The following is a 72,089-nucleotide window of genomic DNA, read 5'->3' on the forward strand; positions in this document are numbered from 1 at the left end:
GTTTAGTGCTAATGGATTTGATGATGAAAAGCTCACTGAACAGCTACCTGTGATCTTTTCTGACTTTCTAAGTGAGAATCAATAAAGGCCAATTTGAGAAGATGAAACAACTGAGCCTAACTATTGACTCCTATTCCCAAGGTTTTTTTTCATTATTAAGTTATAAAAAGGAAACTAGAATAAATAGGGAAAATGGATGTCACAGAAAGAAAATGGTTAATATAAGAAGCTAGCTGTGCATAATAACTAGGGATTATGTTGGAAAAGCAAAAATTGTATGAATAAAAGAGAGACATCTCTTACAAATACAGTTCTTCTGCTTATGTCAGTCCTCATCCGGTATGATTGCTACCTCTGATTTATGTCATCAGATTTCCTTTGTCTTTTACAAAACTTCTGGGACAATTGATTCTTGTGGCTAATGCATAGTAAACTCTGCATAAAACTATTCACCACACATCTCATTAGAACAGGAGAAAGTGATTGTGTGGTAATGAAGTTGATAGGTCTTCACTGCATCATTCAGGAAGGGAACATTATCTAGGATCACATGGCTTGAAACTAAGATGGCAAGACTGGCAGCTCCAGGGGCTATAGGTAACACATAGGACACATTCAGGCAAGGACTGGGATTACCCCATAGTGCAGGGAGAAGTTAACAAAATAACTAACTTTAGTGGAGGACACATCATGGGGTGTCTCTGTGTGCATACTAGCATTCTGGAAGTGGCTTTTTGACATGTTCACAGAAAGGCCACCTAGTTATTGCTAATAATAATAAAATTCCCACAATAATGTTTTTGTTTTTCAATGCACTTTGCTCATGCAATTCTAACACATCTACTCTTGTTATTGATACTATAATGCCAAGACTAGCACCAGGGATTCAGGGAGAGGAAGAGAGCTCAATTGTTTCACCCAAGCTCTCCTCTTTTTGCCTTAGCTTATTGACTCAAGCTTACTTTTTATTCTTTGTCTGAGCCCCTGTGCCTCAACTGCTCATGACTATCTGCATGCAAAAATGGGCTCACAGGTCGATGCTTTGGGGAATGTCCTTCATAGTACTAATAGGAAATCTGTGTTTGGAGGAGACAGCATCAAAAATGAACTGAGGAAAAAATTGCTACCTCCATTTCTATGCACTATGCCTTCATTTACAACAAAAAGCTAGATTTCACCTGACATTTGCAGATAACTTCTTCAAAGTTCGAAAATAGTTTTCTGTATTATTAATTCTGTGGGAATTTAGCTCCCACCCTAGTCCTAGCAGAACTTCTTCTCGTTATGAAATTGTCCAGTTGTTAAAATCTGAAAAAGAGATCCTTTGAAGATGTACCACTGTACTGTCAATAGCCCATCTTTCTGGCATATGAAAAGATGAAGTTGTCAGCATAAAAGGTCAGGAATTTACTGTGATTTCCATTTTTGACAGAGATTGTTTCTACAAAGATGTCAAGATAATCACTATTACTACTTAATTATTTTTTTGCAATACCAACAATTTGCTTTCTTCTTTATTGATGGTCAGAAGCAGATGCCAACAATGGTGGAATTTTATTTCTTCTTATACTTTGTTTATCTTAGAGCTTTTCAAGAATAATTGCAGAATAATTTCCCTTGCATTTATGTGCTTATGTGGATACTTTTAAACATATAGTATCAGTCCTATTTTTTTAATCCTTTTGGTTGTGGCTTTGTTTTGAAAATATAGTCTCCTTAGGTCCACTTATTCCAATCATATGATTAATCCCACCAGATGTCAGTTATATCTAGGACATCATATTTACTTTCCTATAATATGAATTCAAGCTCAGCTTGCTTATTTTCCTTCCTCTGAGTGTTAACATAAAGACAGTGAAGTTCATAATCTTTAGGAGTTAATGTTTATCCTGATTTTTTAATTAAATGGTTTATCCAACTGCAGTTTAGTTATTTTTTTCATTTATTTTATAATGCTTTGCGACCTCTTTCAAGTTGTATTTGCATTTTCCCAGCAATTCAGCTTCTTGTCTTCTGTTCAGTGCAATCTCATATTTTCCTAGGAGACTCAGAGCACATTCGCACACTACCTCCCCTCCAGTACAAGTGCGGGCCTGAAAGCGATTTCCAAGTTTTCAGCAAAATATTTTTTTTTGTTATCACTCTCCTCTGCTCGGTTTGCTTTTTATATGTTTCTCTTGTGGAGAACTGCTGCTTCTGTCAGCCTCTGTTGTAGCCTTCTAATGAATCTTCATAAAACTGAAGTGTGGCTGCTTGTTCCTGCAATCCTCTTACATTTTCTCCTTCAAGCATTGCTGTACACTTGTTCTTCCTGGAAATATATAACAAATTATTACCAGGCAGAATACAAGGCTATGCTGTCAACTTAGTGAGGTGATTCATTAGAGACCTACCCTTTCAACTCCTTCACTGAACTCTCCTGTCAAACTCTATTAGCTGCCCTTGTTTGTAGAATTTTTCTCTCCTGGAAGTGCAGTAGTCTCCGTGAAAACTGCCCTGCCCCAATGTCCACTGTTTCTAATTAAGCAAAACAGCAAAAAATATAGAACAAATCATCTTTTTGGTATGAAAAATCGAGATCAGCATATAGGCAAAGAAAGCCCAGATGACAAAAAAATCCTATTAGATAACAGTGTTGCTTTCCTCAAGATGAAAAAAACACTTTCATCATGTGATAAAAAAAATCCATCTAAAGAAACACCAGCAAGTAGAGAGGATTTAATAATTATTTGATTGCTTTTATGGCTAGATTTTTCAGGGAATCACTTGTTTCTTGCTCTCAAATAAGCCAAAAACACCAGTGTCAAGTTTACATAGGTCTTGTACAGAATCTTGATTAAAGACGTTTGGTTAGAGGCATGTATATTAGCAGAGGCTTCAAAATACAGAGACAATAGATTTACAACTATTTACAAGAGAAGAAAAAGAAAGTCATAGGTTTGACTCAAAGTTTGAAGCCACTACAGACATATTCTTTGAAATATATCACAGCACCTCTGAGGTATTACAGGTGCCAAGTTTCTAATTATTATTCTAAGAATTTCTGCGCTTTGCTGTGGAAGGAGGAGAGAGAGAGAAAAAAAGGGCAACCCCACACATTCTTGAATATGCTGCTTAGTTAAGGCATAAATTCTGTAAGCATTTGAATAATTGACAGCGGGTGGCAGTAAAATTCCACACTCAAATAAGCATCTACAAAAATATAATTAAAGAGAGATACAGTAACTTGAATAGGAGTATATGTATAACATGGAATCACAGAAAGGCATATATTCTTCTTTCTGTTCCTCACAATTGAATAATTGGAACAATCCAATTTAACATTAGCAACTGTGACTAAAAGAAATAATAAAAGAAATTAGGTTTTAATTTTGTGTAAAGATTTGAAACTCAGACTTACTGCTGACTGTTACTGCTAATTGATTGGCACAAATGCTCCAGCAATTCATGAGTATAGTGTAAGACTTAAGCATGCCAAGCGGGAATCCTGTTGTGCTGGCCCACAGAAGTCTTTCTTGCCCAATTCTAACTCCAATGAAAATATTAGTGTGAGGGAGAAGGGGAATGACACAAATTCCTTTACCATTTTAGGAGGCACAGTAGATGGGATATAGATGGGATATAAACAAGCAAGCAAACAACAAATACACTGAATTCAGTGAATCCATTTTTGGAACAAAAAAACCCGCATTGATTGTTTGAGTTTAAACTGTTTAAAAAGTTCCTTTAGCTTTTATGTGGAAGGTGAATAGGGATGATTGCCTAGATCTGTCTTCCCTGCATTCATAAATAAAGAGAAAATAAGGCATCTCATCATGTAGGACTATAAACACAGAAGGCCCATTTTTTGCAATGAATGTGATTTTTATGTACCAATAGCCTCTGGACAATGGAGAACATATGCTGTTTATTTGATTTTTTTTAAAAAAATAAAATTACATAAAAATATTGTGCTCTGCCAATGAGCTGCAGGATTTACATCTAAATGTTAGGAATTTTGTTGGAAAAATCCTCTACCTTATAAGCTTTTTTTTTTTCAGAATGTAACAACGGTAACAGAAGAAAGCAACAGAAAACATTAGTACTGTGCCTTAGAACTAAATATATGGTGTATAGCTCTGGAGCATAGGTACCATTATGTATTCCTTTGAAGTATCTTGATGTTTCAATTAAGAGATAATCCATAATAAAACATAGCAGCCATCTGGTAAGTAAATTGAAGAAGTAATGGAGTCCCACAGATATAATTCAACTTTTTGAAGGATAATTTCCCTTTACAAAAATATCCCAGGAGTTTCAGGTTCATTCAGCTCCGAGTAATATTGACAATGCAGGTGAATTAACATCATCAAGGGAAAATCTGCTTTCATGGGTTTTGAGTCAGCAGAAAACTGAGGCACAATACAAATCTAGTTAGTGGGGTCAAGTAGCTTATTGCCTTAACTAAACAAAATTCTTATTTCAAACCAGAAATAAAACTGAAGTTATTTTATTGATTAATTCATAACACCTTTATTCAACCAATTTAGAGATACGATGAATGTGCTCTTTCTATTATGGAAATCCAAACTATTTATCTGATATTTCAGTTTTGTGGTAAAATGTGTAGTCAGTAGAGTAGAAAGCTGATGGCTGGAGGACATTCTCTGGTTAAAAAATAAAAGCTATGAGACTAGAATGAACTAATAGAGCAACAGATGGATGAAGTCAGATAAATGATGGCTTATCAGCTTCCTTCTGGGATATAGGTTTGCATAAACAATAGTACTTAAATGCAACCAAACAGAATTAGTCAACAAATACTGAAATGTTCATATAGCAGTGTTTCCCAAGTTTTTCCATTTCAAGCCATAGTTTTGGAGATGAAGTCCACTCATTTTAAAATGACCAGGGTTAAAACATTCTGTCATATAATATTAAAATGTGGTTTTGTCTACACATGACAATGAACTAGGATTTTTCAAACTATGGCTTATTGAACTTATCCAAAGTAGTCTGATTCTCACAGCACACTATGCAATTATGGATTGATATATAATGTGATATGGAAACCACATTATAGTTTGTAACTCTAACTATAAATTCACATTGTCTAAGCCACTGCCAAGGTTTTTGGGATGTAAAAATCTGCTACCATTGGATTTTATTCTACAGTTAAGTTCCATTTAACTAAATAGCATTTATTCCCAGGAAGCTTATTATAGTATGGTCACTAAGTATAGCATCGTAATATTGAATTTGGACTATTTCAGTCAGGCATCCTCATAATTATAATGTATGTCATATTAAACTTGGACAGGTTTAATTTAAAACTGCAGATAAGAAGTAAGGAGTGAAAATATGGGTGAGCATCAGGTACCACTATCTACCTTTTTCCATCTTATAATGCTTTCTGTTTCTGCTTTTTGGAGTCAAGGGCCACCCATGGCCTTGGACCACAATACTTCCTTCCTTGTCACCCTTAAAAGTTTAGATGAGACTCCTAGAATATTTTCCAGTGCTGTCTTTATTTCTTCAAGTCTGCTCAAAACCAATTTTTCTATAAATTGAATAAAACTTTTTTTGTTTATGCTCCGTTTCCATTCTGAACTATGGCTATACCAATTTTACATTTTTACATACAGTGTGGGAAAATCTCTAAATATGCATATTTTTTTTAAAAAAATGGGTACATTGATGGTGTTGAATAGCCAAAACAATGACAATAGTATTTTGGAGAGAAAAAAGAACATTACTTTTGAATAGCCATTTTTAATTTCAAAATTGTTTCTGTCCTGTGAAGGGTACATATAGACTCTGGAAGAAGGAAAACAGCAAAGATCAATTAGGTGGTATTTGTATTAAAAAAACTGGAAACAAGGCTTTTAATAATAACAAAAATTGGTCTAATTAGGCAAGATTAATTAATGTTGGAAGAGAATGTACTCCAGCTAATAAAACCCCAACATTTCTGATGTGATATGTTCCATTTCCTGAGTATAATCTTGCTTTTGAAGAGTTGAATGTGAAATTCCACCCCTGATATTCTATTTTATATCCTGTCTATTGAGATATTTATGCTTGAGTTCAGTAAATAACTAATTCTTCAGTGCCTTCAGTATTTATGCTCTTTCTTTAGCTTGATTCTTGGACTGCACCCCCTAAGATTTTCTCTCTGAACTTGCAGGAGTAGATTGTAGATTAGATGATGGAAAGTAAAATGTAGTTTTCATTTCCCTTGAATATGGATGCTTCAAGTGATTTTCTTCCAAGTACAACACATTTGTAACATGCTCTCTAACTAACAATCTTTTTTTTTTGTAAAAGATTTTTTATTTTCAATTTTTCATTACATTCATAAAAAATACTTCAGATAAAGAATAAAGTAAATTTAAGTAACAATCTTTGAAACCAAATTTACTGTACCTGATCTAACACCAAAAGACTATTTATAACTACTTCTAAGGTAGTTAGTAAGGTAGGTACTGTAGTAGCTGTATAAGGACTAGGCTATTAAAAATTGAACCACCATGTTTCTGTGTGTGCATGCATTCTGATTTCAGGAGCATGACCTAAGCAATGATTAGTGAGACAGTTTTAAAAGTATAATATAAATGAAGTTTATTTCCATAAAACACATTATAGAGATTGGCAAATCATAGTACGAACCATCCCACATAAGAATAATGAAAGAGAATGTGCTCTGTCTGGGTGCTTGAGAAGAGGAACAGAAGGAAGTTACCCCAGATTAGCAATCTCTTAGACTAGTTTCTTAAACTTTCTTAAACTTTCCTTCCCCCCTCAGAACTATTCCCCATTTTTAAAAATTATGGCAGACCCCAAAGAACTTTTGTTTCTATGGGTACAGTGACTATATTATCTTGGAAAAAAATAAAGAACAAAGGGGTGAATCTGAAAAAGGTTCATAAAAGTAAAAATCATGTTTATAACTTTGTTTTACAAAGGAAAAATCAAGAGCAAGAGCAAGAAAATAAATAATTAAATAAAATAAATCTAAATGAGAAGTTGCTGAAATAAATTGCATAATAAAAGATGTATGGTCACTATATATATGGATTATATTTATCAATAGTTACTGCATTAAAAATGAAATGGATGCATTGGCTGCCATTACCACTTCTCATGATTTCTGATGGGACTTTAATATTATATTCTGTTTCAGCATAGTTGGGCAAATTATTTTGATTTTGAGGATCCCTGAATGGTCTTAGGATCATTCTTTTAAGAAATTCTATCTGAGACAAAGAGAGAATAAAGCAGTGTTTCTCAACACTGGTAACTTTAAGACATGTGAACTTCAACTCCTAGAATTCCCTAGACATGGGAGAAAGAGAGAGCATATGTTTCAAAATTGCCAAGGTTGAGAAAACTAAGATAGAATTTAAATTGTTTGCTTTCTTCTCCATACTACCAAATTGTGTGAAGTATGTTATGAGGAGCTGAATCACTGCCACTGGATTTGTACCTTCAACATAGGTAACACATAATGCAATGATAAGCAGTACTTAGTTAAGGAACATTTCAGAGTCTGGAAAAAATAGAAATTTGTCTCCTGTCCTTCTGATGAAAATGCAAATTAAAACATTAATAGTTTATAAATGAGTGAAACTAGAACATACATCTTGTTTTAAATTAAAACAGGAATTTTCTCATTAAAAGTATGGAAATAAATTTAAATATTTATCTCAATGTTTAAATATTTATCTGTACATAGGCTTTCTGTCAGAAAAAGGCCCTGTTTTTTTATGCCTAACAGATATATAGAATAAAAGATTTTGAACAGCTGCTGCAGCTTATGTAACAAGAACAATAATAACAACAAAAATGGGATAGAAAAATTATATTTAAATTTTCAGGAAGTAAAACAAATATCAAATATTATTTTAGTTAAGAACATTTTTTAATAAAATATAGAAGGTATCAAATATTTGCCTTCTGGAAGGCCTTGAAAGCCTAGCTCTTACTATACAGCAATGGTGGTAAACCTATGGCACACATCCCAGAAATGACACTCAGAGCCCTCTCACGTGTGCCCCCACTGCCACTGCTGCTGCCCGGAGCAGCAGCCCCACCCAGCACAAATGGCTGGCTAGGAAGCTCCATGTAGAAGTGGTAGAGCACACCCAGGGCCAGCAAACCAAAGCCACCCCAAGCGGGGAAAGCTGGATCCCCATCGGCATCATGGCTGCCCAGGCCAAGCAAAGATGGGGGGAGGCACGCAATCCTAGCTGGGACTGGGGGGCAATTGGGATCAGGCTTTCCCTGCTTGGGGTGGCTTTTGGCTTTCTGGGTGTGAGCGTGCTCTACCACCTCTACTTGAGCTTGCTAGCTGGCCACTTCCCCTCCTTTGTGCTGGATGGGGCTGCTAGTCTGGCTGGTGGCAGCGGCCTAATGGACCTGTGTGAGCTGCTGGCAGCAGTGGCCCGAAGCCAAGTTGTGTCCGGTGCATGAGGGGAACATGCTCCATGCCTGGGCTAAGGGCAGGATCTGCAAGGAGGCTAAGGAGATAACTAGCAGTGACCTGCTCTCCAACCACAAGCAAAAACAGATGGGACAGAGTAGGCATGTCCAGCGATCTGCATCACATGCCTCCCCCCTCCCCTACTGTGTCTTCTGCTAGAGGGCTGGCCTGGTATTGGCAATGGGCTGTGGAGCCCCAGAGTGCACTGGTTGCAGGGCTGGCAGGCTGTGGCTGCTCATGGACACTATCAACCCCCATGCGCTTGCTGGCCTCTGTGTGTGGAGACTGATAGTGTCAGGCAGCAGCCATCCTGGCCTGTTTCACCTTGCCTTGTTCCAGAGCAATGGCACCCATGCCCTGCCCCCTGCCTCACCCTGCAGGATGAGCCTCATGCCCACTGTCCCACCCACTAGAGACCCCCTGAATCTCCCCCAACCTTGCCTGGCCCCCATAGGCATCCCCCACGAGCAATATTGAGGTGGCCATGCCCACCCCAGCCACACCCACTCAGTCTGCCATGACCACCGCAGTCACGTCCACCCAGTGGGCTATGCTCACCTAGTGGGCCATGCCCCCTGCACCCCCGAGGGCACCACAATGCTGATGTGGCCCTGGCACTTTGCGATAAATAAGTGGTTTTGGGTTGCAGTTTGGGCACTCGGTCTCTAAAAGATTCACCATCATTGCTACACACTATAGGTAGTCTATGCCGGCACTCACACTTGTGACCATCACACCATCCTCTGGTCATGTGATTCTAATTTGGGCACTTGGAAACTGGCTAATATTTAAGACTGGTTGTAGAGTCCTGAGTTCACAATTTGCAACCTTTTTTTTGCCAATTTACAGGAAAAATTCCCCGTTGTGGAAGCTGGATTCACTTAACAATCACATGATTCACTCAATGACTATGGTGATTCAATTAATGACCACTGTAAAAATGTCATAAAATTGAGCCCCACTTGACTTGTTGACCACAACAAATTTCAATGAAAATTCTGATTCCAATTGTGGTTGTAAGTTTAAGAATACCTGTAAATGTTGGGATCAGCAAGATGGCGGATGGATATATGGGTAAGTGCTACCCCAAGGTACCTTAAATTGTTATAAATTTCTATTGATTTTTGTTTTATGGATTGGGGTTTCTGTTGTTTTTCTGCTGTCAATCACTTGGAGTTGTTACAAAAGAGCAGTTATATAAGCCTTTTAAAATAAATGAATGAGTAAGGAACAGAGTATGGGTGTACTGAAAACATGATTGGGTTGTAAAAACAGAAAGTTATGAAAAGTACAGGAAGTATCTTGGAGTTAACTAAATTTTGTCTATATTTACCCTTACTTTTGTCACAGCATGTGTTTAACTTATACTGCTTGTTATTTTTTCCCTTTTCTGTGCTTTTAATAATACTGTTCAGTTTAAAAGGAAATTGTATGATAGGCATGTACGTACTGTATGTATGCATATATTTCAATCAATGAAAAAGAATATTATTCAAAACTTTCCTACTCAGTCAGACAAAGCACACTTCACTTAAACAGTATCCATTACAAGAAATTACTATAGCTTCAATCCAAGAAAAAACTCCCTGTTGAAAAGAAATATTAAGTCATGACTTAATATTAGTGGAGATGTATTGTGCTGGAGTGGGAAGTAGAGATTGAATTGCTGCAATGTTTTTATTCTTTGTGACTCTTTATCTGTCCCTGCTGTCTACTGGTTATATTTATTAGATCTCATCTGTTGTTCTGAGCTGATAGATAGGAAATAGTATATTCCCTATAGGTTGATTTAGGCTTTCTTTTTTTCTGTACTATTATACAAATATTTTTCAGTTTAAAATTCCAGCACAAATGTTTCACTATCACCTAAAATGAATAACTGGTAGAAGAATTAAAACTCTGCATAAGTTCCACATCTCAGTCCATTTAATTAGGTTTTTACACTTTGAATGAAGTGTATACAAAATGAAATTATTTTCTTTATTTCTTTAATATAACAAAAATGCTTACAAAATGGGAACACAGGGGAGGACAGAGGCTGAAAGATAGACTTATTTTCCTTCCTTCCTTCCTTCCTTCCTTCCTTCCTTCCTTCCTTCCTTCCTTCCTTCCTTCCTTCCTCCCTCTCTCTCTCCCTCCCTCCCTCCCTCCCTCCCTTCGTCCCTCTCTCCCTCCTGGATCAAATGCTCTAGGGACACCAGGGACACCATGGACAGTTTCATGGAGAAAGTTTTTTCCGCAGACCCAAGGGATCATAGTTTGGTGTGTTGTCTGCATCCCATGGATGGAGCTTCACCTGTTTGCACAGATAGGTTGCTGGGATGCCGTGGACCAGTGCCGGTCCACGGACCAGGGGTTGGGGACCCCTGCTCCAGAGTATTTCCCAAAATCATTTGACAGAATATTGATTCCAAGTTCTCATATTTGTTTCATGCTTCTTGTTATATATATCAGTATTATTACATTATTTCTTCAGTAACTTCAAAGAAGCTTTCTGTTACTAGTGTTGTAACATTTCTAGCTTAGGCAATGAAAATTCATTAAATCTTTCAAATATATAAATACAGTGAAGGGATCTTATGGGAGTATTGTGGAGTCCAAACATATTTCAAGATTATGTTGCTCATCCTACAGTGCCACCAATTTCCCCACTTCCCTATTCCATGTACTGTTTTCAATCTCTTGTTTGGTGGATTATCATTAGTTCTCTTGTATTCAAACTAGGAACAGTTCTACTCACAAATATTTTATCACTATCTTTTTATTTTCTTCATAGAGAAGGGAACCTCTTTTATCCATGGAGTTTTCAAATAATTAATGATACCTGGAAAATCTCTTGTATGAAGAGACTTCACACTGAAAATTCTTTGTTACAAATAGTCTGGAAAATTGAATCATGGCAACTGGACCTATTTTTTTGTTGGTCTGAAATGTTTTGTTGCTCATCCAAGCAGCTTCTTCAGACAGATCAAGTTGTAAGAGAACATTGGAATGTTCTCCTCCTGCACCAACCTCTTGTACCAGCCTCAGGATTTTTTCCTCAAAATGCGCAGCAATATCTCGATGAACCCGACTGAGGAAGCTGCTTGGATGAACAGCAAAACTTCTCAAACCAACAAGAAAATAAGTACATTTGTTGTGATTCAGTTATCCAGACAACTCTATCTGGATGACTGGGAATATTTGCTGACATTTTGTTACAAATAGTTTCCACAGATATGGCAGATAATTGAGAGAGGCAGTACAGTTGTCTCTACCTCCTTAATATCCTTAAAAATGTAAGTATCATCTTAGAATGTGTGATATCTGAGTTAGGATACTGTTGTAACTCCACCTGGTGTCTCTGCTACGATCTCTTATATTTGGGAATTGATAAATGAACATTCAAGGTAGCATAAGAAGCTGCCCTCATTTAGCAACAATTAAATGAGATCGTTTGAAACATAAATATGAATAATCTCTGACAATTGATTTTTATGAGACAGTGAGTTTTTTTCTTTATTATCTGATGAAAATCAATGGTGTATATAAAAATAGAGGAGTTAGCTGAAGTGCTAATTTATGTTTTTTAATGAATTGCTGTCAGTAAAGTCTTTAATATAAGTTTTTCTTTCGTCATGCTTTGATCTTGTCTGAGTGACTTCAGCAATGAATGTAACAAGAAATTGGTATTCTTTTCTTGCTTTTAATGAACAGACTTGCCTGAATTTATTTCATAGATTTTTCTGTCACTAATTATTATTGCTGATGCTCTGCACACTTGTCTTCAAATATTTCCTTTCCAGTGAAAATTTTATTTTAGTAACAAAGACAATCCCCCCCCCCAAATTTTCTGGAACCATTCAGGAATGTGAAAAAAAGAAAAAAAAACATTATGGTTTGATTGGTTTATATAGATGGAAGAGAATATATGAAGCTCAGGGTTGAAGTTTGGAGTCCTTGATGCTCTCTGAGCTTGGTTGCTTTCTTGCAGACATTTTGTCACCTGAGTAAGTGACGGAATGGGGTGGATTTTTTCTCTGTTTATATGCAGTAGTTTACCCTTCCTGACTAAAGAAATGCTAACATATCAAACAAACAAATCCTAGCATAACTTTAAAGGAACAACTGGAAGAAACTATGATCCCAGAAGACATAAAAATGCTGACAGCAATATTCAAGACTACATTTCTAAGACAAGCTAAAAAAGGAAAACAAAGCTCCAAACCAAACTGTTTAAGAAACAGAAGCAAAGAGGTAATTGAACCCAAATGGAAAGTCAACCTATCCAGCTGCCCATTATCCACCGCACAACACATTTTCTTCCAGAAAGGCTTCAACTATAACACAGATGATGCTAATCAGTTAGCATTCTTGGCAGCCTTGGAAGTAGCATTTAAAACCACACAACTTGCTACAGAGACCCAAGAAAATACGAGGCAAACAATCATGCCACAAACCAGAAGAATACAGCAGACAAAGGCCAAACCACAATACATACAAAACCAAAGAATTACTGGAAGACAAAGAAATCTACATCTCAGTGATCACCAACCCAATATAAAAAGTAGACAACCTAATTAAAAAAAAAAAAACCTTATAACCCAAACATTTAACCCAAGTCAAATCATAAAACAAGAACAGTGGTGGTGGACAAACAGTGGGCCCATCCTCCCACACCTTATAGACACTCCAAAATGCACAATTCTGGCATACCTCTTTATCCAATTGTATCATTACTAGAGACTCCAACATACAACATAGGCAAAGAATTTACAAAATGCTTGGAAATCTCAGAGAGGAAAATAAATATTCTATGAACTGCCCACTAGAGTGCCTTCAGTAAAGACCTAATAATAGAAGAAAATAATGAAAACCTATATAAAATGTTTTATAGATGGCACCTACCACCTATTAGATTAGCAAAAATGTTTAAATATATGTCTAGTAAATGTTGGAAATGTAATCAAAATCCTGGTACATACAGTACCTGTGGTGGATGTGTGTTAAAGCAAAAAAATTTGGACAAAAATACATATTTGGTTAGAAAAGATGTTAGGGAAACACATTGGTCTTAAACCTGAGCTTTTTGTATTAGGTATGATTCCATAAAAATTTGATAAACAAAGTGTATATCTAACATTACATGTATTAACGGCAGTGAGGATTGTATTTGCTCAGCACTGGAAAAATGAAGAAACACCATTGGATGAAGAGATAATCAAGAAAATGCTGGACTGTGCTGAAATGGATAGACTTACATTGAGGATCAAAGAAAAAGAAGATACAGAATATTTTCAAACATGGAATTTATTTTATCAATGGCTGGAAAATTGGAAAAGAGAGTAAGAATTTAACTTGTATTACTAAGCAAAACAAATCAATCCAGACAACATGGTGTTCATTAAGCACTTATGAATTGCAATAATAGAAAATTAATAAAATATTATATTAAAAAAGTATAGCATATAAGCGAACCAAAGCCTCTAAAGCAAACCAAAAGAGCCAGTAGCCCCAGAAGAAAAAACAGGACTAATCTACAACATGAAGTGCACACACTGTAACAGATACTATGTAGGGCAGACCAGCAGAAGACTAGCAGAGCGCATCTATGAATACATGAAGCAGTCAGAAGACATGCTAAAAAGTCTTCAGTTTCACCACACATGGACAGATTCAACCATAGTTTCAACTGGAAAACTGTGAACATCCTAGACAAGCTAAATCCAAAACTACTAGGAATTCCTCGGAAATTGGCACTCAGGCAAACCAGTCATCAGTAGACACATAGAGTTAAGCACATTTACATACCATTCAAAAGAAAAAACAAAAAGCTAAGAAGAAAACAAAAAGACTAGAACCCTTTCCCTCCAGCAGCTGACACTCTGATAAGAAGAGATAGACACTAGATAAATAAACAGAAAACTATATCCTAATCAAGGAATTACCAAAGAAAAACTCACACCCCAGCAGCAATGTAGGTCAAGGGCTACTGTATATAAACATAGAGTAAACTCCAACTCACTAGTACTGATGATGTTATCTAGTTGGTAGTGAAATATCTGCAAGCAAACAACCAAGCTCAGGAGCACCAAAAGACTCCATAGGTTTATATTTATCCACACATTAGAAGTCTTGTCCTAAATTATTCTGAAATATCTCTGCAAAAATCTGGTGCTGGCTCCAAAGTAGTTGCTTAGGATTAGTGTATATGTAACTTGATAAATGCAATACTATGAGCAAAATATACGGATTCAAGGAGGGAGTGATAGCAACATATTTTCTTTCTTGGTTTTGTGGAGTAATGATGAGAGATTTTTGTTCTACAAGCAGCAGTTCAGAGCACTTGGTACCTTTTTTACATTTTCCTATTCATCTATTTCTAGAGGGAACATGTTGGTTAGTGTGTGTTCTCAACAAATTGAGCTTGTAAAAATATAGGCAAGCATGGATGGTTTCAAACTGCTTGCAAGAGATTACTGAATGGAAAGGTAAGTGATATAGAAGTGCACTATGTTCTGCTGAAGGCCACTGAACTTATTTCCAGTTGACTGGGCATAATATTGCACCTTTATTCAGATGACTCTGCAATTTTCTTCTCACTAGATATCTTTTATTTTCCTTTAGGGTCTTGAAGATTCATAATAGTTATGAAGTATGTTCCCTCATCTTCAATAATGTAAAGATAATGGAGATTTGATTTTAGTTACTCATAAAATGTGGGTTTTGCACACTGTATCAACACTGCAAAAATGTGGGCTACCGCTAGACTGTAACAAAGAGATAATATAACATTTCTAATTCTTTGCCGTCAAATTGTCATGCAGGAAATCTGTCTAGGTGGTTGCTAGAGGTTGTCAGTGACTTAGGCACACATAATCAATTAATAGTTGTATAGATTTTTGCAATATAGCATGATTTTTAGTTCACTTATAGTTGGTTTCAGAAACCACTTTTTCCTGGGTGACTCCCCAAAGTAAGAGATTATTCAAGCTAGAAGGCCATGAATTAAGATTTGGATGGCACGGCTATTGATGGTATGATATGGTATGATAAGGTTAAAGTAAATGTTGGTTTCAACCATTTTCAGCTTAGATTAATTCGTTGGTTGTTGTAGTTAAACTACCATTGGGACCTGTCACAAAATGTCATAAAAATATCCAACTCTCTAAGAAGTGTTAAAATTATAGCTAATCTGAGCAATGTGAAATCAGAGCTGGTCAATCATGAGAAGAGTTGGAGCCTCGCATATCTGGAGGGATTCATATTAAAGAAAGTTGTGATAAGATTTTATGAACCTAAGTAAGTCAATTTCTTTTTCTTTTACTTTTCCAGTTTCATTTTACTCTTCTTTCCCATTTCCTTCAACAAAGAATTATCTATTCTAGTCAGGCCAATTTTTCAGCAGTTTCTTTTTATTTTAAACTACAACATGAGATTTTTTTTTAATGTTTCTGCATGCGTACAATAGAAGCCGTGTTAAGAGACAATTAGTTTTAGACTCTTCTTCTAATGCCATATTGTTATTTGCTTTCCTTTTCAGTCTGGGCATTGTATGACAGCAGAATCACATAAAATAAAACTATGAGCATAAGTGGATTCTATAGATGTGCACATTAAAGCAGACCAAACAATAAGTAAGACTTCCATAAAACATTTGTTCAAGCTTATGTGAAGGCTTTAATAAACACAGGAAGCATTTGCCAGAGCTTTTCGAAATCTGCATTTGTGAAATCCTGTTTTGGGAATCAACTTCTCATTTCAGCTATGCAAATTGCTGATCTTGTATTTCTTGCATCCAACAAGTTCCATTAAAATCATTAATAAAACAAATTGTTTTGCCCAAATAAGTCTTCTCTAGTTTACAAAAGGCAATTAGCCTTTGGCATCCAGTCTCACAGCTGTTCCACTGTAGACATAACAAAGCCAGCCTTGCCTTTTCTTGAAGCTACTGTAACCTATTGTCATGTCAATTTCTTTGCTCCATCTTAGTCTAGGGTTCAGACTAGAATAGAGGCCTCAGAGCAGCATGCTTAAATGTGAACCTGCAGAAAATGTACAGAAAGAAGGGATTGTTTGCTTGGGGATGGAAAACATTGGGTGTGTTCCAGTTTCCAAAGTATCTGAAATGGATGAATGAGAAAGAAACCTATGGTTTCTACATAGTGTGTTGGACATTCTCCTATCTGAATGCCTGGGTAAAGAAGCTCAGATCAAGAGAAAGTCTGGCAAGGAAAGGAATTGGTGCTCCTCATCATATGCTTAAATTGAAATACCCAAGAACAAAACATCTGGCAATCAGCTGGCAGAACAAACAAGGACACAAACAAGGAAAGAGAAACATTGCTTTCTGTTTTTATACATGAAAAGTAAACAAAAATACCTCCTGGTATTATAATCAGAGGGAATTTATTAGGTTTTTTTTTTAAAAATAATTTTAAATTTTTTTTTCTTATGTCTGATGGAACCCTTCAGATTTAAACTTTTTCATATGTGCTTTATATCCAATCTTCACAATACTTCCTATTCCTATTCTTTTCAAAAACATAATTTCTTAACCTCAGAAATCCCATAGGACGAATGTGAGTCCTTCTCCTATCTTAGAGGGAGGGATTGATCAAGTGTCTATAGAACTGAAGTCTAAATTTCATACCTGAAAACAAGTTTATCTTTGCATAGAAATAATTAATGAATAAAGGGAAATGAATAAACTGTTGGATTCCCCCCCCAAAAAAAACTACATTAGAAAGTCATTGTTTTATTAGTATTCATGGAAAAGCTCTGTCTCCAAAGCCTTACAATAATCAATTTTACCACTTTTCCCTACTTTTCTTTCAAACTGTATTTATAGCAACTCACAGTATATTTAAAACAGATCATATAATACAAAGAATCAATACAAACCTAATTTTAAACAAATGTAATTCAAAATATAAATTACATTGTGGCATCAGAACAAATAAGCGAAACCTTTTGGCACAGGAACTTTTGGAGTTCAAAACGTGCTAATACCAATTCATCTTAAGTGTTGATATTAATGTTTGAAGTTTGGGGCTTTCTCCTGGGAATGTGTTTGGCAGTGATCATCCAACTCTGAAAAAGATTTTAGAGCTGAGCTTTACATGTAAGAGATATTAACATCATATTAACATTAGCCCTTTCCAGGAAATCTGGAGAAATAATTATTAGCTGAGTGCAAATGCCTGCCTGGGTAGAGTATATTAAGCTGCACCGGGGTAGGCAACCCAAAACACTCGAAGAGCCACTTGGACCCGTTTCCCATCAAAAACAAAACACTGGGAGCCGCAAAACCCTTTTGATATCTAAAATGAAGATAACACTACATATATCGTTTTTTTATCTAAAGGTAAAAAAAGGATACATGCAGTGTTATCTTCATTTTAGATGTCAAAAGGGTCTATCTCTCTGTCTCTCTCTCCCTCCCTCTCCCCCTCTCTCTCTTTCTGCCCTTGGTCTGCCAGTCCTCTTCCCTCCCTCCCTCTCTCTCTCTCTCTCTCTCTCTCCTCTCTCTCTCTCCCTTCCTCCCCCCCTTTCTTTCTCTCCCCCCTCCCTCTCTCCGATCTTCTGCTCACCTGGCAAGCTGGCTTCAAGCTGTTCTCCAACAAGCTGAGGGGTAGGCAACCTCAGCTCTTTTATGGCTCATGGACTTCAATTCTCAGAATTCCTGAGTCAGCATAGCTGAGCTAGCTAGCTCTCTCCTGCCCTTCCTGTTTCCTACTTCCTGCTTCCTGCAGAGATGCAGCAAAGGGAGGAGCCCTGCCCAAAAAGCTTTTCAGTTTGTCGGAGAACACCGTGAGTCTACTCTCTTTTACACACACACACACACACACACACACAAACACACACAAAAACACAAATACAAAGACAGAGAGAGACACAGAGAGAAGCAGGGAAGCGCAAGTGCCTCTCTCTGCAAATGGCAGAAGAGGCTGGGAGCCACAGGGGAAGGTTCAAAGAGCTGCATGTGGCTCCGGAGCCACAGGTTGCCGACCTGTGAACTATACTATTCAACTAGTATTTCCTGATGTCAACTTCTTCAAGATCACATGAAGTATTAATATCACTTTACAATGCCTTGGTAAGGCCACACTTGGAATACTGCATCCAGTTTTGGTCACCACGATGTAAAAAAGATATTGAGACTCTAGAAAGAGTACAGAGAAGAGCAACAAAGATGATTAGGGGATTGGAGGCTATAATGTATAAGGAACGGTTGCTGGAATTGGGTACGTCTAGTTTAATGAAGAGAAGGACGAGGGGGGACATGATAGCTGTGTTCCAATATCTCGGGGGCTGCCACAAAGAAGAGGGAGTCAAGCTATTTTCCAAAGCGCCTGAAGGCAGGACAAGAAGCAATGGGTGGAAACTAAGGAAGGAGAGAAGCAACTTAGAACTAAGGAAAAACTTCCTGACAGAACAATTAACCAATGGAACAACCTGCTTCCAGAAGCGGTGAATGCTCCAATACTGGAAGTTTTTAAGAAGAGACTGGACAGCCATTTGTCCGAAATGGTATAGGGTTTCCTGCCTGAGCAGGGGGTTGGACTAGATGACCTCCAAGGTCCCTTCCAACTTTATTATTATTATTATTGTTGTTGTTGTTTTTGTTGTTGACTGTTTTTCAACGAAAAAATAATAGCAGCAACTTAGGAAGTATCTGAAACAATGCATGAACATATATTTGAAAGAAATATGAAGGTTTGTTTACATAATCTTTCTCTTCCATCACGGAATCACTGATTCCCATATTACTAGTCTTAAAAATTCCTGGTTGGACTTATGTTAATGAAACATTCATACAATAAATAAAATTTAAATAGAAATTGATTGAAAAAAGTCTTCATCAGTTGAGAGAAGACTAATTTAAGCTTTCAATAATTAGAACGTATCAAAAATGAAATAATGTTTTATTCTCAAATTACAAAGAATGTGTTTGAAATGATAAACATCAGATTTAGAATGTATACCAGCATGCTAGTAGCAGCCCAGGGCTTGTCTCTCTAGCCCAGTCTAATATACAGGCACTCACATTTCATTGTCTGAGCAGCAGACTCCCTGATCAAAGTAAAATACTTCTTATAATTATATCCCTCTCCCACTGGCCTTGGCACTGAACTTGCTGAATCCAGTTGGTAGATAAGGCATCATTGTCACCCACATTGAGCCAGGTTTTGGTAAAATAAACCAGGTCTACTGCTTTCAGGATTTAATATTTTCAGTAATCCAACCACCTGGCTCACAGGATGAAATCATCATATTGGAGTAAGGATTTCCATCAGATTTCAAATGTTGAAATGTTTTCCTCTATAATGCCCACGAGATTCTCTTAATCCATTACTATTGGGATCTTGTTCATGCTGGGATTGATCAGGACTCCTTTTCCTGACTATTCAAAATGGCCTCAATGTGCCAAACATTCCTCTGGACTATTCACAAATAACACATTCATTCATACATGGAATCACCAAATCCTTTTGTATCAAAATACCCAGATTGTTCCCCACTGATGCCTACAAACTTCCCAGCCAAGCAAGTCAATATCAGAAGTTTCACAGCCAGTCTCTCCTTGCCTCCCATCAAGTGGCTCAAGTAGGTGTAGAAGAAGCTGAGTAAATTTTAGAAAATGGGAATCCTGGTGCCTGCCTAGTATAAGACTGGAGAATCCCCATGTAATACTAATTAAAAAAATTAGAGATTTTCCAACAATGTAGTCCAAAGCCACCAGAGATCATGGGTGGGATGGTAGAATCTCACCAATTCAGTTTTTAACTTAGGCCAGCCACTCCTTATTGCAGTAACTCAGTGGTTCTCAACCTGTGGGTCAGGACCCCATTTGGGGTTGAACGACTATTTCATGGGGGTCCCCAAACAACACAGTCCACCATTTTTTCCCCCTTTTCCTTAGCTGTGCTACTCCCTTTTATTCTATTGGCTTTTGAAAGCCAATAGAATAGACTCTCTTGAATAGAGTCTAATTCTATTGGCTTTCAAAAGCCAATAGGAATTGTCCAGGCTGTCTCTGCCCTGCTAGCCCGCCAAAAGTCCCATTCTGCAAACGGTGCTGCACCAGTTGAGTAGTCCTTGACTTACAACCGGTTGAGTAGTCCTCGACTTACGACCGGTTGGGGGTCGCGGCATTAAAAAGGTTGAGAGCCACTGCAGTAACTTAAACATATGATCATAATAACATTGATCTGTCCAACAGCATCCCTTCCAGGAAATAAGCTGATCAGTAGCTGGTGCTGTTGAGTCTTCTATAAACAGTCGCAGCAATAATAAAGAGTGCAAAACCAGAACTCTAGAGTCTCTGCTCTTCATGTATCCAGAAGCTTCCAACATCTTCCAACCTACATGTCTTTTCCACATGCCATCTTCTACTTCCAACAATCATTTCCAATAAGCAATGCAGTCCCCAAAACATCATCACTCAGTTTGTTGTCTAAGGGACAGACTACCAAAACCAACAGCAGCATTCCACAGATTGACTTGGTCAGGGCTTATTATCAAAGAAAAACCTTTATCCAGTGCCAGAAGTTTTGAATTTATTTATTTATTTATGAGACTTATATACCGCTTTAAGTGCAAGCATTCTCTAAGCGGTGTACACCAGTAAGCAATGTATATATATATTTACATTGCCCCCAACAATCTGGGTCTCATTTTACCTACCCTGGAAGGATGGAAGGCTGAGTCAACCTTGAGCCAGTGACATTTGAACCGCTGACCTGCTGAACACAGTCAGCTAAAGTGGCCTGCAGTACTGCACTCTAACTGCTGTGCCACCTTGGCTCATGCATACAAAATATCTCATCAGACAACATGGTCAAAGTGTATTGAAGAACTGCTGCCTTCCATCTTTCTCTAATGGTGAATGAGGGCAGCTGAACAGGACTGAAGGAGGCTTTCAATTGAAGCTGTGTTCAAGCACAAGGGAGGGTGTCTGACTCAATTATAAAATATTCTCAATAAGTAAATTAAAAGAGAAAAGTGCTTTCCAAAAGCTAATTATGTATATTTATACATACTGTAGAAGAGTCATTTTTGGAATGCCATTACTTGAGCTCATTATTGGATATAAGTAATGTTATAAAAAGTTACCTTATTAATATAGGCAATCAAAAAGATTGTAAAGGTTAATCTAGACAAAATTGTAAAAGAATCTTTTTAATGAATTCTGAATAACAACAAAAATGAACAGAATAATGGAAAAAAGTCTGTTTCTTTTTGCAATATGGACAGAGACCGTATATTTTTTGGGAGAAATTAAATCTTTGGCATTTAACATGTCCATCATACACAGTTTCCTCATTTTTCTTGAAAATAAAACATTTTTAGATGAAAGATACTAAGAAGACCAATATTTAAAATATATATTAAGCTTTTAATATTATAGGAAGTTTTTCTCCTGGAACAAAATGAAGTATTGTATATGAAACAAGAAAAAAACAGTGGGCTAGTATTAATATTTATGAGACATCTTATATAAAAGCATGAAAGTAGTTTGTTATTTTTGTTGTACTTTTTAGATTTTGTAACTTAAAAACAACGTACAACACATACAGTAAAAAAGATGGATAAAGAAATAAAAAAAGAAACAAAATTTACTTTTGAAACCTATATGAGAAAAAGTGACTTCAGAAATATCTAGAACAGGGTCCCCAATCCCCCAGTCTATGGACCAGGATCGAGCTACAGCGTGCCAGCAACCGGGCCGCACAAACAAGCAAAGCCCCATTCGTGGGATGCAGGCAGCACACAAAACACACTGTCTCTGTCTGCAGAAAAATCTTTCTCCACAGAACCAGTTCCTGGTGCCCAAAAGATTGGGAGCCTCTGATCTAGAACATGTGCCAGCAGATACTTCATAGAACACAGAACATAGAATCATGGGGCTGGAAAGGACCTCATTGGTCTTCTAATAAAGCAGGAAATCTTGTACCATCCTAGACAAATGGTTGCCCAATTTATTTTTGAAAAACTCACCATGACCTTTGGAAGATGACAGACCTGTCTAGAGTATAGATACACTACGAAAAAGCTCCCTAGAAGGAGATTCTAGAACTGGGATGTCAAACTGCTGGCCTGCGGGCCGGGCACATCATGAGGAAACTGCACCCACCCCATTGCCAGCAATGGGGAAAAAGTTCCGATACGTCATGTGACATCATGTGACGTTGCGAGTTTGACATGTCTGTTCTAGAAGTTTCAGCACAGCAATAGTGCTTCCTCTGATAATTATAGCAATTAAGTCTACAACAGTGATGCAGTTCTTCAGATGTCCTCAAACTGATTAGGACCTTACATATTATAAGGGAACCTGGAATTACAATGAAATCACAATCTTAAAAAAGTATTTTCAATTGCAAGAAAAATGATGCATGTTTCCTCATCACACAAGTTAAGCAGCAGTGATACTTTTTTTTTCAAATGATTTCCTTGTGTTTTTATTTCATTCAAATCCATTGGAAAATTATTCCTTTTGCAATTATGGCTATACACACCAAGATTTTGCAATTGTGCAAAATATGAAAGTTTCCACATTTTATTCTATCATTTCTTATTTATTTTGATGTAAGATAATTTATAATTTATTTCAAATGAGAAGAGATTTTCTTGGCACTCTTATACATGAAGGATGATATTCTTGCAATTATTGTTAGGTGATATCAAAGAGATATTTGTGACTATTGCTAAATGTCTATGGAGATTCTTAATCATCCAGGTTATAGTTATCCCAAAGGTGCTTTTTTCATGACGCAACTGGACTTTCTTGTTTTTCTCTGAAGACATTTTTCTTCTCATCCAAAAAGTTTCTTCAGTTCTGGCTGGATGGTGAGGAATGGAAGTTTCTTCAGCTCTGGTTGGATGGTGAGGAATGGAAGGATTTATACTCCTTGCAGACAGCTGGTGATTTGCATTCTTTTAAGGAGTTGTTGCCTGCAAGGAGTGCAAATCCTTCCATTCTCCACCATCCAGTCAGAGCTGAAGAAGCTTCTTGGAATGAGAAGCAAAACATCTTCAAAGAAAAACAAGAAAGTCCAGTTGCCTCGTGAAAAAAGCACCTTTGGAATTTGTGACTATTGTGGTTTTTTTCATTCCATAGTCACTTCTTCAACTTTCTCTGATTCCATGTCCTGAATTAAATTGTCAAGCAAGTCATCCTACTTTAAAATATGAGAAGTGAAGAGTTTGAATTGTATTTACTTGGAATTGGCTAAGTGAGACTAGCTAGGAAATCTGTTGGTGGACCATGTGCCCCACTGTCCACCACTGACCAGTTTATTCCACTTACTGATCTGTAGCATTTGATATATGTGTGACTCTGTGGGTGGAAATTTCACAGATAGTCTTGATGGAAACATTGAATGACATCCACCAGCATCTGTAAAGTTACAATAAGGACAGATAATTTTCCTATCATTTTCCTCAACTGATTTTTTTTTCAGGATTCTCTCTGAAGTTACTCTAATTACATTTGGTAGTTATTGAAAAAGAAAGCCCTTGCTGTTTCTCTCCATTACAGTCTGTGAATGTGCCTAATACCATACGTGTTGTAAGAAATATGCAGCAGATAAAAGCCCTACTTTTTGCTATTTGGGTAAAAGTGAAGGAAGCAGGAAATGAAGAAGAATATAAAGAACACAGTTGTTAATTTTGACATGGCAATTCAGTGGCTCAGTTTCTTTTCCCAGATCCTCTCATATACAAGTACTGCTTCTCTTACTAAATTAGAAACTGAAGAATGTATAAAGCAATATATAGATATAAAGCCTATGTGCCAAAGGAAAAATAACTCCAGGCATATGTAGCTGGGTCACTTATGCAAGCAGACAAATTAAATGTCGGGTGATCTCACCACTTTTAACTGCAAGCGAATTGACCTTTAGGCTGGAATGTGAAAATTACCATTCATGTATGCTAGATTATCTGTGGCTTTCTTCTGAATCAAACCCATTTTCTTTCAGCACATTTTTTCATTGTTTCTAAAAGGATATCAAATGTTGCTTTTCTATTCCTGGATTGTCAACTCAGCAAATGTGTCATTGTTTTAATAGTTATGGAAGTGCCTTTCTAAATCTCTAGAAAGCCAGGAGGATTCCCAAACAATGATGATGATGATAGAATAGAATAGAATAGAAGCTGGAAGGGACCTTGGAGGTCTTCTAGTCCAGCCCCCTGCTCAAGCAGGGGAACCCATGATGATGATGATGATGCAGTTTGGAAAGGCACCTCTGCACTTTTCTTTCTGAGCTGGTATTGTTATTTGTTGTAAAACTATTAAATGAAAACTAAAAAATAGTAAAATGGACACCCTCACTATGTAGGATTCAAGAGATAGTTTACTTTTCCTCTGTATTTTTTTTCAGCCAGCTCTTCCATTTATATACCAAGGTCCACCTAAAATAGTGCTCAAGCTAGGTAGCAATGATAAAACAGGAAAAATGAAATTATAAAACAAATAGATCAGAACTTTTCAGTAAAAGAAAATAAACTCCACCTGCCTGATTATTTCAGCACATACTAGTTTAAAGCTGCTTAACAAGAAATCGGATTTGTTTCCAAAGTTGCTATTCTGGTACTTCATTCAATAGCTATGTATAGAAAATATTTACAAATTATTTTATTGCCAGAAAATTGGGAAAACCTTTCATATAAATGGATAAAGATGTTCTCAAAAAATCATATTAATGCCTTCAAGATTTTTGTAAGACAATTGCTTTTGGGTATTCACATATTGTGTGCCTGTATAAAATTACTTAGATTTATTTAATAAAGTGATTCATACTGAGGAGATGGCGTGATTTACTGTGTTTCAACAAAGATGGCTCCTTTTTTTAGCTTTTCTCCAAATATTGACCAAAATACTTCCTGGTTGGGTGGCTTCGGGATTTTCCATAGAGTATGCCAAACTGCCTAGCTGGCAAGCCTAACAAGTCTGGCAAACTCAGAATACAAGAATCCCTTGGATTTCTGGAAAGAGTTTTATTGTTACTACAGTAACATAACAGGATCTTGAAAGTCTATCAGAGCAATTCTCTGTAGATGTACACCAATTATAATACCTTATTTTAGAGGAGTCGACCAATATCCTGGACCACAGGAAAATATAAAAGGATGTTGGGGTGATGTTGTGAGAACCAGAGGAATTTCTAATATTAACTGCTTTGTTGGCAGGTGACTGTTGTTTTCCAGAAGTAGATCTCTTTCACAGTATTTCAAAAACAACACTACTGGCTTAGTTATTATCTAGATGATTACTCATTGTTATATAATTCATTGCTTTAAGAAGTTGCCATGAAACAACAAAATGAAATATTTGCTGTTTACCCTAACCCATAATGAGCTTACCTGATATATCATTTGAAAGCTTGCTTTTAAGGACAAAGCTACCAACCAAGTCAATAAAGCTAAACATAATCCAGTGATATTGCCAATACTGTCCTTGGAGCTGCCTGTCTATAATGCATCAGATAGATTATACCTGGATTACACTAATAGAAAGTTTCATACGGGAGGCCTTTGTTAGATCCCATCCTAGTATTAAAATCCTTTTTGATACTGAGATCTTAATTGGGATGGGCATTTACCAAATTAGTGATAGACATTTGCAGGTTATGCCATTGCACTTTTCATAGTAGTGTTCAGGTGAATGAAGGCAAACATGAATAAACAGCCACCTAAGAAAGTGATAATAACGAATCAAAGATACAGCACAGAGACTCAAATCAAGTTGAATAACTTCAGTCGTGAGTTTGGTAGAAAACAGAGTACAACTTTTTGGATCTGCTTTTCTTAATACCAGGAGAATAATTCAGTTAAAAGCAAGTAAACCTATAAATGTTAATATTGTTGTAATATATATCATATCCTGATACAGTATAAAAGAATAAAAAATAGGAATATAATCAATAAAAGCAATTCAGCATAAATGCAGTAGTTTTCACTGTTGCTGTTGGTATAGCAGTACTCAAATATGTCAGTTTTAACTTAAAATCCCATTTAATTTTAAATCCATAAAGATATATCCTTTATTATTTTCAGCTTTCTCTAATCTATGGAACTTTTGTATGCAATTTTGCTTTAATGCCAAACTGTTAATTGTCAAGAAACCCTTTTTAAATTCAGATTTTCCTGACTCTGTTTTGTTACAGAAATCTTTGATACTTCTTTGAAATAAATTTTCATGATTTAATGTTTTTTTAAAAAAGAAGCCAGTAACTATAACTTCCCCCTTTTAATGAGGTTTTCAAAAATGTTAATTTCTAGATGCATCTCTCGCAATATTTAAAATGTATTCTTAAAAAACATTTGTACAGAGAAAGAAGAATGCTAATGTATTTTGTTTATTTTGTTAGTCCATGCTATACTAAATTCTGGTAGATCTGCTTTATATCTCTGAAAGGTAAATTTTTTCTAGGGTTAGTAGCAGTTTTTAAAAATCTATTTAAAAAAAAAACAGGAATGAAAAATGAGACTCTTCTGTGTACAAAGTCTTTCCTGAAACTTTATAGAGTCAGGAAAATATGCAATAGGCACTGTTCTATAATTTGGCATCATTATGCCTCTCATTTCCAGTTATTTTTTTTAAATGACATACTTAGCATGTAACAGTCTAGTAGATCCCTGATTATAATTACAGAATTTATTAAAATGTATCCTGCTGATTTCTAGACAAAGGCAGTGAAACATGCAGATACGCTTACTTTTAATTAAACCTATAAGGTAATATTTTGGTCTTTATCTCAAGACAGTTCCTCCCTGAGGTCTGAGGATATTTTGCTATTGCTCAAAACCAACAAGAAGCCATGAAATATATTAAAATGCATATGTTTGATTAATTACTTTGGTGCATATACTGCAGAACTAATAATCCAAATGGATTGTTATTTAATGTTAATTCAGTATTTTTCTATCCTCATGAGGAAAGAGGTTGATGATTTCACATCTCAAAATCCCATTCATAAAATTATCCTTCTGAAAATAAACATTACAGGTAGTCCTCGACTTACGACCACAATTGAGCTCAAAATTTATGTTGCTAAGTAAAATATTTGTTAAGTGAGCTTGCCCCGTTTTACAACCTTTCTTGCCACAGTTGTTAAGTGAATCACTGGAGCTGTTAAATTAGTCAAACTGTTGCTAAGTGAATCTGGCTTCCCCCTTGACTTTGCTTGTCAGAAGGTCACAAAAGTGGATCATGTACTGTCGGCACACAGCAGCCGTCATAAATATTAGTCAATTGCCAAGAGTCTGAATTTTGATCACATGATCATAGCGATATTACCACAGTTGTAAGTGTGAAAACTGGTCATATGTCACTTTTATCAGTGCCGTTGTAACTTTGAACGGTCACTAAACAAAGTGTTGTAAGTCAAGGACTACCTGTATTCACCATATAATGGAATTCAGATATATCAGACTTTTTTGGGCAAGGACTCTGACACTCTACTGGCTCTGAAGACACATCTCTACAGCATGCTAGAGCCAAGTCAGTGAGAAAACTATGCATCGAACACAGGCCCCAAAGCCAGTTTGGTACCTTGTAAATAAAGGTTGTTTCTTATTACTCGGGAATAGATGGACAGAGCAAATAGGACCTTTTGTAGTCTGAAAAAGAATGAATAGGGATCCATCAGCCTGCCCTTCAGATATACACTACTGCCTTCCTTTCTGTTTACTTCTAGCTAAAACAATAATATTCCAATAACCTATGGCGGGATGAGATGGGGAATATCAATGTATACAGAGATATGGAGCTTAGAATTCCATTTGCCTATGACTTTAATGTCTTCATAAACAGAATGGAAATAATTTGTTTTTTATAAATGTGAGAAAAAGTGTAACATACGACCATTTAGGAGCCATTAAATGCTAACCTCTTTAAAAACTGGACTTGAATACCTGAATATTTAATCAGATTTGTGATCTGGAATTTGGGGGCACCATTTTCTCCCTGATAGGCTCCTCATTTTTATCAGTAACATAACAGGAAAAATGCAACATTTCCCCCCCCCCATGCTTGGCATATTTGTGTCAGATAAATTTAGCCGGTAGACTAATATACATATTGAAAAATATGTAGCCAAGCTAATGGAAGATGCAAGATCTGATCCACATCTGGATCAATCTGTCACAAAACACAGCAGGCTAGCAGAAGGGCTGTTTATTGACTAAATTGAACTTGGGCTATTCCAGGGAATCTAACAATTGGATTGACTACACAGTGCTGTATGTCAAGCACTGAATTTAAATTTTTAAAATTCAGAAACAGAGAAAAATGTATTAAACTCAGTGAATAATATAGCACTTGTGCCTCTTGAGATGGAAAAGCATTTTGTGTAGTCTGCTAGGCTGCATTTGACCTCATACATATTAGACATTACAATGAGAAAATGTGATTTATTGCAGGAGTTAGTTCCTTGTATTCACACTTGAGAAAAATGCTCATGCATACTCCTTTCAGATGATAATGTGATCATTGTCTCCTAATGCTAGATTATGTCAGTAGCTGTGCCCTCAGCCCATATTTATTCTACTATACTCCTTCGGTTTTCTCACAGTAGTGGGATAAATGTTTCCTTTTGCTTTTTTCTGAGTCTTGTTTTTTGTTTACTCAGGAAAGATTTATGAAAGCCTCTATAAGTTGATTTCATTATCTGCCATAAAGCTTCTTCTTTCATTACGTGCCATAAAACTTCTTGGCGTATGCATAACAGAGGACAGTCCTTCCTTAGCCATCTTCCTATTTTACCCAATGTTTTATACCAAGATGGTTTTACTTTAAGAGCTGATCACCCTAAAATGATGATAGACAAATCTATCAATTTCACTTTTTTCCTACATCTGATTTTTTTTTTTTAAAAATAAGACTCAAATACTTTCTGCCCTATTAATGAAGAAAAGGGCAAAGTTTGGTATGATACTATATCAAAAAGGAGAAGATAAAATATACTTGTCTGTTTTGTGTGCATGTTATTCCATTGTATTGAAGTTAAATGTTTTGAATAAAATGGAAGCAATCTTCCTCTTGGAGGCATACCAAGTGAATGAAAATGACAAAGCTATCCCTATGTATGTGTCTGTCAAAAATATCAAGGTGATGATTAAGACTGCCCAATCAAAGCTGCCCTCCCTTTTCACATGTGTCCCATGTCCCTGAAATCTAGCCACAACATACTTTAATCTCAATCTTTCTAGCATATATCTACTTAGCATCATGTTCATTGTCCCTCCTTTTTTTCCACTCTTCCCAATTCTCAGAGCTAAATTATGAAGCCAGAGAAGATTTCTTTTAAAAGTCCCACATTTTCATACAACAAACAACTACCAATTAAGCTTTGAAGTTGACTATTTTATAATATATGTCTCCAATTGTTCTAGTAAGTAAATCATTTTATTATTTCTTCTCTGATTTAGGAAAACAAGTAATTTCCAATTCTTGTAACATAAACTTACAAGTGGCTTTTTTGCTGCATCCAAATAACTTTATTTAGGACAATATTAAATGGAACCTATTCTGAACCTATTAATTTTAATGAAACTGGCTATCTTGACTTGTGTCTGAAAATAGCTTCAAAGAATGTTCAGACTAAAAACATATTTTCTTTTAATGCCGTGCTTCTTTGAAGGTTGCAAAATTGTAAGTGTTAGAGATCTCTTTGTTGTACTTTGGATAGATTCAAGGTGTTTTTTTCATCAGAAGGATATGATAGGAATGAAGAAAAATAGAAAATGTCAGAGATTAGTTTATGGAGACAGAGCAAGATTACATCACTAAGCATTAAATACAATTATTATGATTGGTCACATAGTCAGCCAGATGTTTAGACTGGATGTGGCATTTTTTATCAAGTCCTTCCCAAGGAGTTCGGCTAGGCAGATGTTGTTGTATGATGATGATAAAGTTATCACGGGAGGATATAAGTTGGTCCAAGTAAAGCAGCTTTTTGCCATTGACTGATGGTGATTTTATCAATATTGATGGTGTTCAAGTGGAGCTCCAGATGTTTTGGGATTGCACCCAAGGCACTTGTTATAACTGGTACTATCTTTGGTTTCTTTTTCCACAAGCATTATACTTCTATTGCAGGTCTTTGATTTTTTTATTTTCTCCATTTCTTTTCCTTCTATTTTGCTGTTTCCAGGTACTGCCACATCCACTATCCAGACTTTTTTGCCTTTATTATCAACAAATGTTAAATGTTAAGTGGCAGGTGCTTATTTGTTTGAATTCTGAAGTTTTAGGGCACTTTAACTTTTTATTTTCTGTTAGTTTGCCTATTTATGGTACCACCAGTTCTTGCTTGCAAATAAATGGCATTGCTTGCAGATATTTCAATGGACCATTGTTGTTACTATGCTATGCCATTGTTTGTGGTCAATCTGTGTAATCTTTAAACTAGGTCATCCACTTTTTCCTTCAGCTTCTTTGCAGAAACAGTACTTGCTATTTGTTGCAAACTTCTTGATTCTGGCTTTTAAGGCTTGGTCTTATGCAGCCAGAATTAGCCCTTCTGTCTCTTTCTTCATTTGTCCTACTCTTAGCCATTGCTTGCTAATTTTTTGTGTGTACTGGCCATGTAATACTTTACCTTACCATGTCTCTTTTGGCCAGTAGTTCTCATTAATTATTATATTATAATATTATTATATATTATTTTATGATAAATATTATATTATTGATATTATTGTTGTAATTATATTAGTATTATTATATTGGTAAGCTATAATTGAATACATAGTTCAAGACTGCTGAAAATTTAATAATTCAAGTCTTAATCAAAGACCTAAGAATTATTAAGTTTGCATCTGAGGTTATAGGCAGTTCCAAGCAAGGTTTGTTTTCCCTTTGGTAAAAGTAGGTTGTTTAGGTTTGATAAATTCAAAACTTCCAAATATCGAGGAAGTCCTCAGGTATTGGTCCAAGGGTACTAGTCATGATTAGTATAACAGTGGATTTCTTTTTCCATAAATATTCAACTTCAATTTGGAAGTCCCAGTATTATAGAAAAATGGCTTTTCTTCAATTCTGGAATCACCCAGTGGTATATAATGGTATGTGAGAATGATGAGGGGAAGGGATGTTTCCTAGGTATTCATCAGATAGAAGGGGAGTGGCTTTATAGTTAGAGGAAGAAACTTAGGAAGGGTCCACTCTTATTGATCAAGCTTTTAAAAGTGGCAGCAGATTGGTATCTTCAGACTTGCAAGATTCTGTCAATATAGTCTTACAGTAAAGTAGAATTAGCTCATCTACTCATGTTTCTTGTCTGATTTAACTGGGAAGGCTAACAATTATAGCAACATCAATGAACTAGACAAACTTTCTTCTTTTCAATGACTGTTTTATCAGGCATGTTCTGGGTAAGGTTTCTCTCTGGATCTTGACCCCCTCATTTGATGGTTCCAGCAGTTCTTGATACATTTAAATCACAATCTTCATTGGCAGAGCTTCTAGTGACAAGTTTTGATGCTTCTTAGAGTCAGTTTGTGAAAATTTGCTGCAGCCACTGATCAAATGGTCAGTTGTTTCATCCTTTTCACTACAAAGGCAACACTTAGGGTTCTTCATTACATGATGAATTTTTTTCCCTAAGTGATTTAAAAATGCATGCTTATACTGCACTGTGACTAAAACAGCAAATGTAATTGGTCTTTATTGTTTATAAATCTGTAGAAGATTGAATTAGGGGTCATCAGTGAATATCAATTTTTTCTATAGATACTGGTTTTCTTATTATAAAAACTATTACTGAGGCAAGTGAGAAAAACTGAAATTGAAAAGACATGATTTACTTTTCAGAACATGTTTTTGCTTTAGCTTTAGTAGTATTGGAGGCTGAGTCTTGTAGCAATTTTTCTTATAGTTTTCTGCATCTTCATTCTACGAAGGAACAATATCCATTAATTAGGTTGTCATAAGATTTTATTTCCAACTGTACGTTAGATGCTTTTTCACTTCTGGGGGTTGAAGATATGGTGGTTGCACTGCTGAATGAACTGCAAGTTGAATAGTGATACAATATTAATCATCCTGAGAGGTAAGCTTGCAAAAATTCATAAATTCACAAGAGAAGTCTGTTTTCAGGACAATTTACTATTCAGACCCATGTTCACACTGTGAATGATTGTAATTACATGCTGTGACAATAATACATTCATAAAATGAAGCAGGAATGAGCTTTTAGTCCATTATTTTAGGACACCAATTCACAGCCAGCCGCAAAATTAATACTGTGCAGACATAGCCATTTTATAGCAAAGAGCTAAAAAAAAAGGAAGTAATTTCAAAGTTCCTGACCTTTGCCCTTGGAAAGAAACTGTTAGTAGAGAAAGAAATCTGCTTAAGAACTCTCCCGATAAGTTACAGAGACACTTGATGTGATTACTCCAAAGGGGATGACCACAGAATCAAGATTTTCTATAGGAATGACTGAACTGCCTATTTAGAGTGCTTTAAGATAGCACACAGTGACTTCACCTGTATAGCACCTGAATCCTGACAAATATGCATAACAGCCAAATCAATGCTGGCTCAGGAATTCTGGGAGTTGAAGTCCGCATGTCATAAAAAAGCCAAGGTTACCTACCCCTATTTTAGATAATCCCAGGTTAGATTTGCACATGACAGAGAACCAGGAGAAGGCCCAACATTTTAGCATTATTTTCATACTTATATAGTGCAAAACACCTAAATGTAATGTTTTGATGATTTTTATGGAAAGTGCTTAGCAGGGCCATTCAAAAATTTGTTTTCTTAGGTTATGATGGGATCTTAAAATTTATTTATAGACTTGGGGAAGAGCAGGACTACTGGAAATTCAGGTACCAGGCAAGATTGCATCTCATTTGACTGTATGTATTTCCTCTTCATCACTATGTTTGCATTCTTATTAGCATGTCAAACCCCTCCAGAAGGAAAAACATGTCATTTTTTCATCTTCCTGCATGCAATTTTATTAAAGAGAAGGAGTGGCAAATCTAGGAGAATCCAGATATTAGCACTGGACTCTCAACTGGGATATGCAATACAATGTTTAATCAAAAGAAAACTTTGTCTATGGTTCATACTTAGAAGGATATTGTTTATTGTACCTTTGTTTTGAAAAACTACCTTCTAAGGCAAGGAATTGTGGGAATGGAAGGGTCGAGAGATCCTATTATCTAGCAGTTGATTGTCTGTGCTTTGCAATGGAGAGGTGATATGATATTCCTTGCAGAAGCCTCTTGTGTCTTCCCAAAGCCTTGCTAGCAGTTTCAGTAGGTGATTGGAAGAACTGGAAGTAATTTTGGCATGCACAACATACATAAAGCCTCTTTTGGCTACTCAGACTGCTGGTGAAGGGCTCAGAACAACAAGAACTGAAGTAATAGCCCATTTTGTTTTAGGTTTGGCATCTCTTATTGAACTTGCTCTGAAGAACTCAGTGCTAGAAAGGAGTGGGGTTTCTTTTCTTTATACATCAGCAAGTTGCCCTGGTCAGTATTGGTGGGACTGTTTTTAATGGTTCCTTGATTAGCTTGTTGTTTACTGTTAGTTTGTTTGTCTGAATTCATAGTTTCTTGATTGGATTATTGTTTATTTCTTGTTTGTTCTAGCATTAATCTTGGTGTTAATCTCTGTTTAAGTGGATGTTGATTGCTGGTGAATTTTGATCTTTTTGTTTTCCTTTCGGCTTTGTGATTGTCTCTTTTGAATAGAATATAGAAGTTGCTTTAAATGTTCATGAAACATGTTTATGAAAGAAGGAAAAAAAGTGCTGAAAAAGGGAGAGAGAAATATATACTTTTTATATTCTGGTGAGATAAGCAATTGTATTACTATCAAGATGCCTTCCTGGGTTAGGTATAATTCTAGAATATATTAACAAAAACATAATAATTTATGTTAATATAATCATGGCTGTAAGAATAAAATTACTGGCAATATCTGGGAACTTAAATTTGGACAATATGCAGCAATGACCAAACAAACAGCATATACTTTAATAGTGTTTCCATCTGAGATAATTATAAAAAGAGTAGACATTTCCCGAGTGTTTTATTTTTTACAGAATATTACAATTGCTTATGATAAAAGCAGTGCATTTTAGCAGAATGAATCTTTGGATTAATTTAAAAAGTTACAATTTATTTTTCTTTTCTTGGTTTTGTTTCCTGTATCTTATTCAAAATTCAGTATATTAAATCAGAGTTTCCCAATCTTTCAAGGTTGGGGGCCCCAAACCGGGGGGGGGGGGGGAGGAAAGAAGGGATGGGTTTGTGCAGGGGGGTGAACGCATGCACATCCATATGCCCAAACATCCATTGCTTGCACAAGTAAGGCTGTGAGCACTTGTGTGTGTGGAGCTGTGAGCATCTGCAATAACACTTGCACTAGTGGGGCCACGAACACCCAAGATGCATGTGGCGATGCTTACATGAGTGGGCCACAAACACCCATGGTGACGCATGCATGCGTGTTGCCGCAAACGTCTGTGACACTTGTGGCGATGCACATGTGAGAGGGACTGTATGCACAAACACGCATGTGCACACTGGCCAGCCACTTAAGCAGCCTGATAGCCAATAGCCCACAGCTCAGTAGTGGGCCAAGACCCACAGGTCGGGACCCCTGTATTAAATGGTTCACTTAAGTCTCTGCTTGTTGAATCTTTAATCTTAATCATTTACTTATGTTCCAAGTAAAAAGTGAAAAATAATTGGAATTTTTGTTTGTAATTAAAAAAACATAATGAAAAAGCTAAGCCAGAAGTAAAAAGTACATTTAGTTAAAGAAAATCTAAGCAATAGATGTTGCAACAAACACCTTTCTCGTTTGAAGTGAATGCTTATTCTTTCATGCTATGCTAATACTTGACATCTTTTGGCAGATTAATTATCAATCAGAATAGAGCTGGATGGGACCTTGGAGGTCTTCTAGTCCAGCCCCCTCCTCAAACAGAAGATCCTACACCATTTCAGAGAAGTGACTGTCCAGTCTCTTCTTAAAAACATCCAGTGATGAAGCAAATACAACTTCTTGAAGCAAGAAATTCCACTGGTTAATTGTTCTCACTATTAGGAAGTTTCTCCTAATTAGTTTCCATCCATTGTTTCTTGTCCTGCCTACAGGTGCTTTGGTAAATAAGTTGACCCCCTGCTCTTTGTGGCAATCTCTCATGCAATATTTTGATTCAATATACAAGCTTGAAGAATAAAATATGGATAAAGAGAAAATTTTAGTATTCTCTGAAAAAGATGGTGATGCCAGGCAGTTTAGCACAATAGAAAAATCAGGAGTGAAAATCCATAACTATCTCAACTTGACTTATCCAATCTCATCTCTCTGTTTTTGTCTGTCTCCGTTGCTCTCTTATTTGGCACATTGAATATTAAGATGAAAAGTTTATCCATAATAAAAGAAAGGATAGTGAGCATGATGGAACTTGCATTAGAAAAAGGCCAAAATGACTGTATGAATTAGAGATGGGACATTGTCTAAATTTAATAATGATTGGAAATGTATTATTGACTCTTTGTGGAAAACAGAAAAAAAAAAGAAATGATATATGCTTAGGATAAAGATAAAAATAATAGATTATAGGCAAAATGTAAACAATGCTGTAATCATAGAGTAAATTTATAATCATGTGTAAAATTACTGTAAAACAAAATTGGAGATCACTTTTTTATAATCCTTTTTTCCTTTTCTTTGATTTCTGCAGTTTTTTTCTCTTTCAAATATTAGTTCTTGTTAGTGTTTATTCTTTATTTAAACTTCTAGTAAAGTTGTATTTGAAGGAAGTTGAAAAGTTCTTTTATTATCAAATCAGTGGGTACTTCCAAAGTGTTTCATGAAATTTCTATAAAGCAGTTCCCTGAATCCTGCATGTTGTAGTTTTCTCTCATAACATTTCTAAAGTTTCTAAGATGAGGTATCCATTACTCATTTAAAAGTATTTCTTTTTTCTATTGATAATATATATCATTTTGTTAAAAAAATTCCAAAAATTAGATCCCAAATCTTTTCTATTCCAATGCAGATTTTAGTTCATTAAACATAAAGTCAGTTTATACAGAATATTAAACTGTTATCAATTAGCCCAATTCTATTTTCAGTGTTCTACCTAAACAGCACACTGAATTCCATCATTTCACTTTACACAGAAAGCTTCAGAAGAAAAAAGATTAAAATTATATGCATCTTTTGATTTTGTTTTAAACAAGTATGGAAAGGAGGACCATATCCTGAATATAATTATCTTCATCCTGTTTGAAGGTTGAAACAGCCATAGAAGCATTTGAAGCTTAAGGCAGAATATTGTAGGTTTGCTGTAATATAACTAGCTGTGTGTAACCAAGGGCCATGCAACTCTGATAAAAGAGTTTGAGAGATGGCGTATGTAGAATCTTTGTTCCTATTTAGCTATGGTGTCATAACTTGGTGTTACATATTTTTAGAAATTGCAACTTTTAAGTTCATAAAACTATTCTAACCAATATACTGTTTTATATATAATGCATTTTTTTCTCATCAAAAGGACAGCATTTCCTTGCTTACTTTCTTTACTGTCTTTTCATCTTTCTCTTATTACTCCATTTAGGGCAATTATATACACACCTAAATGTACACACACTTTGAAGTTTTCTTCAGAAGGAAGAAACAACAATAACACATGTTAGTTTTTATTTTTGAAAAAAGAAAAATAGTATTTAATGGTCTATCTTTTGAATATCTACAAGACATTGGCCCTCTTATTGCTTTTTTAAAAATAAATTTTATTAAAAGTTTTAAAGAAAACTTAAAACTAACACAAACTAGTACAAAATAGAGAGAACAAAGTAAGAAAGAGAGAAAGAAAAGCAAAAAGAAAATACAGAAAAGAAATAGAATGAAGAAGCTTCCAATTACCTCTACAGGAAATATAAGCATGATTACTATTATTGCTTATTCTATGTTTACAAAAGATCACTTTTTTTCCTATCATAAGTGCATTTTTTCTGTTTCATGCAAAAAAAAGTTTATAACAGTTTCCAGTCAACTGTAAATGTAAGCATTGTCTTTTCTCTGATCAAGAAGTTTAATTTAGCCATGTCTACAACCCATTCTTCCACTGTGGATGATGTCAAACTTTGCCACTTTTGAGCAAATACAGGTAGTCTTTGACTTACAACAGTTCATTTAGTGTTTATTCAAAGTTACAAAAGTACTAAAAAAAGTGACTTGTGACCAGGGCTTTTTTTCTCATAGAATGCCCAGAATGGAGTTCCGGCACCTTTTTTGTAGGGTAGGCAAGGCGGGTTGTATGATGGGTGTGAGTTCTGGCACCTTTTTTTTTTTTTTAGAAAAAAAGCACTGCTTATGACCATTTTTCACACTTACGACCTTTAAAGCATCCCCATGGTCATGTGATCAAAATTCAGAATGCTTGGCAATTGGTTCATACTTATGACCGTTGCTGTGTCCCAAGGTCATGTGATCACCTTTTGAGACCTTCTGACAAGCAAAGTCAATGGGGAAGTGATTTACTTAACAACTGTGGCAAGAAAGGCCGTAAAATGGGCAAAGTTCACTTAATAAAATTTTCGCTTAGTCACAAAAATTTTGGGCTCAATTGTGGTCATTAAGTTGAGGACTACCTGTAATAGTCTTGCTGCAGATTTTATGTATAAAAACAAAATTTCATTACTTTTTTTCAAGTTCCCTGTCTATTAGTTTCAAAAGAAAAAAATCTCTTGTTTCAGTTGTACTTTGATCTTTAAAATATTCTGAATGTATTCTGTATGTATTTGTATCCATTTTTTGGCTCTTTTAATGTCTACCAAACATGTTTAAAATTTCCCCTCATATTGTTCACATTTCCAACAAAGATTTGAAGCATGTTTATACATTCTACACAACTTGAAGAAAAATAGAATAGATTGAATATGATTTTTTTTGTATTGGTGAATATTTGTGGATGTTTTCTTTCCTAGGATCACACTGTTAACAATTTCTAGGTATGGAGAAAGAACTGCCATTTTGTTTACTCAGAAGTTTCAACTACAACTTTTTTACTTCATGTATTCTAAAAAGAGTATGTGCCAAGTACTAAGAATTTTATTCAAACTTCTTTCTGAAATCTGACGGTCCTTCTTGAACTTCATTATTTTAGATAACATTAGATAAATAATAAGTACAGCTTAGAATATGTAAAATGGGTATGAAAGGTAAAAAAATTAAGATGATAAAGCACTAAAAAGAGAAATGGAGAGAAGATAGTTCAAGAGATGGCATATCTCTAAAAATTTAGGCAACTGTTGGATGGAAGCAAAAAGCTAGCATTTTCTGCCTCTTTTTACAGTTATCAAGTAGTCATGTGGACTTGTGAAGCTCATTAGATGTGGTAGCCTTGTGGATGAGTGTGTAGTAAAGCACTTCATGCCATTGTAAAATGTCATTCTCCTCCTCCAAGTGGATATGTGACCCCATTTCAGGCATCAGGCAACCTGCTCATCTTTCTGATTGATTACAGCACCCCATGGTCACATGACCATAATTTGCAATTTTTGGGGGCAAAAAAAAGTCAATTTGGAAAGATGGTTTTACATTACTACTGCAGCATTCACTTAACACTACAGAGATTTGTTTAATGGCCATCACAAAAAATATAAAATTGGATCTGGTCATATGGGAGCCTCAACTTGTAATTGTAATGACTTACAACCAGAAATCTGGTCCCAATTGTGATCATAAGCCAGGGATTACTCATACTCTTGACTCTAGTGTTAATTTTTAAAAGGCCAGCAAACAAACAAACAAAGAAAAAAGAACTGGGAGAGTAAATGAATCAATATTTCATAGCAGGAAAAGAAAAGAAAGTGTCTATTTGTCTGATAGTATTGTCTGCCTTTTTTCTATGAAGATTTTTGGAAGGAGCAAAACATGTTTATGAAGCCAAGGTAGCACAGCTGGATTTTATTTCAAATATAACTGTAGAATTGGCACCATCCATTCTTGACTTACCAACTAGATCACATACACAATAACTGAAAAATGAATCTGTTTTACATGCATTGATATGTGCGTAATTTAAAAGCACAAGAATTATACATTTTTTTAAAAATCACTCAGAGGGACTGCTGAAAGGAAGGTTCAAACAGTCATTTCCAAATTATGTTTTATGGACCCAGATGAAAGATGTGGTGCACTTAGTCTAATCACTGAGTGGTTATAGCAATTAAAATACCCTGTCTCATTACAGCAATTGATATTTTTCATCCAAACTCATTTTGTCATCTATTGTGCTCCCTAGTGATGAGATGATAAGTTCCTGACTGATGCTTTCTCATCAAGACAACTGTTCACTTTTTCTCTCCTTTATCTTTGTTTTCTTTTTCTGCAAGTCAAAGGCTTTCCTAAGAATAAAAGTTGCTTTATATTTGCAAATGAATTGATATTACAAAGCTGGTATTAGTTTTAATTAGATCAATGGTACTTAGGTACATCCTACTGCCTAGCAATACATTTCATTAAATTCAAAAATAATCAGCTGACCTTTTCAACAAGGCAGTTTCCATGTCAAAAGTTTGACCTTCTTAGAACATGTCTTGAGCTTCTGGCACACTAATTGTCACATATACAATTAGGGTATGTAATAAAGGCAAGGCTTATTCTGTCTGAACTGTTCCATCAATTCCTGACAACAGGGCCTGAAATGTGTTAAAGACTCTAATGTACATTATTTGGATTCTTTGCATGATATGAGCACCTCTTATATTCAACCCTTTTGGCTTGAAACAATTATAATAGGCAACAACACTAACACAATCATAGGGACAAATTTTGACCATTTCATTATTTTGCTATCACGGAGATATAATTGGGGCATATTTTTGTTGTCATCATATTTTATTGCAGTCATTTAACCTTGTAGGTTGAAAGTAAGAATTCTTTTAGATATTGGAAAGAATGTGGTGAGGATTCTAGCAGATATATTATGAAGATAATTATCCACAGTATAATACTAGAGCTACTTTCATCCATCATGACTGCTAGAAAATCTCTTTTAGAGATATGAGCAGTGAATTAAACGTTTCACATTTGCAAGAAACCATCTGTCCAAGATTTGCTTCACTGGTTTGTCAATGAGTGGCTTCCCATAAATTTCTTAATGTGACATAGTTCAGGGATCACAAATGTGAATATTACTACATTTTGAATGCTTTACCTAAAAGTTTTGATCTTGCCTGTTTTATTTTAAAAATCTAACTATCCCTGCTGTCTAAAACTCTGTAAAGATACAGATATCTAATCAGCAATGTTCAGTGTTAAAAAAAAGAAAAAGAAAAAAATGTGTAATAAGAAGCACATCATAATAAGCAGTTTTTCAAAATCAGCGAGAAGCCACTTTTAATATGAATTAGAGAAGTGAAAAAGTTGTCTTAAAATATGTATTTGGTGAAAGGAATATATTCAAAGGAATGAAATGCAAATGACAGTTCTAAGAATATAAAATGCTGCTATTGTGTCAAATCTTGTTTTTCTACTTTTTCTTCTCCTCCTCTTTGTTTAGTATAATGTTTTCTCCTTAGCAATTTAAGAAACAGGCAGTGTTGATTATTTTAACCTAGCTATTATTTCCAAAAATAATATTTTTGCTGAAGCTGATTTAATGAGTCTGGTGATCTGCTAATTAAAATTCTAAAATTAGAACAAATGACAAATGTGATGTCAGAATTTCCTGGCCAAGGAAGAACTTGTAATTTAATAGTGATCAATGAACAGTTCTGGCTTTTACGACCTTGCACATTCATTTTCTAAATGTCTTTTATCCATTAATTATTACCATATTTTGAATGAGAATTAAGGGAACTTATTTTTCAAGGTATTTTCGATCCAGTAGGGATACCTATCCAAAATTAATAGGTATCTTTTTGTCAGCATTTTGTGGAAATGGGTAAGAAAACTTCTATAGCCTTTCTAATTCAAGATGCAGTCCCTTGGACTGCAAGGCGTTCAAACCAGTCAGTCCTAGAAGAGATCAACCCTGACTGCTCTTTAGAAGGCCAGATCCTGAAGTTGAAACTCAAATACTTTGGCCACCTAATGAGAAGGAAGGACTCACTGGAAACGGGCCTAATGCTGGGAAAGATTGAGGGCAATAGAAGAAGGGGACGACAGAGAATGAGATGGCTGGATGGAGTCACTGAAGCAGTAGGTGTGAACTTAAATGGACTCCAGAAGATGGTAGAGGACAGGAAGACCTGGAGGAACGTTGTCCATGGGGTCGCGATGGGTCGGACATGACTTCGCAATTAACAACAACAACAATTCAAGATGGAGAAGTCAGGAGAATACCAGTGCATGCAGCTATGGCATTAACATACTGTTTGTTTGTTTTTCATGTTAATGGAGCTCAGTCTAGTGTGCACAGAAAAAGGGCTATTTTTTTTTACCAATATTGGGAAGAAATGAGAAACCTATTGTCAAGTGCTTTTACATATTCAGTAAGTCTGTGTTATAAAAAAAACTCACTTAAAGAATGTTGGAGAGAATACAATGATCTTTTTATTAAAGCTAGCAGATTACAGCAAGCCATGGGTCTTTTGCTACCTACTGTTTAGAAGTAACACATATTTATCATTAACAATAAGTTTAAAATTAACCTTCAAAAGACATTAAAAGACTTTAAAATAAATCTTAATTTCAGTGCAAGAGATACTTAGGGATATTTTATGGCAATTTAGTTATTTAACAGCACCACTTAATCAATTACTGCTTCCATTCCATGTTTAATATGGAGTGTTAACTTGATTATTTGGTGAATTGGGGAAAACATCTCTATATGAATAAATTACAAACATAAACAAATATCTCTAAGAGGGAAATTCTAAGCATACCTTTCAAAGAGCAAACTTATTGAACTCAAAGTGACAAACTGAAATCATAGTCTCTCTCATAATCAGAAATATGTTTATGACAAAGTTAATCACAAAATATTAACTGGAAAGAAGAAAATTTGTCTAAACATAGTCTACTTTAGGGATGTCATAATACATTTTCTGTGGAATAATTTTAATAGCAAATCTGTAATTATTTAATTCATGCTTTTTGTTAATGCCTGTCAGGGAACTGTTAACAGGCATTTAATTTTCTGCACTCTGAATTATTCTGGCTGCCACATGCTTGTCTTTTTAATTGTATCTTTTCTCTGACTTGATCCTAGAGCAACATGATTTCCCACATGTGCTCTCACCTTTCAACTGTGCCAACTGCAAAGATAATCAGCAGGATCAGCCAACCAAAATAGCAAATATTTCACTTCCCCTTTTTGGATAGTTTTCTGTACAGTATGACATTATACAATTTAGACTATTTGGCTATAATTACATATGAAATACTGTGTGTCCTTCCTTGATCCTATTTATTGGGGATATTCATAAGCTTTAATGTATCAAAATACTATAAGATACAGTGAAAAACTGGGCAGTTTTAAAGAATAATTATGTAAATCTGGGTAGTATAAACTTATTAAGGCTATCAGTCATTATGACCATGTATAATGGCCACAGCTGAACACAGTATAGTTCTAATATTTTAATTCTAACATTATTGGAATTGTTCATATTTCTAGGATTTGTGCTCATTTATTTTGATGTTTTGGTAAAAGTGTGTTACAATGAACTCTGATTCGCATAAATTACGTAAACCAGGGGTCCCCAACCTGTGAGCCACAGCCCACTACCGGACTGTGGCCTATTGGCCACTGGGCAATATGAGTGGCTGGCCAGAATGTGTGTGTGTGTGTGTGTGCACGTTTCCCCCCACTCATGCTAGTGTCGCTGTGACCGTAACATGGGTGCTAGCATTGCTCTTGCAGCCCCGTTTGCTGCATGCATGCACTTGCGGCCCACTTTGCATGTGTGCATGCACACATAAAGGCGCCTGCCCCTCCCTTTCTCTCTAGGCCACCAATCCAGAAAAGGTGGGGACCTCTGATGTAAACCATTAAGTGATCATCAGATAAGAAAGAAATATCCTTTAATACCACCAGCACAAATAGCTCCTGATACTGCATATGTTATCAGGAAAGCTATTATTCTTGTCAACATTGGAGCTTCTAAAAAAAAACGCTGCACATAAGCAGATATGAAACAAAGACTGAAGATAGATTTGTTTGCAATTTAATTATTTTATGTGGTGAATTAGTCTGGATTCCCAAGAGGAAGGGGCTGCATTCCAGAGGAACAAGAGACGTGATGCTTAGATAATTTAGTTGGGAGAAATAGAGCCAGAAGAACTCTTCCCGAAGTTCTCTGAGATTATTTTTAATAATGCAGGTAGTTTGTTTTATGTTCACATGTTCTGGAATCCAGGAGTCAGAAATCCCTGCCAAAATGTCCAGCAGCAAGGAATAGATACAGTTTTAATTCAAAATTTTTGGGATGACTACTTCTGAAACAGGTGATTGTCTTCTGATAGCCCTTTAAAGAGAGGATTGGTTTCGGTAACTAGGTAAATGAACAAATCAATAAATAAAGGTAATATGGACTACACTACTGAATATATGGAGCTCATTCATTTCCTTGCTTGGTTTGCAATTCTGTCAATAATCCTAAATCCCCAGGATCTCTCATCAACATCATTTTACTTTTATTTTCTTTTAAATTAATACTTTAATTAGCACTTTTGTCTAATAGATTATTTTATATGTCCATGATAAGTATTCTTTATCTATTGCTTGATCTTTTTTATGGCCAAGAATTTCTTTGTAAGTGTATACAATGTTTATCCTTTTATCCTTTTTAAATTCCATTATTATTTTTGTTGTTTTAATTATCAGTAGCTCCTTTTTTATCTTTTCTTCGCTAGAAATAGCATAACTTTTCATTAGGCTTATTTAAGTAGGACATAGAGATTCTTGCTTATTTATTCCAGAATTAAAAAAACAAATTACATAAAAAATCTATTTTTATGTCATTGTCAAACATTTATTTCTGCCTGCTTTAAAATATCATGCCATGAGATGGAAATTAAGCTAAAAACATGAAGATGGTGTGGCTTTAATTGCTTTATTATAAGAAATGTTATGTTTTATATTTTTGCACAATAAACCCAACAGATGAAAAGGGTATGTAATCCTCTCCTCTTAGATTATTATTCACATTAAAACTGAGCATGGATAAAAATACCTGTTTGTGTATATGAGGGATAGCAGCCATAACAAGAAACTAGGGAATTAAAGAAAACTTTCATTGAAATACTTGTCAATCAAAATAATAAATTCTGTATACCTATGAGGATCATTGACTTCTTCACCACCCCAGCAAGGTTTTGCACACAATGAATGGAATATAAACAAATCTTATGTACTGGTATGTGCAAGAATGATCTGATGGGAGAAAGGGAAGAAATTCTGCCCAGGAAACACTCAAACAAGAGAGGGGGGACCAGTCAAAGAAATAAACTTAGGAATGGATCACCTTAAGTGATAGCAAGAGATTCAGACTTGTGTCATGGTTCTGAAAGATGAAATTTTCTTGCTTTGACAACTTGCAAAATTCTTTTAATGTCGCTTATAATAAAGTAGAATTAATTGATCTAGTTATGTTTTCTGTCTGATTTACCTTGGATTTCTGGCCTATGAAAATACTAGGTAAGCAGAAAAGAAGGAAAAAAGCCAAATTAATTAGACTCAAACAAACTACATTTATAGCCTATGGAGTTTTGATGGATGGTAGTTTAGTATAGTTTCTGGACAAATATTGAACAGGCTACTAAATAAATAAATAAATAATAAGCAAGCCAGTTATTGAAATTAGATAACTAAGCTTTCAATTTAATTTTAATTTCTGTAATCTGAAAATGCTGCTATGGAGTAATGCATTTGGAAGGCTGGTTTGGGAATTTATTGGAGAACACATTAAATCAGTTTCCCCTCCCCTGCCCTGTCCAATTTTTGTAGGGCAGTAGGCATATCAAGAATTTGGTAGCATATAATTGGTCCAAAACTATCTGCCATATTGGGTGTAGTCAATCACAAGGAACTTTATCAGCAGACAAATTGGTATAATTTTCTAGCATCCTAGTCACACAGTTGACCTTGTCCTTGGTGATGTAGAGACGCTTATCTACCCATGAATAAAGTATTCATAGTTAATTTTTTTCTCCCAAATAATATTTATAGGTCCCACGTAGAGAGGAGATGTATTCTTGGAAATAAAGATGATCCTGAAAGTATCCACATGGATGGCCATAAGTATCATACTCAGGATACCAAGATGAATTTAGTGACAGAAAAACACAATGATCTCCTAATGTGGCTAACTTTCGGTGGTGAATGCTGGCAAACTCAGCATGGTTCTGATAAAACAATTGCCTCAACCCTCTGTCAGAAAATAAAAAAGACCTCACACAAAGATAAATACTGCCATTGCAAAGTATTAGTGCTGAATGAAAGCCTCCTGTAAAGTGGAACTTAAGTTTTTTTTTTCACCTTAGGAAGTTGACTGTGCTTGCTAAGTTACTATATAAAATTAGTAAGTAGGCTTGGGATGATTTTATTTTTAAGGGTAAATTGCAGAGTTGTGGAGTCAGGTGGCCTAAAATTACATAACTAACTAACTAACTAACTAACTAACTAACTAACTAACTAACTAACTAATAAATCAATAAATTTTTCCATGATAGATTATACTATGGCATGTGCACACATATTGATATGTATGTAGGTTGCTGTAAGTTGAAGCTCTTATAGAGTAGCACCATCTTTCCATTCCCTGGAACTGTCAATTTTTGGGTAGGACTTTCATAATGTGAAATTTCTAATTTTTATGAATCATTTATGTCAAATCTAAGACAAAAGTATGTTTTCCAAATATGAAACAAAGTGACACATTTTATAATAAAATGATAGATCTATCAAGTGCTCATTCAAACTGATTATATTTATTTGGGCATTGCTGTCAGTGTAAAAATCAAACATAAAAAACACACATGTGAATTTACATACTGTTTTAAATATGCAGGGTATTATTTGCATTTTTAGACCATTCTTCCCTGAAGTAGTATCCCAGATGTGTTGGATTAGGAATTAGAAAACTAGGCTGAAGAAAGCTGCTTTGGACTGAAAAAGTCAGAATAGATGACAGACTATGTGTGGTCTTGCAGTTTGTGGCTGTTGGTTTATTTATAGAGATGAAAAATCCTAACGTTTGGAATCTCTCCAAACTAGAAAATAGATAATACAGAATGTGTATGGGAAAATAAGTTGAACCAAGCTGCAATCCAATTCATATTCAGTTGGAAACATATGTTCAGGAGCATAAAAGTGACTTGTAAATATGCAAATAGATCAAACCGAACATATTCAGTTTTCCTGGAGACAGAAGAAAAAGTGGGAAGGCAAATAGATTGCTACTATGAGTTGGAGTTTTGTTCTATTTATTTTGAGTGTTTTTTTCCTGGCCTTCAAAACTATTTTGACAAATTGATTGATTACACTTCTATCTCACTAGAAACTGAGTCTCTCTCTCTCTTTTTTTAGTATATTTTATTGATTTTTTTGGAATGACAATCTTTAATGCTTAGTAAACAAATGTTGTCTGGGTTCATATATTTAATAACAGTGAATAGTAGTTAATTTCTATACTTTCATAATCAACATATTAACTAGAAATACGTTTCCTTGGTCCTCTCTTCTTTCAATAGGTTCTCCTTTTACCAACAGTAAGCAAATATAGTTCTTAACACTAAAATAAAAAAAAAAATTATCTTATGTAAATCACTATAGGTCCTGTTTTCAGAACTCTTATTTAAGCTTAGTTTCCCCTCAGTAGTCAAAACATTTCTTGTCCATTATAGTTTTCTCAAAATTGATTACAATTAAATATTCAAAATATTTCATACGTTTAAATCATCCCAATAGTTTTACATTTCCCATATCATAAAAAATAAAGAAAAGAATAAAGAAAAAAATACTATACTACTTATAGATCACATTTCTCTTACTGTAAAATCCCTCCATTTCCAAGATTTAACTATTCTTTTAACCATATTTAGACAAATGTTTGGTCATATGATATTCCATCTGGTATGTCAAGAAACTGAGTCTCTTGTAGGGCAGCTGCCAATTCTTTAAAATCATATATTTAATTTTGTGAATGTAAATTAATAATTAAAACTTACTAGATAAGTCTTCAAATTGCATATAAACATGTATTTATGTTCCATCTTTATTATTTTTTATAAATAACTTAAAGTGGCAAATACGCACAATACTCCTTCCTCCTATTTTCTCCACAAGAACAACCCTGTGACTTAGTGACAGGCTGAAAGTCACCCAGCTAGTTTCATGTCTAAGGCAGGATTATAACTCAGAGTCTCCTGGCTTCTGGCCTGGTGCCTTAACCATTAGGCGAAACTGGCTTTCAACCAGGTTTAAAAATTAAAACTTTAAAATATTCTGTGTAAATTTAAACTATTACTTCATCAATATATTTAAATATATATATATATATATATATATATATATATATATATATATATATATATATATATATGTATGTATATATGGCAAAATAACTAGCTGTGCACTGAAAAGACAAAGTATATGACTGGCATATCTTCTGGGAAGGCAATTCGGAGATGGGGTAAACAGATTTGAAGAGCCTGTCACTGTATCTCAGTTTGGAAAGAAATACAGAAAAGGTTTTCTGAAGTCAACCTTAGGTACAGGTAAAAATGTACTGGCTGAGGCAGATTTTACTGTTTGAAACTAAAGAGAACAAATAATGTTGTCTTTTGCTTATATCTATGTGCAAAACTTAACCAATAGTAATAGATTCTCATTTTACCACTGCCACCACACTTCAAAATTCACTGCACCTGAATACAGCAAAACGCCATGGCAGTTCAGAAGAGGTCAGACGCATACGGTTTTATTAATTCCACTGCCAGAGGCAATTACTTTCTGCACTTTCTCTAATGGTAGGAGTGGCCCTTTCAGAGGCAAGTTAATTTCCTGAAAAATATATACTAGTAAATCACTACACATCATTCGGCCATTTGAATTAAGTGGTGCATTGACTCCCTCTTTCTTACTTTTCTTTTCTTTTCCTGTGTGAACCAGCTTCCCACCATCATTGCTTCTGGGAAGAATGTGCATATTTTTTCACATATTTTTGCCAGTGAGCTAACCCATCTTGCCAGCTCATTAAAATTGTTTAAGCTGTTTCTTCCTTCTACTGAATGCCCTCTGTGCACTAGGAATAATGAAAAGAATAGCCTATAATGGGAATAAACAAGATTGTCTGGAGGTCTGGAGTGTAAGTAGTGATGACCTGACATATAAATAATCAGCTTTCTTTGCATTAGAATTTTTGTATGAATCGAAGATGGAACTTTTATCAAAAATACTATTAGCTGGATGAATCTGTTTTGGAGTTTTTAGTCATAGACCTGAAAATTATTTGTTATAATGATTTAAAATATTATAACTACTATAAAGGTACATGTTAACTTGTAAATAAAAAGGACAAAACCGATTAAGACATAAGAATTTGAATGTTTGTTAAGTGCTTTGCTATTTTTAATAGCAAATTTACAATCATCCCTCCAACTTTATACTCTGCATTTGATAAATAAGTTAGTAGACTCATTTATCCCAAGTATAACTAGTAATTAGCTTGCCACTGTGATGTAGACTACATGTGTCTACTAACTGGAAAGAGGAAAAAGCACATTCACATTTTGATATGGACTCATTAAATTCAAACTTGTTGAATTTTTGTATAAGTAGAATACCTTTATATATAATGCATACATTTTTACATTTCAAAATGCTTATGGTATAAAAACTGTACAAATGATAACAAATTATGGAGAAATGCATATGAAAATATATACATGTTATAGGGGAGATGGCTGACATAAAAATTAAATAAGTATATAAATAAATAGATTTTATCTGTGTATTTTTTTAAATCACAAAGTGTCATTGTTGGGACAATCTGAATTGGAACTATAAGTACTTGAGGAAGCTGAAAATTCATCCATAGTATTCAAACATTTGCAATTTTGATAAATGATCTTTATAGCCAGTTCATTAAGTGAAAGATAATTTCAAATAGAATGTCCAATTGGACATATACAGAGCTGTTTAATGAGTCAAGACTTATATTTACTAAGATCTGTAGCAGATAATGGGTTGGAGATGAAATAATACAATATGGGAAGATCTAAAAGAATGAATATTAGATAAATCCACAAACAACTTCACTGTAGTAATCAAAGCATGTTCATCAATGGTTCTTCATTAAACTGGGTTAATCATTAAAATTTGGGACATCTGGATTTGGCTCTGAGCCCCATTCTCTTCACCTTTTTTTATTAATCATGTAGGTGACAAAATGAACTGAATAATTATTAGATTTACAGATGATATCAAAGTGACCATAATTAAGAGCATAGATGATGTCAATCTCCATTAGGCAGGCTAGACCAGAAAAGCAACTCTACTGGAAGTATAGTATTGTCAATTATAATAACAAAATCTTGTAAGTCTGATTATGCTATACCATCCCAAAATTGTATACTCAAATTAATCAAGAAAGTGTCTACTTGAGCCATTTCTGAACATTATCAAATTTCCTAGGACTTAAAGTCACAATAAGAAATAAATAAAAGAGTCTCCTGCTGCAGACATCATTAAAACAGTGTTAGCAGAGGGCTAGGAAGGACAGATAACCAAACAGACTATGTTCCACATGACATAGTGCCTGAAATGATGTGTACATTCATTATTTTCCATCTGGGTGGATCTAGTTGGACACCATATTTTATGAAAGTTTTAGTAAAATTGAAATAGGGTCAAGAAAGATAACAAAACTGACAAGGAATCTGGAAGTTAAGCCCTATGCTGAGACATTGAAGAAACTAGGATACTTAATTTTGGGGAAAGGGCTGGCATTTTTTTCAGCAATGAAAGAAATGCCACGCAGAAGACTGTGACCTGTTCTATATTATCTTCAAGTTCAAAAAATGGAATAATGGAATAAGGAATAGAAAGGAATTTGGAGAATACTTCCGGTTCCGTGAAGAATCTACTACCACAAGATCCCTGATACATTGCTATAACATTTCTGCTTAAACAACTCCAGTGAAGAAGAATTTGCCATCTCACATGGAACCTTTCATTGTGAACAGGTCTTCTTGTTAAGATTTTTTTCATGGTATCCAACTGAAATCTATTTCCTTGTAATTTAAGCCCATTGCTTCTTGTCTTGTCTTCTGGCAGAACAATTCTACCTTATCTTCTACATGACAGATCTTCAGATACATGAAGACAGCTGTTCAGATACTTGAAAACAGCTAGAGCCTATGAAAGATTCATTGTCTGAAGAGAAAGAGATGGATGATGGCGAAGCAGTGAGTTGATTGAGAGGCTGATTAGAACCTGTATTTTTAAATGCAGACTCCTATACAAGAGGCACCATCTGTTTAAGAAAGAAGTTTATAGGGCCTAAGAGAGGCTTGTAGAATAATAAATTGCTAACATTTGTTCCACCAAAGCCAATGCTTAGCATTTAAGAATATAATCTGTAATTCTCAAACCTAAGTAAAACCAACAGGTCAATTTTGCTACCCAGTCCTTGGTTTGTACTTTACCTTTTTGGTTCAACAATGGATATTTATTTTTGAAATTCCTTAGATTGAAGTCAGGGCCTAAACACATTAATTTTTTATTCGTTTTTATTCTTCTTTTGATTCCAAATGCCCCTGAACAGTTTTACAACAATGGAATATTTTTTTCAACCTTTACTGGCATGTTCAGATTACAAGCAATTACATGAAGTCAGATTTCAACTGAATATATAGAAGAATGATAAGATAATATTGATGAAGGAATGAAGATACTTTAGTAGAACAGAGAGTAAAAATGAAAGCAAACAAAGGCTTAGTTCTGAGAAAGATACTAAAAATAACTTTGCTTTGATCCTGCATGATATGAAAGCGGGCAGAGAAAAATCCTGGAAGGTTTTCAAGATTCTGTTAATATATCCTACAACAATAAAGCAGAGTTCTAGTGTTCTTGTGGTGTGTATTTCCTGATGTGGCCTACTTTCAGACTGACTCAATATTAGGAAAAACTAACAGTAAGAATAGTTTGATAATGGAAACAATTACCAAGGTAGATTATGGCTTTTTATCCATCCTTAATGATGATGACTAAAAGAAAGAAACAAGCATCAGGAGAAATGAATTACTGTTAAATTATATTAGCTGAGCCCAGGGAATTCTGTAGTGGCCAGCAGAAAGTCCTACATAAAATGTACTTCATGTTTATAAAATTCAAGATTCTGATGCAGAAAAATATTTGTAGCTCAAGGTTGAAATGAGGGCTCCTTGGCACTGTCTGAGCTTAGTTGTTTTCTTGCTGATGTTTCATTACCCAAGCTATCTTACCAAGATTGAAACACCCAAAATCATGAATCTTTTCAATCTCTGCCTAATCAAATATTTTCAATTCAATTGAGAAATATATCAATCAATCAAAGAAACATCTATGGGATCATTGCTTACACAAGTCTTTTGAAAAAAAAAAAAAAAACCACCCACACCAAGTGCTTCACTACCTAAGTAACAACCCAACCTCCCACAAGAGAAGCTGTGAAAGAACACTATTTAGATGAGTACAAACATACTACGCAACCCTGAATATCAGAAAAAGGAAACTGATAATTTATACCTTTTCCAACAAAATGGATATCCATGCAACTTCATCAACATTCCTGGCCACTCAACCCAGTATAGCACAACCAACACAAGCTATGAAAAGGATAACATTGTCAAATATCAAAAACATCTCAGAAACCACCAACAACATAAACACGGCATCAACATAAACCAACTAAAGGTCTTCAAAACATCCCAAGTAAACCAAAAACTCAGCATCCCCAGAAGCAAAAAACCCAGAGTCATTTACAATATACAGTATAAGGACTGCAGCAACCAATATGTAGAACAAACAAGCAAAGACTAGCAAAGCATATCGATGAACACAGACTAGCAGTCAGAAGACATGATGAAATCTCCTTAATTTTATAACACATGGACAGACTTACCCACAGTTTCAACAGAGAAACTGTGAACATCCTAACCAAGTCAAGTCTAAAAACTCTAGAGCAGGGGTGTCAAACTCGCAACGTCACGTGACATGTCGCAACAAATCATGACTTTTTTCCATTGCTGGAAATAGGGTGGGTGATATTTTTAGTATGATGCATCCAGCCTGTGGGCCGGAAGTTTGACACCCCTGGTCTAGAGAAATTATCCATCAACAAGCATAGACACAAACAATATCTACATACCATTCAAAAGAGACAATCAACAAGCGAAAAAGGGAATAAAAAGACCAGAATACATCCTGTTGAGTAATCGACACTGATGAGCAGAGATTAATACCAAGATTAACATTAGACTAACAATCAATAAGCAATTAATATCCCAATCAAGGAACTGCCAAACAAACTAACCTGAAACAGCCCAACCAAAGCATCACCAAGACCACTTCCCAGCAATACTGACAGGGCAAGCCACTAAAATGTAAAATGAGAGAAAACCCCACTCCCTATTAGCATTGCTGATATTACCTAGTTTGGGTAATGAAACATTTGCAAGACAACAACCAAGCTCAGAGAATGCCAAGGGCCCCTCAAATTCAAGATTGTATATAATATAATATAAACAAATAATGAATGTCATATTAACAGTTATGTTAAAATGGATAAAAGTATGACCATTCAGTGAAGTTCCTTAGAAACAGATTATTTACTCCTACAGTATCAATAGAATTTAAAAACAGAATTAACAGAAAACAATGTACACTATAATGATACAATTGTATAAGGGCAGATCCTACAAGTTTTCATCTCTCTATAGAAGTTCATCATAGAAGAAATCCATAGTATACTGGCTCATAACACGCTATGGATTTATGTATTTGAATTTATATCCATTGTGTGTGTAATTGATTGATCATGTACCATCAAGCTGGTGTTCAATCTAATAGATTTTATCCACGACAATCATTCCCTGGTATTTCAACAGTGTACCCTTCACCACTGTAACTAATGCCATCCATCTTGCTGCTTGTTGTTTTCCTCTTCTTTTCCTTTCTACTTTTCCCAGCATTAGAGCTTTTTTCAGAGGTGTGTGTGTATGTGAGTATGTAGTGAGTACCAACAATATTCAGCTCACTAGATACAGTATGTTGCTAACTTTTAGGATACTTTTGTGGATGATTTACATCCCAGATGATGAGAGTCTCTTGTGCTATATATTCTATGAGCAATTAATGGTCCCTGAAGCCATAAATAGCACTGAAAATCTGGTATTGCCTTATGGGCATAATTATATTTTTTTAAAAAAATCCCAATGGTATTAAAAAAGGATTTATAGTACTGTTTAAAGGTTATATGAAATCATAATGATATATGAATCTACCGTATTGCAGAATACAGAAATACATTTGCCCAAGGTTTGTAACACATTTTATAGGTTTATGTAAGCTTGTGTATTATATTTGGCTTTATTTGGTTTTATTAATCTATTGTAGTTTGGCAATATTTTATGAATACATAAAATTGCACTGATTTTTTGTTTTTCCTGCTGTTACTCAATATTTGTTCTGTTGCTTAGATTCTCAGAACTAAGAACTTAATCTGATGTGTGTTGGAAAAAAACTCACTCTCGCAGCTGATAGTATTTCATACCTGCAAAACAGAGAACCCAGAGAAGGGAATGGAAAGAGACTAATCATTTATTTTGCTGGTGGTCTTTTATAAGTGGTATCTTCCCATGAACTTAAGTTAACATTTTCATATATCTTCAATATTATAGTATCTACTGAAATGTTTTTAGATCAATAAAATGTCACTTAGGATATAACACTTCACCAGAACTAACTGGAAGCTACAATGCTCTGAATATTTAAGATAATTTACAAATAACCATTCGAGCAAACAAAGTGGGCCACTGATAGAACTCCAAAAAATGAAAACATTTAAAAATGTTGTTAACTTACAGATTTCAAATCCCACTGCTTATTCCATGCTATCCTTAGTTTGTATTTCATTTTTTTTTAAAAAAAAACCACAATGGCAATGGTGACATTGACAGCATCTAAACCTTATCATCCTTAGCAAGCAATGTGAAGAAAAAGTCATGTCTCCCTTTAGGTAATTCCTGAAGGAAAATAATCACACACAGACACAGCTACACACAGACACAGACACACACTTCAGCAGCACATCTAATTAAACAACAGTGGCTTAAATTCAGAGTATCACATAATATATATTGTTTTTCTTGGTAAGGGGTGGATATTTTCCCTTGATTTCAAAATTAGTTTAGTCTGTTTTAGTGCCATGCTATAATGCTCATATGTTTCATTTTTCAAAATGGGGGCTGAGGGAAGGTGGCAAAATTTTATGGCATAGTTAGAAGAATGGTTTGGAGAGCAGAGGAAGAGGGGGAAGAGGTGGAGAAGAATGGAGCAATGATAGCAGTGGTTGTATATTTTCTATTCTTGGTATAACTGACATGCTTTCATTAGGATTTAGTTTTAAAGCAAATTCTGAATCCAGTATAATGTCAGTCTAATGAAAGAACTCTTCCCCACTGAAAGATAGGTAGAATTTGGGTCAATGGCACTATATGGTATTAGTCAACAGGCATCAAACATGCTGAAAAATACCCAGGCATTTAATGAAAACAGAACAATATGTTCCAAAAGTGGCCCAAAGCGCTAATCAAATGGGGAGATCATCAATTTCAGAAAACAGTAAAGTGGTTCTTCTAAAATGTCATTATGGATAAGGAAAGGGTTATTGTACTCAGAGGTACAGTTCTTTGACTCAAGCAATTTTAAGTTAATTTGGGTGCTTGGTTGAACTTTTCACCCAGTTATTGGGCAATTCAAGTTTGTTAAAACTCTTTGAAGTATGAAAACAGAGTCATCTTGGAATTCCTGGTTTATTGCAAAGGCAACTGCCATTCCCAGATGAATGCAGAAGGCTTCTCATCGAACTATTAATATCCATTCAATTCATATAAACTAAATTCTGTTGATAGTGTAACTTATTACAGAATGAGAAAAGCAAGAGATCTGAATGTCCAGAGAAGAAATGAAGCCTTATATATTTATATTTGGATTATTTCATCAGGACTATCTTTGCTAGATTTTAATTCTTTTTCTATATTTTCTGACAGAAAATATAACAAAAGTAGTTATATTTAGCCAAAATCCCAGCTCTGGATGCCAGTTCTTGTTTAAGAAATCATCTAACTCTTTGTTTCCAGTAGATGAGAATGGTGATCTACAGTTGGAATTTACTACCTGGAGTGCCACTTGTTGTTCTGGACGAAGATGAATGAGAACAAAAAATAGCTGCAATTTTTACCATTTGTCTGCCATTGGTGATCATTAAGACAAGGCCTCCTGATATGATAGGCATCAGAGTATTTGCAAGAGGATATTCCCTGCAGGAGCTGCACTGTCTCCTTCTAAAGGCGTGAGCTGGACTGGACTATAATTGGCAAGCTCCAACAGCACTATCAGTTTGAGAAAAAGAATGTCTTTTAAATGAATTTATTAAGAATTGGAAAGCAATGTTTGAATGATGGAGTCATTAGAATGTGCCCTGGAGTTCTGTATTTATTCTACATAGCCTCTGTCAGCTGCTCTTTTTTCCTGGATTCTTTATTCCTGCAGTACTTTTCTAAATAAAATATACGTTTTGATCTAGATATCATACTTTGAATTATTAAGCTGAGAATGTAATTTCCTTTATCTACTTCAGTGTCTTTGTCACAGTCCTGTACTTTAAAGCTTCTCTGTCATAAAAGCATTTACTTTCTACTTCTGTTTTGACTGTAAATAAAATAAAAGTAAAGCACCATAAAGTATTTTAGGTTCTTTGAGTTTCCTTTTAATTTTTATTAAAACTGTGTCATTTTTTTCTGAATTTCCAAAAATCTATTGGTTTGATTGATGTTAATGTCTGCAAACTTTTCTTTTGAAATGCTCATTTCATTCATTTAATCTAATTTTAGTTGACTGATTTTCAACTTTTGAAATCCTTCTCCGAAAAATGTTGGCTTGTTGTGAAAACTTATATCAAAGACAATTCTGTGGAAAAAAATAGTCTATATTTCATTTTTGTTAAGACAAGATCAAGAATTCCTTGAAACATTGCAAGATCTTTTCCAATTGTTGATTAATTTTTCTTTTTCCTTTTTCTTTTTAAAATATTCCTGAGGTTAGCTGGCTTCATAACTTTGTTTCAACAGGGAGTTTAGATCAGTAAGAAATAGTAGGAGACTGAAATTGTATTTCCCATCTGGTATGTAGACAGCATAAGTCACCAGTACTGTTTCCACGCTATGCCTGGATTTGTAGTTTATATTCATAGGTTTTGCAATTGTCCACATTTTATGTTATTTCATTTTAACACTTGGCTTTGATTGTTTCTGTTCATAAAATGGAGAGTAGAACCTGCTGCCTTTTTCAGGACTGTGGTTTGTTTTTGAAGTTCAGTCGATTTATTGCATCTATTGGCTTCACTTATCGGAATAGCAGGAAGCAGCTTTTGTACTGAGAGACTACTGATTCATTCAGCTTACTATAGTCATCACTTTTAAAACTGACTGAAAGTGATGCCTTAGGATTTCTGCCAAGGTTTTTCCAGCTGTAGATAGAATGAAAGATCATCTCTGTTCAGAGTATCCAATAACATAGCATAGATGGTATGTATAAAAGTATAAAGTGAAATAAAATCTCTCTGTATCTTTGGTGTGATACATCAAGAGACTTTGTATCTGTAGAAAGTATAGAAGTTGACTTTAATGGTGAAATGGAAGATCTGCTATTTAGGCAACAAATAGATAAACATAACGTAAGCCCATAAAAAGAGAGACATTTACAAAAAAAATCTCTCTTTTTTCTCTAGGAGATAAAAATGGGAGAGGGAAACATATTTGGACTTGCAAGATTCTGTTATTATGGCCTTTCTAATGAAAGTTGTTTTAGGCCTATGGGGTGTCTGTTTTTTAGTCTAGTTTACCTTGAGGGCTGAAATGGCAATGGAAAACATTCAATCAGTTTTTTTCTGTCTAGTTTAAAATAAGCATACTAGTTTCTGCTGATTGATTTTTTTTTTCTTTCACTAGGAATTGTTCTGTCCTGGACTTTTCAGGATTAATATCCAGAAATCTTGTACTTTCGGTGATATTTAACATTGTCTTTGGAATAGAACTTCTGCCTTAAAATTTTGTCTTTGCTTTCCGTGGCCTGTTTGGCTATGAGAAGAGAATAGATTTTCAGAGCTGTTAGCTATTATTGGAAACTGATACCTATTTATGGATGTGAGACCTTTACAAACTAGTCTTTAATTATTGGCTTAACCTTAAAGAAATGCCCATATAGTACCTTCTTAGGAAGTGCTTACTCAAGTGACTCTAGGTTTCTACAAAAGTCACTTCTGACATCTGCTTGTGATGCTGTTGCTGCAAAAATATGGATCTCTATGATACTTACTTTGCATATTTAATATGAAATGAAATTAATATTTATGTAAATTGTTACAAATTGAACTCAGACAGTTTCAATATTTAGAGGCCTGTTGAGAGTTACTTCTCCTTATGTGGTCCTCAACGGAATTGCATCTACATGGAGGGAGGTGTGTAGTGGGGTGCCCCAGGGCTCTGTTCTGGGCCCAGTGCTGTTCAACATCTTCATCAATGATCTGGACAAGGGGATAGATGGGGAACTCATCAAATTTGCAGATGACAACAAGCTGGCAGGAATAGCTAACTCTCCAGAAGACAGGTTTAGGATACAGGAGGATCTGGACAGACTTGAACACTGGGCACTATCTAACAAAATGAAATTCAATGGTGAAAAAAGTAAGGTTCTACATGTAGGCAAGAAAAACCAAATGCACAGGTGTAATATAGGGAGTACCTTGCTCAATAGTAGTAACTGTGAGAGGGATCTCGGAGTCCTAGTGGACAATCATTTAAATCGGAGCCAGCAGTGTGCTGCAGCTGCCAAAAAAGCCAATACAGTCTAGGCTGCATTAACAGAGGGATAGAATCAAGATCACGTGAAGTATTAATACCACTTTATAATGCCTTGGTAAGGCCACACTTGGAATACTGCATCCAGTTTTGGTCACCACGAGGTAAAAAAGATGTTGAGACTCTAGAAAGAGTACAGAGAAGAGCAACAAAGATGATTAGGGGACTGGAGGCTAAAACATATAAGGAAGGGTTGCTGGAATTGGGTATGTCTAGTTTAATGAAGAGAAGGACGAGGGGGGACATGATAGCTGTGTTCCAATATCTCAGGGGCTGCTGCAAAGAAGAGGGAGTCAAGCTATTTTCCAAAGCGCCTGAAGGCAGTACAAGAAGCAACGGGTGGAAACTAACCAAAGAGAGAAGCAACCTAGAACTAAGGAGAAACTTCCTGAAAGTTAGAACAATTAACCAGTGGAACAACCTGCCTCCAGAAGTGGTGAATGCTCCAACACTGGAAGTTTTAAAGAAGAAACTGGACAGCCATTTGTCCAATATGGTATAGGGTTTCCTGCCTGAGCAAGGGGCTGGACTAGATGACCTCCAAGGTCCCTTCCAACTTTATCATTATTATTATTATTATCATTATCATTATTATAAGGTCTGTGGAATGTGTATGTCAGTCCTGTAAGGTGGACCAGACCAGGAAAAAGTTGCACAGGAAGTCTAGAAATATACTTTATTGAGATAAACTATAGTAACAGAACCTTGCTAGTCTGTGTTCTAATTTCTTATACCCCATGGAAGCTGGGAGGAGCTAGTCTGGGTCTCTTCCTAATACTATTTCCTTTTCTGAAACTGAAGAATACTTCTGTCTTTGTATCTGAATATTCTGAATATTTCTTAAAGGACATTTCCATGGTTCTTTAAAGCGAGAGATGATGGCCCTTGTTTGTAACAGACCCATATTATGGAATACATTACCATCTTCAAAGAGTCAGAAAATACCTTCATTTCTTATTCTCAGAAAAATCAAGAAAGCCTTCCTTTTTCAATGAGCCTTCAATGTCAACTGCTTGGTGCATGGAGTTCTTCTGTAAGTGAATAATTGTGTTACACCTTTTGATTATTACTTTGTATACAAAGATGTAAGATTGGAGTATTTTACAAATAAAATAAATAAATACTCATATTGAGGATATTTGTTTAATATGCAATAACTTTGCCCAGTTTTGAACAATAAATACTGCAGCAGAGTTTAAGGTCCCAAACTTCTGATCTATTCAGGAACTCTACTTAAGGGAAATGAATAAATTTGATCTAAGCAGGGCATTAATACTAGGAAGTTTTGATTAATGTTATTGGCAGATTTTTGGGGGGTGTGGAGAAAAATGAGAACATTTCCAGAGGGTCTGATAGCCACACAGAAGATCTTCACTCTTATTTTACTACCTCTTATGTCAGAATAACTGGGACAATAGTATTGAAAATTTTGCTCAATTACAGGAGTGACAGCCAGACTAAAAGAGGATTTATTTTATGATTTGAAAGGCTGCTGGAAGAATCTCCACTTTTATGCTAGAATTATCTTAACAATTGGAAAAAAATGATGAAATGGAGGTACCCTGGCTGTTGTTGTCTGAAGAAAGAATGAAGCAGCTTACAATTCACAACAATAAGATTCCATAATTGTTTTAATAGTTGCATATCTAAATAGACTATTGATTATTGTTTAATGGTAGGATTTATATAATTAAGTTTGAATATCCTGGGCAGATTTGGAAACTTATATTGGAAATAGGGATTTATTATGTGGTGAATCTAAATGATATTTTAAACTTTAAATAGAATTGTAAACATGAGATAACCTATTGATTTTTTATTATTTCATTTTAATGTCAAATGAACTCTCTCCCTCTCTCCCCTCTCCTCCTGCCCCCACCTTTTCTCTCTCTTTCTCTTTGTACTCTTTGGATTTCTCCATTTGTTTTTGCCATCTAGAGATATCTTTTTGACCATGCTATTGTCACCAGGTCATGTCTCTGGATTCCAGGAAACTGTTTAGTTCATTTATGGTGACTGTTTCAGATGTAGCATTTAGAAGTAGTAATTTAACACTCTTGTCAGTTGCAAGGGAAAATTTTCCATTAAAGAAAAGGGAGTTGGGTTTTATATGCTTAGCAATTTCTGTGGTTACCCATCTATTAATTTGCTCCAAGAAGCCCACGCAACATAAAAATAGAAACCAATATTAGACTACATAATTAAAATGCAGTAATTACAATATACAGTGTCTCTGCAGAACCAACAACTGACCAATCTTTTAAGGGTTTTAAAGTTTTAAAGGGTTCAAGAAGTTGAAAACAACATCCTGAAGAAAGCAGAAACAAGCCATTCTCCAGCATGATTGGATGGAGAACCCACGGATGGGTTGTCTTAATCTATCTGCTCCAATTAGACTAAGTCTGAAATTTAGTACCGCCCCCTCTGTGCCAACTGCACCCCAGTTTTAGACTTAGTCTTTTTGCCCCAAGACGCGTTTTGTCTTCGCTCCTGGAGCAGAAGACTGTTTAATTCTATTTAATTACTTAGCTCAGGCTATTATTATTATTTGTTATTTTATTATTGATTCAGAATCGATTATATCTAGAAGAAAGATCAATTATCCCAGTCTGAAGCCTATTCAGGCTGACAGACTCACAATCCTCTCCCTCTAGGGGGGGGGGAACTTTTCCCTTCTTTGTTTTCCCTCAGTTAGGGACAGCAAGATCAAACCTTTGATTTAGGTCGTTTTCAGAGCCTCATCAAGCCTGGAGGGAGCCTTCCCAGGTCCCTCGGCCCCAGCAGAGAGCAGCAGGTGAGAATTTGGGCGCGGCCCAATTTTCGGAGCCGGGAGGGCCTGTCAGGCCTTGGACGACAGCTTTTCCAGCCGGCCTAATCACATGCCACCAGCTGCTTTAGGAGCCCAGGCGATTCACCTGAACGAGGGCTCGTTGCAGCTTAGACCCTAGGCCTCAAGGCCTTCTCCCAATTTTCGGAGCCGGGAGGGCCTGTCAGGCCTTGGACGACAGCTTTTCCAGCCGGCCTAATCACATGCCACCAGCTGCTTTAGGAGCCCAGGCGATTCACCTGAACGAGGGCTCGTTGCAGCTTAGACCCTAGGCCTCAAGGCCTTCTTCCAACGGCCGTTTTTTAGGGCGCGAAATTGGCGGCCGCCATTTTGAATTGCCTCCCAGCAGCCATTTTGGGTGTGGCTGAAGCCCCCGGCGGCCATTTTGTATGTGGTTGAGGCCCTCGGCGGCCATTTTGTGAGTGGCGGAAGTCACTGGCGGCCATTTTGTGGGTGGCTGAAGTCGCCGGTGGCCATTTTGTGTGGGGCTGAAGCCTCGGCAGCCATTTTGAGTGTGACTGAAGTCACTGGCGGCCATTTTGTGGGTGGCTGAAGTCACCGGCGGCCAGTTTGTGTGGGGCTGAAGCCTCGGCGGCCATTTTGAGTGTGCCTGAAGTCATTGGTGGCCATTTTGTGTGTGGCTGAGGCCAGACTGCCTGGAACTTTCTTCTGAAGGCAGTATTACATCATCGGTGGCAGGATCGTCGAGAGAGCAGGTTCGACCGGGGAGGGCCGGATCGATCCCAAGTGATTGGGGTGCCCATTAACTCCCCGCCCATCCTCCTCTTGGGCTGAAGTATCTCTGTAGACTCCCTTGGTGAAGTACAGCGCCGAGGGGGGCGTTTTGCCAAGGTTGAGACCAGAGCAACTCATCATGGCAGAGAAAGGCAGCGAGCCAGCCAAGAGGAGTCGCCAATCAGAGGCAAGTGGTAAGAGCACCACCAAGCGAGCCCGGCCAAGCAGGGAGCCACAGAGGGAGGAAGGGTGCCAAAGACTGAGAGCGGCCTCCCCAGATCTGATAGACACGATGGGAAGGTCTATTTTGGAGCCCCTTTCTTCGTACAGTGCCTCAGCCCCAGGGGCCTGGTCTCCCCCCAGGGGAATTCCTGAGTCAGATTCAAACCTAACAGTGGCTTCAGGGAGGGGTATAACCGGTCAGGACACCTCAGGGCCCCAGGCCACATTCACTCCCACTGCAGCAGGACTTCGCCCTCCTGAGAACCAGGCCCTGAACCCAAACCTCCTCCAGTCCATGATAGCCCAGGCTGTGGCTCAATTTATGGCCTCCAACACCCCACACCCCCCCCAGGCCACGTATCATCCACAATCTCCAGATTTGATGGAGGATCCCTCATCGGATTTGGAATCTACAGGGGCTGAACAATCTGGCCTGATTTTGTTTGAGGACGAGGGCATCACTCCCTCTGACCCCACCCCTCCTGTCGGTCTCTTTGACCATTCATTCTTTAATTCCCTGCTACTCAGGGCCTGCACTAGTGCAAACCTCCCCCAAGAACAGGAGACCCCACCTCCAGGGGTCCCCACGCCATATACACCAAGCCCTCAGTCTCGCAGAACAATATTCCCTGCCCTCCCCTTTTTCTGAATATAGTTCAAGAACAATGGGAGAACTTAGGATCCTTCTTAAGCCCCGGTGCAGTAGAGAGAACATTATTCAATGTTGCCCGTTCCCTGGCCTCCCTATTGGAGATTCCTGAGATTGATGAGCCTTGAACTCATTGTCTCCCAATGTTAATATCCCTGGGGACATAAATGAGGCACTTAGGGCGGAGGATAAAAAGATTGACTCCGCATTGCGTAGTTCCCATCTGGCATCAGCCTGGGCAACAAGGGCGGCAACGTCCATGGCCTTCTTCGCTAGGGCTTCAGCCCTTGGGTTACGTGAGCTCCAGGACAGGATCCCTCCACACCAGCTCAGAGCTCACCAAAATCTGGGTAAGTTAGTGGCTACATCCCAGTACCTAGCCGACGTTTCTCTGCACATGGCTAGATACATTGCCAGACCATCGCTGCAGACATCTCAGCACGAAGGTTCCTTTGGCCCAGGAATTGGCGAGCAGACACCAAGACCAAGTGGCGTCTGGCCTCTAAACCTTACACAGGTGGACATCTCTTTGGTAAGGCACTAGGACCATACTTAACTGAAGGTAAGGACAAACGTAAAACTCTGGTTAACTCATGTCACAGAGCAGTTACAGGAGGCTGCCTTTCGACCAGCTCCATCCTGGGACTGGGCCCAGGCATCCCTCTATTCCTTTCAGAGACAAGAACGACAGCAGGATCGTTCAGCATGCAGAAGCAGACCACAGATCCAGGCCAAGCGGCCCCTTCAAGACCGAGGGGCCATTCCTCTGAACGAGGCAAGTGACCTCACAGTCTCACTTCCCATAGGAAGCCAGCTGGCCCCTTATTCCAGCACTTGGGCAGTCACCACTACAGATGCCGGCTGGTCCCTTATTCCAGCACTTGGACAGCCATCACTACAGATGCATGGGTGTTAGACACTGTCAACAAGGTTTGAGACTAGAATTTGTTCTCAACCACCTGACAAATTCCGCTCTTGCCCTATCCCAACGAGCAGGTCCAGGGCTGACTTTATGTCAGATGCCATAGCTCATTTATTACAAATACGAGCAATTGAACCAGTACACAAGACCAAGAAGGACGAAGGTTTTACTCAAACCTCATCGTCATCCCTAAGACTTGGGGGGCTGGAGGGCAATCTTAGACTTGAAAGGTCTAGACCTTACTTGAGGTATAAGAAGTTTAAGATGCAACCACTTCAATCAATCCTGGCCAGCATCAGGCAAGGTGACTTTCTTACCTCAATAGACCTAACTGAGACATGTTTCCTAACCACCGCAAATTCCTCAGATTCAGCTATGCCCACTACCAGTACAGAGCCCTACCATTTGGCCTCTCATCGACACCGAAGGTATTTACAAGGTACTGGCAGTGCTCGCAGCCCACCTTAGACAAATTCCAATCAGAATTCAATGCTATTTAGATGACATACTAATTCAGTCATCATCATTCCGAAACGCTCAGTCAGACCTCGCCCTAGCCATCAAGGTCTTTCAGGAGCACGGGTTTTCTGTTAATTTCCAGAAAAGTCATACAACAACCCGGCTCCTCCATTTGGGCGCTGTTATAGACACGGACAATTGTACGGTCTACCTATCTCAGGACCGAAGGAACTCTATTCAGACTCTTGTATGTCGGATCCTAAGGGCCAGAGTAATCACATTGGCCTCCGTATCACAGCTACTGGGGAAGACGGTGTCCTGTGTGCAAATTGTGCCATGGGCATACCTCCATGCCAGAGAATTACATGGCTTCTCCTTCCATTTCAGAGACTTGAACTCCCTTCAATGGTGGGACTCCCCGGCGCTGTCATGGGGAGCAGTATTAGAACCAGACAGGATTACCATTACCACAGATGCAAGCCTGTTTGGGTGGGGGGCACACCTTCACACGCACTGGGCTCAAGGTCGGTGGTCCAAACAGGACCTAAGGAACAATATAAACTGGCTGGAACTCAGAGCCATACATATGGCCCTAAAGAGATTCACCGATATAGTACAGGGCCAACATGTCCTGATTTTAACCGACAACATTACAGCCAAGGCCCATGTCAACAGACAAGGGGGGACAAGGTCCAGGCCTCTCATGCAGGAGGCCAAATTGCTGGGGTCCTGGGCGGAACTGAATCTTCCCTCCATCAGGGCGGAGTACATATCCGGAGTGACCAACCAGCAGGCGGACTCACTGAGCAGAGCAACCGTGGATCATTCTGAATGGCAGTTGGATCCGAAGGTGTTCAGAGAGATCGTGGACAGGTTTGGTTCCCCAACCTTAGACCTTTTGCCTCCCCCACCAACTCACAACTTCCCAGATTCCTTTCTGGGTTCCCACCTCCATCAGCGGAGGGAACAGATGCACTCCGCAGTCCCTGGCCCAGGGAACTGCTCTGTGCCTTCCCTCCTCTGCCGTTTCTTCCTGCCACGATCAGGAAGATCCTTCGCGAACGAGCAGAGGTCCTCCTGGTTGCGCCGCATTGGCCGAGATGCTCTTGGTCGCCGACCTGATGGAGCTCTCCGTATCACCTCCATGGAGGATCCCAGCAAATCGCATCTCCCACATTTAGGGGGAACTACGCCATCCAGACCCTCAATGACTCCAGTTAACCGTCTGGCACTTGAGAGGCAGGCCTTAGGCTGAGACTCATATTCGTCAAGGGTCATAGCTATGATTCAGCAATCCAGGTGACCCTCGACGAATAGAATATACGATGCCACATGGAGAGACTCCTGTAATTGGTGTTCAGTTCGAAAAATTGACCTTTTGGCGGTTTCAATGCCAGTTATCTTGGAGTTCCTGAGGGATGGTCTAGACAAAGGGCTTTCCACAAGCACCATCCGCAGGCAGGTAGCATCACTTGCCACAGTTATTTCCTGTGGCAATGAATCCTTAACACATTACCCTATGATACGCTCCTTCCTAAAAGGAGCTAACAACGTCAGACCATCAACTGTACATAGATACCCCTCGTGGGATCTTCATCAGGTTTATAGGTTCTTGTTTCGCACCCTTTGAACTATTGACACTGGTTTGTTTAAACAGTTATCGATGAAGGTGGCATTTCTTGTTGCTGTAACTTCAGCGAGAAGGATATCTGAACTGGCTACTCTTCAGTGAGGAAGGACCTGTGTACATTCCATAAGGACAGGGTAACCCTTAGGCTAGGCCCCTCCTTCGTGCCTAAGGTCAAGTCCTTGTATCCTAAATCTCAGGAAATAGTTTTGCCGGACTTCTGTCCTAACCCATCTAATGAGATAGAGGTTCAGTGGAACAAATCGGATGTGCGCAGGGCTTATATTGTTATATACAGAGAACCTCATCTTTCCACAGAACAGAGGCTCTGTTTGTGTACTATCACCCTTCATCACTAGGTCAGAAGGTTTCTTCAACCACAATACGCAGGTGGATTAGAGTTTGTATTTCTCTGGCATACCAGTCTCAGTCACTGCGAGATCCCAGGCATATCACGGCCCATTCCACCGGGGGGCAGCTACTACAGCTGCCTCGTCTACTCAGGCCTCCGTAGAGGGAATTTGTAGAGCAGCAACATGGGCATCGCCCTCTTCCTTTGTCTGTCACTACAAGAGGGATATATATGCATCTTCTACGGCTTCATTTGGCCGCAGGGTCCTAGAACACGCATTAACATTGGGTGGGAACCAGGCCCAATCTAATTCCCCACCCTAGGGACACAGGGCTTTGGTATGTCCCATCCGTGGGTTCTCCATCCAATCATGCTGGAGAAAGGGGCGTTGTCTTACCTGAACGCCTTTTCTCAGCATGATGATGGAGAATCCACTCCCTCCCATTAGGTCAGTTGGCCTGGTCCCCATTTGTTCAGACGCGTCGGACTAAAGTCTGGGTATCGCCTTAGCCTAAAACTGGGGTGCAGTTGGCACAGAGGGGGCGGTACTAAATTTCAGACTTAGTCTAATTGGAGCAGATAGATTAAGACAACCCATCCGTGGATTCTCCATCATCATGCTGAGAAAAGGCGTTCAGGTAAGACAACGCCCCTTTTTCATGTTGTTTTCAAGAAAATGACATAGTTATGTGTGTCCATGAACTCTTCAATCTTGAGTCTGATTTGAAGGAGACTTTCCTTTTAACAAAAAAGAGTAATACAGAACATTTTTTTGAAAGAGGATTTTTAATGATAGAATTCTCCCTCTCTCAACTATGTAATTTAGATTATTAGAAGCACAGATCTGTTATTACAAATCTATTATTTTAAAATAAAATATTCCATGACTTCAAAAAGACGATTAAGAACGTACCACATGAGTCACTGTGAGAAAGATATTCATCAGTCAGGATGATAACATTAGTATCATTTGACAGGAGCACAGATAGCAGCATTTTATTGAACATAACCTTTAGGTTTGCAGATTATTGCACATAAACATTTAATATGATGCATAAGCTAGTTATCATTTGGAACTTGATATAAAATTCAGCTGAGCAGTGTTTCTAAAGGAAAGTTAACATATTTTATAGAACCTTGTTTTTTTTTTAAAAAAAAACAACAACAACTGGAGCTGAAGCTGTTCCAGGCATTATCTGCTGGTGATTTCAAACGTGTGTAAAAATAACTGTAAAGCTGTATTTAACTGTCTCTCTGTGTATTACCTCTTAGCCATATATTGGCAACATAGTATATAAGCAGTTTGGACTTTCCAACTTTGTATTTCACAAAAACAGGTGGAGAGGTCTCATTTTGTTTCTAGACATTCAGCAATGATAAGTCTGTTTTCTCAAATATGATGGTCTAGTTACTAATGAATGGTCGTATACCTGCAAATTATGTGTCTATAGTTCAAAGTATCTGGAGTTCAGGAAAGCATACTATATCTATTGGGATTCCTCAACTCTGTTCTAGTGCAGTTAAGACAGTATGGCCCAAAGTGATTATGAATTTGTCACTAGGATTGCAGAGCAAGAGAACTTTGCTTAATTATAGAAAGTGTCATAATTCAATGATTCACATGATTGCCCTAGAACTGGGCAGGCTTCCCTCAGTGCTAATCATAATTGCTGTGTTTCTCATGCTCATAGGGAAAAAAGCTTCTTTCTTCCATAATGCCTTAGTTTAATGCAAAGCAATAACCCAGCTGCTAACACAAATACTGCTATAGCAAAACAAGCTAAACAAAACAAGAAAAACCCTTAGGAACAAAATGAAATAGTTACGCATGGCTAATGCTGATTCCCAGTCCTTAGAAACTGAGACAATTTATTTTATCCATGGATAAATTAGATAATTTTCCCTATTAGTATTAATTTAGGTACTTTTTAATGTAGTGGAGAAATTGGAAAAAAATTATATTCACCTATAGATTAGGAACAGCCAGAGTTTCAAGCAAGGATGATGAATTGTTGCCTGTTTATAATCCAACAAAATTGTATGTCCTATTTCTCAGGTAATTTTTTCATGGGGGGTTTAATAACCACTGATAATGAAAGTGCACTTGAGAAGATTTCAAGAGGGAGAGAGAGAAATAAACCTTTACAGCTATTAAAGTCTTACCACCATTTTGTATATGTATAAAATATGCAAGAATCACTCCAAAGGCTGTATTCAAACACAATTACATACTGTATAAAACACTTTTCTACAAACATCAAGCCTGATCTGTATTTACCAACAGCAGACAAAGAGAACTGCAGGCAAAGAGGGTCATCTGTTTCAACTAATCTCTGTGCTGAATTCTGTCTCCAACTAGAATTTATTTTGGGTGAACTTATAGGAAGGGCAATACATTCGGTCTAGTAGAGCTTACTATGTTTTTGCCTCTGTCTATCTTTTTATTGCTTTACAGCCTCCCTGGCTGATCATCCCCTTGATAAGAACAAAGATATCAAAAAGAGACGTTCCATCAAAATGGAATTTAATTCAAATGTGGGAAGACTAGGAAGCAGCAGTTTTCCGAGGAGACAATCATATAGTGAAAAACAGAGTGCTTTCTTATGCTTTCCTCTTGATTTCTTTTTAACTAAAGCAAAAGGCCAACACATCAATCATGAAGATGTACTATTTTTTCAAAGTGAACTTGAGGGAAATGGTAAAAACAACAAGAAAAAAGAAACAGATTCTCAGCAAAACACTGATTTTGCCCACATCACAAAAGTTATTCACTTTTAAAAAATCTAGCATGAGGTAACAATGATATAAGTTTTCTTTATGTTGATTCTTTCTCTGAATCTAGAACGCACACATATTCTATATGAACATGACTACTTCATATTTCAAAGAATTTGAAGGTTATCTTTATCCGTCCTTGGATTGAAGCAGACAATCTTATGGATTATCTACACATCCCCACAAACATGTGAGAGTTTTTTGTTTTCCCAGGACTGGACACACTGTGGCAGAGCAGATGACTGTACATAGTGATTTATTGTGGTTTACACCGTTTCCAACAGTAGGCTGTTGCTCTAGATCAGTGGTTCTCAACCTTCCTAATGCCACGACCCTTTAATATAGTTCCTCATGTTCCCCAACCATAAAATTATTTTCGTTGCTACTTCATAACTGTAATTTTGCTACTATTATGAGTCATAATGTAAATATCTGATACGCAGGGTATATTTTCATTGTTACGAATTGAACATAATTAAAGCATAATGATTAACCACAAAAACAATATAGCAATGCTCACTGGAGAAGCTTACTCTTCCTTGCTCAAAAATGTTGGGAGGGAGAGAAGGGGAAGGAAGGAAGGAAGATTGAATGGGAAAGGAAGGAGATGGAGAAGGAAGGAGATTGAAGGGGGAAGGAAGGAAGGAAAAAGATTGAAGGGGAAAGGAAGGAGATGAAGAAGAAAAGGAGATTGAAGGGGAAAGGAAGGAAGGAGAAAGAGATTGAAGGGGAAGGGATGGAGATGGAGATGGAGAAGGAAGGAGATTGAAGGGGGAAGGAAGGAAGGAAGGAGAGAGAGATTGAAGGGGAAGGGATGGAGATGGATGGATGGATGGATGGAAGGAAGGAAGGAAGGAAGGAAAGAAGGAAGGAAGGAAGGAAGGAAGGAAGGATTGATCTTTGGAGAGTCATGTTTCCCCAGATGGTGATGAACTGCAGCTCCCAGCACTGTTCTTCTACAGTGTTTTTTAGGGCTGCTGGAGATGGTAGTCTGGTGGAGAGCTTGGCGGAGAGCCAAGTGGCAGTACTTCCAGGGCCTCAGAAGCCGCCTGGAGGATCCGTATGCCTCAGAGCCCCTGGCTGCCCTCTCGCACCCACCAACCTGGAGCTCCCCATCCTCATTGTGGCATCTCTTGCCCTCTCCCAGCCTGCCCCTCCAGCCTCCTGAGTGCCATCACAGCGGTGGGGTCGCGGGAGCCCCTTTCCACACTGTGCAGCCCTTCACCGCCATGATCCTTCCCTAACTCGTCGCACGCTGCTTCTCCCCTCCTGGCCCGGCCAGCTGGCCTCTGATGCACATGCGGGCATCGCTGCCGCCTCACCCTCTTCCCTGCCACTTGGCCGCTTCCGAGGTCTGGAGCCCAGCGAGCCAGGAAGGAGCCACTCCTGCCCGCCAGCCACAGGGCCACGCCGGGTGCCAGAGGGCCGAGGCAGCCTCTGACGGTGAGGGAGGCGGGCTGGGCAGCATGGGGGAAGCTCTGGCACAGCACGGAGTGTGGCCGGGGCGGAGTGCGGCTGGGCAACCAGGAGGCATGGGGACCGGCTCGGCTCAGCCAGCAGTAGCGGCAGCGGCAGAACAGCCCAGCGGCAGCGCCAGCAGCAGCCCAGACCCGGCTCGGCTTGGCCTGGCCACCCACGCAGTTGAGATGGCCCAGGACGGCATCGGGGGTGCGCGCAATGGCGCTGCAGTGGCAGGAGCAGGCACTGTTGGAGGAGAAGAGCACTCTGAAGGTGGAGGAGCCGGCAGAGGAGGGGGAGGGCGGTGGCAGCGGCTGGATAGAGGAGCGGTGTCTTGGTTCCTACCATCAGAAATATGTGTTTTCCGATGGTCTTAGGCGACCCCTGTGAAAGTGTCATTCAACCCCCAAAAGGGTCGCGACCCACAGGTTGAGAACCACTGCTCTAGATTAACTCCATTCTTCTTAAGTCTTGCAAATTGATATAGCCACATCAATACATTAAAGTTTATAAAATGGCATATAATCTTTGCTACCCTCCAAAAAATCTTGCACTGATTGGAAATGTGGTTTCTCCTTTTCTGGTTGCTTATTTGCTCCAGGCCAAGTTCCAGGCTCTCCTCCAGGCCAAGCTCCAGATTCTGCTCTTAGGCAATGTTGCTTTTGAGCACTCTAGGTGAGTTCCCAAGCCAAGCTCCATGCAGAAATCCCACCAGGATATGCTGCCTACTGTAGTTCATGGTTGCCTGATAGCCCTCTTGCCTGACTGTAATAGTTGTCAATCTCCAGAGATCACCTCCCACTTTTCCTTCTACTTTCTGTTTTCTTATTTCATTTTTTCCAAAACCCTTAAATACTGTGTCTGAACATTCATTTTTGTAAGCTAAGAGTGTGTGTGCTGGGGGGGGGGGTAAGGCTGCCTATGGATGTTGGCTTGTACCTAAAAATGCCAGGGTCTGGTTCAATTAGTCAGATAGTTGGGATGCTGCCATGGATGCTTGTGAGTAAATTGGAAGTGGGGAAATTAATGATCCCATCTCTTTTCAAGTTGGAGGAGGGGGTTTCCTTTTGGGAAAAAAGCATGAACTATACAGAAATTTGGGTGGGAAAATGGGGCTGCATTTGTTGGCTGCAGCTGTTTATCCAGCTTCCTTTTCTTATAACACACAAGCACTTTTTGCTTCCTATTTCATGTTATAGCACCTAAATCTCAATGTGCAAATTTGAATAGGGCTCAGCCCATTATAAAACAATTTCCTCAATAATCTGACATACATATGTGATTCCCAAGGATAACAGCAGCATAAATTTATCTGCATAAGATTAATACTATGGCAAATCACGCTCTATGCAGTTTCCTGCACAGGAAATGTAGCCTTAATATCTCAAAGTCTTTTTCTATTTATTAGTTTTAACTGCTTACTTTTCTAGAACAATTGATTCTAAACTTGGATCAGGAATTTTAATTGAATTTAGGCATTTTTAATTATTAAGAAAAT

The 72,089-nt window shown here is 37.1% G+C and overlaps 1 long non-coding RNA gene across 1 annotated transcript; it reads left to right on the forward strand.

The window, feature by feature from the left end:
- The first annotated feature begins 9,330 nt into the window (after positions 1-9,330).
- Positions 9,331-56,390, forward strand: LOC120303814. Its single transcript, XR_005555542.1, has 2 exons — positions 9,331-9,535; positions 55,788-56,390. It is a non-coding gene; the product is annotated as an uncharacterized LOC120303814 (long non-coding RNA).
- Positions 56,391-72,089: the final 15,699 nt, after the last annotated feature.

The sequence above is a fragment of the Crotalus tigris genome, unplaced genomic scaffold, assembly GCF_016545835.1.
Source record: "Crotalus tigris isolate CLP2741 ecotype Arizona unplaced genomic scaffold, ASM1654583v1 scf7180000024506.7606697, whole genome shotgun sequence".
Lineage (NCBI taxonomy): Eukaryota > Metazoa > Chordata > Lepidosauria > Squamata > Viperidae > Crotalus > Crotalus tigris.